At 38.6% G+C, this 72,089-nt stretch overlaps 1 protein-coding gene across 1 annotated transcript; it reads right to left on the bottom strand.

Annotated features, from left to right (window-relative positions):
* Positions 1 to 19,995: 19,995 nt before the first annotated feature.
* LOC307124210 (uncharacterized protein) lies at positions 19,996 to 47,468 on the bottom strand (the record flags this gene model as incomplete). The annotated part of the gene is made up of 13 exons (XM_079813257.1): positions 19,996 to 20,401; positions 24,183 to 24,345; positions 24,581 to 24,672; positions 24,754 to 24,820; positions 25,053 to 25,285; positions 25,363 to 25,569; positions 37,308 to 37,487; positions 37,855 to 38,030; positions 45,090 to 45,209; positions 45,407 to 45,584; positions 45,714 to 45,791; positions 45,867 to 45,898; positions 45,974 to 47,468. The coding sequence occupies 13 exons, from the start codon at positions 47,466 to 47,468 to the stop codon at positions 20,315 to 20,317; spliced, it is 3,108 nt and encodes a 1,035-aa protein (XP_079669383.1). The 3' UTR covers positions 19,996 to 20,314.
* Between the last annotated feature and the right edge of the window lie 24,621 nt (positions 47,469 to 72,089).

Raw genomic sequence — 72,089 nt, 5'->3', positions numbered from 1 at the left:
ATAAACTGTCAAATATGATTTCTCTTAATAACAGTTTGTGCACAGATGAAAATGTTTATTATACCACACACACACACACACACACACACACACACACACACACACACACACACACACACACACACACACACACACACACACACACACACACACACACACACACACACACACACACACACACACACACACACACACACACACACACACACACACACACACACACACACACACACACACCACACACACACCACACACACACCACAATCATTCAGCCCAAACTCAACCCATCAGAGGAAACACTACATTACCAGCTGAGGTCGTCTGTGGTGTGACTGTTGTTGTAGCGGTGATCCTGATGTTAGTAACAACTGAAAAAATAATGACTGATGAATACTAATGAACAAAGACACAAATAATACTGAGAGCTCATGTGAATATAATTACCTGCACAGTATGCATAAGGACAGCCAATTGGTGTATCCAGCTCATAGACATAATAATTGTCTGGACAGGCTTTGACTTTAATGGGAGGAGACCCGTAATAGCAGCAGTAACTGCCAGCGTAACTGTTCCAGTGACCGCAGAAATCTCGAGTGACGACTCCATCCTCAACTGTTGGGTGTCCACCACGTATCCACAGTGCGATTTCAGTGCCACAGCTATAATTTGCAACACACGTGTCTGGGATATGAGCGCTGATGTTGTTAATGAAGAGACGATACCAGCCGCTCCAGGAGACAGACTGGTCACACTTGTAGTTTGGGTTTGATGTCTGACTGCTGTTGGCTCTCCATGGTTCGTCCAGCACAGTGTAGTTGTAGCAGGGGTCAACAGAGGGATAAGCTGTTGAGAAAAACATTAAAGAAAATACTTTAAAAATTATATGGGGTGTGCGGGGCACAACCGAACCTAACAGGGCTAGTTGTAACACACATGGTTTAAAGGTTTCCACACATGCCAGCATGACAACACTTAGTGTGTTTAATAGTTGCCTTAGCAACACTATATAGAGAACGAAATCTGACAAAATTAAAAAATCTTTGGAAGATCACAATTGCAAAAGTACATTTCTTTCTGAAGTACATTTTTTAATCTCAGTTTTAGTGTTTAAATAAAATGAGACAAATGTGCTATTATTTTAACAGAGCACCATTTACTCTTGCTCTGCCCAACAACGCCTGCTTAAGCCACAAAAGATTAAAATAAACGCGTGTGTTTAATCGCTCCAGTGGCGTGTAGTCCATAAAGGCCCGTTCACACCAAGAACGATAACTTTAAAGATAACACTATTAGTGTTCACACCAGCAGACGATATCGCTCTGTTTATTCTACAGGTGTGCTCGTCTGTCACTTTAAATGCTCAAGCTCATTATAGGATGGATTCTGGTTGGCTGTCGATGTTTTTTTCGTTCATCAGCTGGAAAAAATCGTTCTGAAAGTGATTGTTTCTCTATATCGTTATAGCTGTGGTGTGAACTATGTAATTCATTAATATTGAGAACGATAGAACTATGCAGAGACCGACAGTAACCGAGTGGAAGCCACATTTTACAGTTCCCCCTGAACCAAAACAACAAGCTTATGCTGTGCTCACGCCATGTCGTAATGGGCTTTATACCGAACGTCACATGGACAAACAGGAAACAGGTCTCATAGCATCCACTTCTCAGAGACGGGTTACCAGCAGTATGAACTGATGCCATCATCCATGTTATCCAACTTCTGGGCCTCTTCAGTCAGAACTGACCATTTTTCCATGTTTTTGCCCTCAATCGGACTGGGATGAGACTACGTGACTTTTGTTGCATTAGTTAAGTGAACACACACACACACACACACACACACACACACACACACACACACACACACACACACACACACACACACACACACACACACACACACACACACACACACACACACACACACACACACACACACACACACACACACACACACGTCATGGATTTGATCAGAGTTTTAATGTGTTCTTTTATCTTCAGTTGATTTCATCTAAAGCTGTGGCTGAAGTCAGTTGTAGTTTGTGTTTCTCATCACCAATAGTCAATCATCACTTAATTAATCACTTAATTATCTCATTAACTTTAACACTTCTTAAGTGTTACTTTAACACCCTGTAGTGTGGACACATATGTACACTGAGGAGTGTTAATTTACCACTGGGGATTTTGCTGTGTAAGTGTGCACACTCTAGTGTAGACTAGAGAGGGACCATATGTACTAGTTAATGTAACTCTGGGATCTCTACATCATCCACTGACACAAGCACACTCACTCACTCACACATATTCACTTCTACAGATCATCACATTCAGAAAATAAGCCAATAGAGACACACAGTTACATTACCAGTTGAGATGGGGGCTGGTGTGACAGATGGAGAGCTGGTGTTAACGCTGCCAGTGTCTGAAAGTTTGGATGAATAGTGATTAATGAACAGAAACACAAATATCATGAATGTGTAGAAAGAGATCATGTGAATATAATTACCTGCACAGTATGCTGAACAAAACATAGTTGGACTAACCAGCTCATAGACATAATAATTGTCTGGACAGGCTTTGACTTTAATGGGATAAGACCCGTAATAGCAGCAGTAATTGTCCCAGTGACCGCAGACATCTCGAGTGACGACTCCATCAGTTACTGTTGGGTGTCCACCACGGAACCACATTGGGACAACAGTGCCACAGCTATAATTTGCAACACACGTGTCTGGGATATGAGCGCTCAGGCCATTAATGAAGAGACGATACCAGCCGCTCACAGATCTGTCACACATGCCGCCATTTGTATTATTGATGGATCTCCATGGATCGTCCAGCACAGTGTAGTTGTAGCAGGGGTCAGAGAGAGTAGCTGTTATGAATATATTTAAAGAAATCATTACATGTTATTGTTATAAAATCTATCCAGACGTGCAGGTTTAGTCATACCTATCTATTCTATTTTTATCAATTTTTTTTCCCATTAACAAAATATTAAACCATAATGGGGAAGCAGAACTGCCATTCCTGAGTTATACAGAACAAATGAACAGCAGCCGTTCACTTACAGTATCCGTCAAACATGTAGAAAATATTAATAATCACCAAAAACACATTGATTCCCTGAGATTTACATGTTAATACAGACACATTTATTTCTACATTGTCTGCAGACGTGAAGAAATGTCAACAAAATACATTACCAACGGTGGTCGTCTCTTGTGTGACAGTTATAGAGGCCAAGACGTCTGAAACAAAAGATGATAATACAAATGAACCAACAAATTACAAAAGATGCATAACAGAAAAACTGAAATCTTGGCAGTCCAGCACATTAATGTCACGGCTCAAGCGTCTGAATGAAAGAAGTGTGTCACACATTAAGAGGGATTCATTTTGAGTGTGTGCTCTCCAAAGATCATCAAACTCAAGGATCATTAGATCAGTGAAAGCCCAAACAAAACCTCAAGGCTTCATCTTCATCTTCATCTTCTGAGGTGAGTTTGGGGAGGATTTAAACATGGCGAAATGTTTTAATCAGATTTGAAACGCATAATTAAATTAGCCAAAATATATCAAACATGAGGGCCTGTGACAAAAAATAAATGAGCAAAGAAACGCTGCTTATACTTACACATCATAACAGAGATGATCATCTGTGCTCTTATAAAACCTGTCATGAAATATGAAGGAAAAAACAATAACAACTAATGAAAATGTATTTGTTTGAGAAAACTACATTCATCATCTGAACTCAGTTCATGTCATAAATGTTTCAATGAGAAGCTCTTTTATAATATACTCACCTTTATGAAGAGAGGCAGCCATTGTCAGTATGGTCATTCCTGTATTTCTCCTCATATAAAATACAGTTCAGAGGACGAGTGTCCTTTACAGTTTAGAGGATAAAACAACAAACAAATTACAGTCTGTGACATTGATGCATGACTTTAGTTTGTTTCCTTTCTGTGTCAAACACACATGGACTTTCCACTGTATTAATGCTTTCACAGAATATGTTACAACAGTTATAAATGAGGAGAGTCTGTAATCATTCAGAGACACAAGGTGGCGCCATTAAGCTTCTGTATGTGAAAAGAAAGAGAGACGGCAGAGTTTTGTTTGTTTGTGCTCATGGCTCGAGTCCCAGTTAAGTACGGCTGTCCCTTCAGCAAAACATCACTGATAAACCCTCGTCTGATGGAGGATCTGCTCATCATTTCATCATGTAATGTGTGTTTTCTGTCAGCTGTTTAGAATTGGAACGAACAATTCATGAATAAATCGCTATTGATTTAATTGGTTTAAAGGGCCGCTTACATGACACTGTTTACATCTAAAAACTGAAAACTTTATACATGTTTTGGCCGTTCATTTACACGTCAACAGCGTTTTGAGGGCCTGAAAGCGCGAGTTTTTAAAATTTTATACCATTATCCTCTCTGTGTCAACTCCAAAAACACGAAACTGTGAAACCCGTGACCTCATGCGCATGCGTTATGTGTTCAGTCTATTCATGGGTACCGAAGACGTCACTTCCGCTGTGCTCGCGCCATTTATGCAGCGAGTAGCGACTTTGTTGTGTAAATATAGGCTATCCTAAAAGCAGGGGTGCCGTTAGCAATTTTGGGCCCTATGAAAGAATATGAGGTTAGGCCCCCTATAGCGCACCCATTCCGCACCAAACATACAGGCCAAGCTAGCTATCCAAAATCTAATACTGACCTATTACTCGATTGCGCTCAGCGCTGCTCGCTCATCCCAGAATGCACATTGTGACATGTTGGTTCAAAAATATGTGAAATAAGTATGGCTGTCCCCGACTAAAGTTTTTTATATAATAGTCGTTGTTCATTTAAGCCATTCGTTGACTAAGCACTTTTATTAATTTAATAACATAATATATGAGAGAATTCTAAACCTGAGTACGTAATAAACGTAATAAATTATTATATTACCGTAATGAGTATACCGATATATAGGCTATTATTATCCCCACTCAAGTGCACTCATTAAGCTTGCCACAAAGAACCGGCAAAAGTATTGATTATGAATGTGTCAAAAATAGCAAGGAGACATTTTAATTGTTTATTGATAAACTCTGGACATCTCCGCAGTAGTGGACCCGCCAAGAGAGAAATGCACATTTTATTACATCAGAGAGTAGCCTATTTCTTTTCGTTTTGAATTGTTTCATTTAAAAGTAGACATTTCAAGCGACATATTTCACGTCTGTGAGACGCGCTTCAGTTCACGATTATATTGACTGCTATATTTCCTAATTGTTTATTAAATCCAGCTAATTGATTTATGAAACATTGATTACAATTAAGATAAAATTTATACAAAATTTAAATTAATTTTAAAGAAAAACTTTCTAGAAAACAAAATTCAATGAAGTGCTCAAAATCCATGTCCCCAGACATATGCGCATCTGATTATGTCGCCTACTCATGCTGCATGCTCACTTTTCATAATCAACATATGAAATTAAAATAATAATAATAATATTTAAACATAGCCTAACTATGAAACTAAATAGGCTGCATTTACTTTAAAGGGGCGATGCATTGAGAAATCAACTTTCCTTTGAGCCTTTGATATATAAAAGTTCATATAAGAATATCATATAAGTTTCAGAGCTGAAAACATCCTTGTTAGTCAAAGAAAAGCTTTTATAGACAACAGGCCCAGAAAATGAGAGATCTCAGAATATGTCGACCACTGAAATCATAGGATGCAGAAGCTCCGCCTCAAGCCCGCCCATTGAATCGTGGAGCTAAATGGGTCGCGATTGTAAACACGATACATGTCGAGACTGGATTTGACATATTGAGATTAAAACACAATGCTGTGCCTTCTATATTGGATCTGACAGGAACACAGGACAAGTGCAACACACTTATGTGAATAAAACATGTTTTTTTTATGTGTTAGTATTGCATTGTTACAGATCGTTTGATATCTATTGACAGGCTGGAGAAGGTGTTATTGGTTCATTCGTGATCAGACTCGGACTTGTAACGCCAGCTCGCAAAGTCCAAAGTCCCAGGGCTATGTGTTTTTCAGACGGGCTATCACCGGCGGGCTATAGTGAAATAACATTCCTTTCTTGCACACGCGTGTGTGTGTGTTCGCGGTTATATTCACTGATGATTGGGCCGGCCAAGTAACACAGAAAAAACATTCCAATCAATCGCGGGTGGATGAGAGATGAACCATTGTGTTTGTTTGATAAAGACATTTTTGCGAGTCCTGTGAGCGATTCTCCAGACGCTTTCAAAACTATTTCTCACGTGTACTGAGGGGACCTGAAGCTCATTAAATATTCAAATCTTATCCAAATCCTAGCCTCACTTCAAAAGCATTTCTAAATTCAGTTTATATTTGCAACAAATTAAATTCCGAGCCAAAATAACGAAGTGGTAAAAAAGTTACCACCATGCAAATTCAAATTCAAAATTCATAACGGTATGTAAAAGTTGATCATTCTTTACAGATAACACGGTATGTTTGGACAGAAGACGAGACAGAGTTCTTTATAAAACTCATAAAGACAATAGATTAGAAAATGCCACAACCTTGAAGCAGATAAGAGAGAGAAACCCCCAGGAACACCTCATATGTGCCACTCAATACGGTGCTTTCCTTGCCATCAATGCTTGGATAACACACGCTTCTCCTCCCATTATATATATTAAAATAATGTCCAGAGCAGTTGCTGGGATATACATAAACCTAACCTACATGCCATAATTTTTGGAATGACTTATCACAAGAGGAAAAAAAATGTTTTAGTCGCATAACATCAGTTAATGGGAACGCTGTCATTTCGCAATATTTTTTTATGGACTTTTAGAAAATATTGCAAAAGTTTTGCATAATTCTGTAATGGAAATGCGGCTACTGATGAGTGTGCTAAGGCAGGACCAAACCATTTCATGCAGATACAGAGGGGTGGTCGTCAATATGGATGTTTACTTTTTGGTCAATGGGGATATTTAACTTTTATTGCCAAAATAAGTAAAAACAAAGACATCATTTATTTAATTATTATCTCATGAAAGGGTAAAAAAGCTCCTGGTTTAGAGCTTCAGGAATTCATCAGTTATTGGAAAACTGTAAACACACACACACACAATAAAAACAGATGAACTAAATGTAGAACTTTAAATATGTTTGTTGAGCATGTTGGAAAGGTGATGTACAATGATGCTGTTGAAATTGATCATAAAACAAACTTATATTCTAAATTCATATAGGCTACATAAAAATACATTTTACAAATAAATGAGCTGTTTTAGAGACTAGCCTAAGCAAGTTTTCACTTGAACACTGATGTCTGCTCTATCTACTATCCATCCATTTGATTTTGACTGTCTGTAACCCTGGCAACATTAGACTAGACAGTCCTTTGACATTAAGAACATAAACTGAATTACTCAAAGGACACATAAATCACAGATCAGATCAGTTCAGTGATGCAGGTGTTTTGAAAAGTTCATCATCAAGATGAATATCAGAGATTAGTTGATCTGCATCTGAGGATTTCCCGCCTATAACTCACGCATCACAAAAAGCTAATAAAGACCAAACAACTGTGAGATTGATATTAACACTAAAGCCTTTTATTCTCATCTGATATATGAAGTATTTCAAGAGAGTCTTACCTGATTTGAGTTTATCTTTAAATGATCTTCAGGTGAAGACTCCCGTCAGAAGAATAAATGACCATTATCTGCTCATCTACCTGAGGAACTCATTCGGTTATCTCCTCCTGATCAAATTCAAATGTATTCAAATTCACACACAAAGACAGAACAGATGTCAAGATGCTTTTATACTTATTAACCCAACATGAATACAAAGGTCACTTCCAACACATTTGCTTTGACCTAGACTTCTAAAAGATTTCTCCAAAAGCTGAAGTCAAATGTCAAATATTTGAGCCCAGTGTGAAGAGTTGTTTCTATATTGTTAAATCTTATTTGCAGCAAACACTAGGTCGGGTTTGGAAATGCCCAGAGTCTAACTCTTTGCCTATCCTAGTCGGGATCTTAAATATTATTTGAACTGTTTATGATTTGAGTGTGAATTTCACTTATTCAGAGTGAATAGTTGTTGTACTGTATTATTTTCACACTACATTAATGTTCATTTTGGAGCTTGAAACTTTTGAACCCAGTTGATATATTTACCTTATCTCTTTATTTCCATTCTGCTGTGACAAAATATACACAGATCTGCCCTCTACTTTACATCTCACATCAAATATGCAAATCCACCAGGAATAGAGGAATGCCTGACGTCATTTGAGATAATATTTAATCATTTCATATTATTCCCTGCTGAGAGCTGATGATAATCCCGAAATCAACCCACACTGTAAAACGTCTCGGTTACGTATGGTAACCCTCGTTCCCTGAAGGAGGGAACGGAGACATACGTCGGACATACCGACAAATTGGGATCACTTCTGGGAGCCCCTATCAGCTTCGAGCTATCTAGAACCGGCCAATGAACAATCCTCCGAAGGCAGCGCTTGCAGGCTCACCACTTGGTCCCGGAAGGGAGTAGTGGGAACCTTGGGCACATATCCAGGCCGGGGTCTCATGATCACATGAGAGTTATCGGGCCCGAATTCCAGGCACGATTCATCGACCGAAAATGCCTGCAGGTCCCCTACCCTCTTGATGGAGGCCAACACAGTCAGGAGTATTGTCTTTAACGACAGAACTTTCAACTCAGCTGACTGCAGAGGCTCAAAAGGTTCTCTCTGTAGTGCAGTTAGCACCAGAGTTAAGTCCCAAGAGGGTATGGAGGGAGGACGAGGCGGATTTAATCTCCTCGCTCCCCTAAGGAACCTGACGACCAGATCGTGCTTACCTAGAGATTTTCCATCTATGAGCTCATGATTAGCGGCGATAGCGGCGACATAGACTTTGAGGGTGGAGGGAGACAGCCTTCGCTCCAACCCTTGTAGAAAGGTAAGCACAGATGCGATCGAACATCTTCGGGGGTCTTCTCGGCGAGAAGAGCACCAATCGACGAACAGGTTCCACTTCAACGCATAAAGGCGCCTCGTAGAGGGGGCTCTAGCGGAAGTGATGGTGTCAACTACTGCTTGGGGTAGGTCACCTAGAACCTCCGCGTCCCGTCCAGGGACCAGACATGGAGTTTCCAGAGGTCTGGACGCGGGTGCCATAGGGTGCCCCGTCTCTGAGTCAGGAGGTCCTGCCTCAGAGGAATGGGCCAGGGAGGTGCTGTCATAAGGAGCACTAGTTCCGGGAACCAAGTCCGGTTGGGCCAATACGGAGCGACCAACAGGACCTGCTCCTTGTCCTCCCTGACTTTGCACAGTGTCTGCGCAAGAAGGCTCACTGGGGGAAACGCATACTTGCGTTCTTCCCGGGGCCAGCTGTGGGCCAGGGCATCCAACCCGAGGGTCCCCTCGGTCAAGGAATAAAACCACTGACAGTGGGTCGTCTCTGGGGAGGCAAACAGGTATACCTGTGCAGCCCCGAAACGACTCCAGATTAGCTGGACCGCCTGGGGATGGAGTCGCCATTCTCCCGGAAGCACCTGCTGACGTGACAGCTCGTCGGCCGACCGATTGAGCAGGCCCGGAATGTGAACGGCACGAAGCGACCTCAGATGCTTCTGACTCCATAAGAGGAGATGGCGGGCGAGTTGCGACATGCGACGGGAGCGTAGACCACCCTGTTTGTTGATGTACGCTACGGCCGCAGTGTTGTCCGTCCGGACCAGAACGTGCTTGCCTCTGAGCGGCACTTTGAAGCGGCTGAGTGCAAGACGAACTGCTAACAACTCGAGGCAATTGATATGCCATTGCAGTTGAGGCCCCGTCCACAGACCCGAAACTGCAAGCCCGTTGTACGTGGAACCCCAACCCGTGGATGAGGCATCCGTGGAGACAACGGAGTGCCTGGACACTTGTTCTAGGGGAACTCCCGCCCGGAGAAACAGAGGGTCCGACCACGGGCCGAAGGTTTGGCGGCACCTCGGAGTCACTTGGACGCGGAGGGAACCGCTGTGCCACGCCCATCTCGGGACTCGATCGTGTAGCCAGCGTTGAAGCGGTCTCATATGAAGCAACCCGAGCGGCGGTACTGCGGCTGCGGATGCCATATGCCCCAGGAGCCTCTGAAAATGTTTCAGTGGTACCGCTGTCCTGCCTTTGAACGAATTCAAGCAGTTCAACACTGACTGGGCGCGCTCCTCGGTGAGGCGCGCTGTCATGGCGACCGAGTCTATCTCCATACCGAGAAAAGAGATCCTCTGTGTGGGACAGAGTTTGCTCTTCTCCCAGTTGACCCGAAGTCCCAACTGGCTGAGGTGACTGAGCACCTTGTCCCTGTGTTCGCACAACTGCTCTCGCAACTGGGCAAGGATCAGCCAGTCGTTGAGGTAGTTGAGGATGCGAACACCATGCTCTCTCATGGGAGCAATGGCTGCCTCCGCAACCTTCGTAAAGACGCGGGGCGACAGGGACAGGCCGAAGGGTAAGACGCGGTACTGATATGCCCGTCCCTCGAACGCGAAGCGCAGAAAGGGCCGGTGTCGAGGGAGAATCGAGACATGAAAGTACGCGTCCTTCAGGTCGATCGCTGCAAACCAATCTCGGGGACGGATGCACCTGAAGATGCGCTTCTGCGTTAACATCGTGAACGGCAGCCTGTGAAGGGACCGGTTCAGGAATCGCAGGTCCAAGATCGGTCGTAACCCGCCGCCTTTCTTGGGTACAATGAAGTACGGGCTGTAGAACCCGGACCTCATATCGGCTTGAGGGACCGGCTCTATCGCGTCCTTCGCCAGTAGGACAGCGATCTCCGCCCTGAGCACGGGGGCGTTCACCTCCACTACAGTCGTGAAGTGAACGCCCCTGAACTTGGGGGGACGGCGGGCGAACTGAATCGCATAGCCGAGTCTGATGGTACGGAGGAGCCACCGAGACGGGCTGGGAAGCCCTAGCTAGGCTCCCAGACTCCGAGCAAGGGGGATCATCGGCACCACAGACGTACCTGCAGCAGGGCAGCGAGGCGGAACGCAGGGATCCGGCTCGGACGGCATGGGAGCGCCCGAAGCGGGATCTGAGTGTGCTGTGCAACACTTACCTGCATCGGCGGAGGGGACGTGCGAGTGTGGGGAAGCCGCTTGTGTGCGTCCCGACAGCCGGCGTCCCCTGCTGGCGAAGGGAGAGGTACTTGAGGGTGGCGAGGCATGGGAGCGTCGACCACCGCCAAGCGCGCTCTCTTGGCACCCAGAGATATTGGAAACTGCTCTTTTATTGAAGATTTCGGAACAGACAAACAAAAGATTCTCCCCCGGCCCTCCTCCGGGGGAGGGAGTGGTGCTGCAGCCATCTCCCTCAGAGCAGTTTCCTCCATCTCTGAGCGGCCTGTCTCAGGGTCGCTTGCGACGGCGCTTGCCACCTGGCTTGGCAGCGGCCTGAGCGGGCTGGACATCCTTCCCACGGCCGGCCCCACGCCGACGGCTGGTGTTAGGCTGCTGCGGTGCCTTGGCGGGGGCGGAGGCGGCGGCAGGTGGACGTCCTCGGCGACGAGTAGCCGGAGGCGCTACTGCCGGCGGCGGGGTGGAGGCAGCAGCGGGCCGCCGGGGCAGGATGCGCTTGATCGCCTCCGTCTGCTTCTGGGCGGCCGAGAACTGTTGGGCGAAGCTCTCGACCGCGTCGCCGAATAACCCAGCTGACGAGATGGGGGAGTCCAGGAACCGATATTTATCGGTCTCCCTACTATCAGCCAGGTTAAGCCAGAGATGCCGCTCCTGGACCACAAGTGTGGACATCGCCTGACCAATGGCACGGGCGGTGACTTTCGTCGCCCGGAGGACGAGGTCCGGAGCCGTCCGGAGCTCCCGGAGGACGCGGAGTGCCTGGGCCTGGTGGACCTGCAGCAACGCCATGCCATGCAAGGCGGACGCAGCCTGTCCGCAAGCCTTGTAAGCCTTCCCGGTCAGACCGGAAGAGAACTTACAGGCCCGGGACGGGAGACGTGGGTCACAGCGCCAGTTATAGGCGGTCGCCGGACACAGGGAGGAGTCACTCGGCCGGTTTCTGGCAGAAAAAGGTGCCGCCCACGACCTCGTGAGCTCCTCATGCACCTCCGGGAAGAAAGGTGTCGGGGCGGGACGCTGAGAACCAGCGCGACCCACCCCGAGGAACCAATCGTCCAACCTAGAGGGTTGGGACACAATGGAGGGTTCGGGCAAGCATAGCAGCCATCTCAGGGTCCGGGGCAGCCGTTGCCACTCTCCCAGAGGGAGGCAGTACAGCTGACCCATCATCCTCTGAGGACTGAAACTCCCCCTCCGATGCAGCGATTGACATCCGTTCGTCTGCTGGAGCTCCAAAAGTCACCACTGGTCTCCCGTGGGAGGGTCCAGCGGGTTCCCTTGGAGGCTCTACCGGCTGCGGAGCAGAGGGAATAGGGGCCTGCGGAGGTTCACTCGGCGGGTTTGCCCTAAACGTAATCCTCAGATCACCCTGGCCATCCAAAGAAGCAGGTCCACCCGGGTTAGGGGTAGACCTAGTTCGTGGGATGGGTAAGGGGACTCCCCCAGCCCGGAGGTAGGAGAGTCTCGATCTAAGCTCCGAGATAGTCATGTTCCCGCAGTGGGAACATGAACTATCCACAAACGCCGCCTCAGCGTGCTGGGTGCCCAAACACGTGAGACAGCGATTGTGACCGTCAGCAGGGGACAGGGAATGACCGCATCCAGAAACACACGGGTGGTATGACATCTTGAAAAAGACGCAGCGTCACCCGTGAAGCTCTTTTGTGAGGAAACGCTCTTGTGCTGAAGCACTCAGGGGGAAACGCGACAGCGCACGGGATTGTAGTGCAGCCCGTGCCTGTACTCAGCAGGAAAACGCCCAACCAGACCAACAGTGTTGCTGTGACAACAGCAGTTTTCTCTGCTCGCAGAGGCAGCCGATGAGTCAGCGCGGATCCCGCTGAAGTGTGCCGTTCCTCCAACACGAGTCTTTCTCTGGATTCTCCGGTCCTCAATAGTGTTGCTGATAGCAGCGAAAATACTCAACAATGCGTTGTGAGTCTCCTTCATGTGCCGTTTGGCTCCGAAGTGAATGACAGCGTGCATTCGTTCTCGCTTCCTGTTTATACCCGCGGGGCGGAGCGCAAGATGCTAATCTCGCACGCCAATTGTTCATTGGCCGGTTCTAGATAGCTCGAAGCTGATAGGGGCTCCCAGAAGTGATCCCAATTCGTCGGTACGTCCGACGTACGTCGAACGTGACCGACTGAATGGGAACATTATATGATCAAAGTTATAACAGCATTTTTACATTGCTTTAACTCATCAAATATGTTAAGCAATTTTAAACTTTTCTATAAGTTATACAAGATTCAACTAATTTTTAAGTCAGTTTAATGACTAAAACATCCAAGTTGATTGTACTTAAAAATTTAAGGCAGCAACTTTATTTGTTATATTTTGAGAAAAGACTTGTATTTGATTGATCAATATGTTCTGAGAACATTACCATGCGTTGTTCTATAAATGTTTTCAGCGTGTAGTTTTATTTTTGTTCCCAGAATGTTCTTTTAAAAGTTAGGATAACATTCTTTTGAAAACATTCTAAAAATGTTTAGTAGTAACATTCTTATAACATTATAACATTATACCCTCTAGATCCTGAAAATGTATTTTCCCCTTTCGACCCTTCAAACTGTAATTGGCCCAAAGGCCATTTATTCCAAATCAACCTTCGGGTTATTATAATCAACCTGTAAAAAGAAACAATGCAGAAAATTTTTTATCTGATAGGACATGGCATATTTCCTAGTGAATTCCTTTCCTCTCAGTGTTCCTTTCATTAGGTTTGACTCTTCAAGTAATAAAGTTGTCAAATTCATCTAGTTTTTTCAAACACATTGTCCAAACAAATACAATGAGCTTGATAACTGATCATGACTGCACTGTAAAAAAAAATTGGGGGGGGGAAATTGTGTAAATTGATCATTACATATTGGCCCAATAAATGACTTCCAAATAATTATCGCCATGCAAAAAGATGCATTGTACTAATCATAGCTTAAGGTCTTCACTCAAAATTAAAATGGTATATTCACCGAACATATTTAATTGTGCTCAGTCAATCTATGAAGTCGAAGTGAAAAATCCATGTTGGCTGAACAAGTCCTCCATCCGAAAAACGGTATACGCATGCACAAAATGCACTTGAAAAAAAACGTTTGTGTGGAGATTTCAAATGCGGAGACGCGGGAGCGGCAGCGCGAGCGGAGCCGAACCAGCAAGTGCTGAAGACCGAGACACATTCCCGAGAGAATAGAGATATTCATCTCACAAAGACGTTGGTGAGTATTTAGCACTGAAATTATTCTCCAGAGTTTTGCTTTATGACTGGGTATGAAGTTTAAATGACATTTTGTAGAATCAGGAGTTCATGCATTCATTGTTTTCATGAGTGTGTTCTCGTTTACCACATAATTACACAGTAAAATCCCCAGTGTTAAATTAACACTGCTCAGAGCACATATGGTCCCACTCTACAGAGTGTTAAAGTAACACTGAATCAGTGTTAAAGTTAATGAGATAATTGAGAGATTAATTAAGTGATGATTGGTCATTGGTGATGAACACCTGATGATAATGAGTAGAATCACTGAAGGAAAGAGAAAAAGAAAAACACAAGAACTACGACTGACTATAAAAAAGACATTAAATCTCTGAAGATCTCAGCAGAGGAGGATTAAACAACTCCACAAACAGCATTACCAGCTTCACACATTACTAACCAGACTGACTTTATTTCTGTCAGACGTCTCTTATTGAGAATTAACAGATTTTTTGTTTGATTTTGTTGTGAAAATTGTTAAATTGTTTTTAATGTCACCATCATGGTGATCAGTGTTTTCTTTAGTTGGGCAGTTTGTTGACTTTTCAACATTAGTGTTTCTCTGGCTGCTGTATCTGAGTTTGCTATGGTAAGAAAAGCAAGAGTAAACACAATCAGATGCTGTTGGCTGCTCGATGCTGATCACTGTATAGTGATTTAATTCATCGATTTTATGACAGAGTATGAGTAATGTACTGTTAACTTTTTTTTTGTGATTATAGAAAAGATCCAACACGTTTTTAAGTTTTGAAATAAATTGTACACTAATCACTTCTATCTCCTGCAAGTTTATCTCACACACAGACATCAAGAATCTGCCTATGAATCTCAACAATGGTGACATGCTTCATGCCACAATGCATTCTGGGAGCCATAGATGAGTTTTGCATGATGCACCCAAAATGCATTGCAGCATGTCACCATTGTTGAGATTCATAGGCAGATTCTTGATGTCTGTGTGTGAGTAAAGCTAGCAGGATTTAGAAGTGCTTGTTGTGTGATGTGTTATTAAACCGCAGTACAAAATTTATGTAAATATTTTTTGAATATCGCTTAGTTTATCTGATGAAAACATTGCTGGATCTTCTGCCCTAGAGTCACAAGTCTACTATAATCAATGACTCTCAGGAGATCAGCAAATAAGGCACCATATGATGATAACAACTGTATCATAAACAACAAGCATCAAGTTTCTCTTGCCGTTCTCACCGTAACGAACAGTTACAGCAGCCAGAGAAAAACTTCTATAAACAAGTAAAGGGTGAAGAGCCCAACTAAAGCAAACACTGATCACCATAATGGTAACTTCAAACAACTTTTATTTTCAATAAAACATCAACATCTAAACCTCAATAAGAGCTTCTGTAGATGTCTGACAGAAATAAAGTCAGTCTGGTTAGTAATGTGTGAAGCTGGTAATGCTGATTGTGGAGTTGTTTAATCCTCCTCTGCTGAGATCTTCAGAGATTTAATGTCTTTTTAATAGTCTGTTGTAGTTCTTGTGTTTTTCTTTTTTCTCTTTTCTTCAGTGATTCTACTCATTATCATCAGGTGTCATCACTAATGGTCAATCATCACTTTATTAATCTCTTAATTACCTCATTAACTTTAACACTGATTCAGTGTTACTTTAACACTCTGTAGAGTGGGACCATATGTGCTCTGAGCAGTGTTAATTTAACACTGGGGATTTTACTGTGTATCTAATGGTAGCCTGTAGCCAATAGTTTTATTTTCCTCATGTCTTAAATGTCTAAAACAATAGGTAATAAGGAAATTAAGTCATTTGTGTGATATGTGCGGCATGCGACTGTTGAACACGGTGCGTTTGGCGTCGGCCTCTTTCAGAGCTTAAGTTATGCCTTTTAATATCAAACACGTCAAGATCGTGATTTTCTTATGTCCATTCATTCGTCTCATCCTCATTATATAATGAAGAAACTTCTGTTCTGTCTCTTGCCAGATGTGATGCAGGGGAGCTTTGTCATTAATGTTAGTTTTTATTTTTATTTGCAGGTTTTTAGCTTGCAGTGCCAATCCTTGCAAGACATCCTGTTATGCAAAAGACTTCTTGAATGTATTCAGAGTTTTTCCTTATTGAAAATAAGGTATTTTCACCCAAATATCCTGTTTTGGAATTTACTTGTTAATAAAGTAATGTGATAAAATGTCCACCCTGTTGTCTGTGTTCTGTATTTTGCTTAATATATTTATGTTTTTAGTCATTTTTGTCTTTTGGGACAGTGAGAAATAAACAATTGTTACTACAATTTAAAATATTTAATTCGACCAACCACACAGTTTCACTGTAAAACATTTCTCCAATTCAAAATTTTCTAGTGACTGATCACATCTAAATTTTTTAGTTGGCCAAATTGAAAAATTTAGATGTGATCGGTCACTAGAAAATTTTTAATTGGAGAGGTCTGACATTTTTTAAAGTGTTGGTAAATTACATTTTTTCCATTGGCTCAACATATTATTTCTAATTGAGCCCATGTTAACAGACTGTTGCCACAATGGATAAAATTCAATTCACAGAAATTAAATTTGGCCAATTGAAAATTTTAGATGTGACCAGTCACTAGAAAATTTTGAGTTGGGAAGATTATACATTTTTTACAGTGTGAGTGTCGATATATCTGCCCTTTCCCCAGGCCAGAGGAGAACAGAAGTGTCTAATTTAAGACCATTATGATTAAATCTTAGGAGACCATTTATAAACTTTATGGGCACAATGAAAAATTTGCAAATGTGTTTTTCCTTGATATAATATGATGTGTTTATCCCTATCGTTATGAATGCCCGTGAGGCGTGCGTATTTTACCCCTATTTTCCTAAATGTACAGCCAGCCAGGGGTAAAAACAAAATGGATTAATGTTAAAATGGAAACTTGGGCTGTCCTCGTTGTGTCTGGCTGAAAATAAATCCATTGATGGGGTGACTAAAAACACAAGGTAATAGCAAGTTAGAAATTCAATGCAGTTCATTGAAATATATATACAAATTTCTGAGGAAAACAAGACAAAGATAAAACACAGACATCAAACACTTTGTGGTTACTCAGTACCATTTACTTACAGGAAGGCATTTTTGGCATCTGAGGAGTCTGATTCATCGTGGCAGTGGCAGTTATTTTCTTCACTCTCTTGGCAAAGGGCTCATTTATATCTGTATCTAATGGATTTTATATATATATATATATATATATATACACACATACATATACACACATACATATACACACATACATATACACACATACATACATACGGTGTAACATTAGATATTCTTTTGAAAAATGGAAATAAATACAAAGAGCCACCAAACAGTCTTTTACCCGAGTCGAGGCAGTTTGCGCATACAAATTAGGTGCTTATATTTACAAAATGAGCCTACAAACGCAGAAATAGACCCTTATAAAGATTAAAGATTTTTTATTAAAAATCACAAAACTAAATGAAAAAGTTTAGTGAAATTAGGAAATATTTAAGAGATCGTTAATTTAGTTGTATACATGTGTGCATATATTTTGTTCTCATGTCACAAGTTATAAAATCAAGGTTTACAGAGCTTTACACAATTCTTTTGTAGTGTGGTTTTCGGTGAAGTGTACTAAAATAAACATCATCACCTGTGTACATTAGCCCACTTCTTCTCAATGCTTTTTTCTGATGTTTTAAAGAACAATTACTCTGAGTCGCCCTCTGTCGTTTCAAAGAATAGCACAACGGCGAGCGCGTCGAGTATAAACGCCTCGTCCGTTTGGGGAGGAGCGCGCGCAGTCAGCGGAGGCTCGCGTTGAGGAGCCAGGGGATAGTAAAGTTTTTCACACAGGACACGGAATGCGTGGCGCTGGCCGCTAGGTTCAGCGTTGCCCTTCAGATACAACACGATTTGCGTTGCGCTACGCCAGAGCAAAGTAGGCGGAGTTTTCAAAACTTTTTGGATGCCGCGCTGGTAAACGTCACAGAGCGCAGCGGCAAAAGTTGAAATATTATATATAATGTGGCAGAGAGAATGTTCTTCCTTTGTTATTATGAAACATTGGGACAATGTTTTATTGAGATCATTATAAAAACTTTCAATTTAAAAACATTCTCAAAATATACTCATAATGTTGCAAGTAAAATGTTCTAATTTTGTTAACTCGTCACATTAGAAGAACGTTTTATGAAGAACATTCAACATCTCATCTCTCAATGATATCCTCAAAACAGTTTCCTAATGTGGCAGAGGGAACCCACTGAGCAAAGTTTTTTCCAAAAGACGTCTTTTCAATGTCTTTGCCCCTAGAGGCGTACGTTGAAAAGACGTCCACTGAGGAGCCAGAATGAAAGTTTTTATGACGTCTGTTTTTGACGTGTTCTGCACGTCCGATATAGACGTTCATGGAACCTCAAGGTTAAAAACTAGTTCAAATGTGCTCATTGTGGACATATTTTCCATTTGTAATTGCAAAGCAACTCACAGACAGTGTGTGTTTGTCCAGAAATCAGGAAAATAAAAGAAACTTAGCTCACACCTTTAGACACTTTAGACAACTTAGCATCTGTAATTCACACATCTTTGGATCGTGAGAGAATCGTGGGATTCAATCCAGGATCTTCTTGCTGTGAGGAGACAGTGTTTCCCACTGAGACACTGGAGCTGCCCTTAATCACAGACATAAGACACACTTTGACTATTTCTGTCAGACGTCTACAGAAGCTCTTACTGAGAATTAACAGAGGTTTAGATTTTATTTATGTTTCATTTGAAGTCACCATTGTGGTGGGAAGCGTTTGCTTTAGTGGGGCTCTTGGTCCCCGTATTTGTGTTAGTTTTTCTTTGGTTGCTGTAACTGTGTGTGTGTGTGTGTGTGTGTGTGTGTGTGTGTGTGTGTGTGTGTGTGTGTGTGTGTGTGTGTGTGTGTGTGTGTGTGTGTGTGTGTGTGTGTGTGTGTGTGTGTGTGTGTGTGTGTGTGTGTGTGTGTGTGTGTGTGTGTGTGTGTGTTTGTGAAATATCAGGACACAAATGTGTATAATGACATGGGTATGACACAGGTATTACAAAAAGAGGGTGAAATATGAGGACGTTCCCCATGTCCTCACTTTTCAAAATGCTTATAAATCACACAGAACAAGTTTTTTTTCACAGAAAGTGAACTGCACAGTCTCCTGTGAGGGCTAGGTTTAGGGGCAGGTGCAGTGTAAGGGGATAGAAAATACGGTTTGTACGGTATAAAAACCATTACGCCTATGGAATGTCCTCACATTTCACAAAAACAAACATGTGTGTGTGTGTGTGTGTGTGTCCTACATGAAAACATCGTATGACTTCAGAAGACTTGGAATGCAACATGAGTTAATACTTTATACGTTTTATACTGTTTTTGGCCAGTTTTTGCAATAAATACCAGTGACTGTACTTTTATTTGGCTGTTACGTGCTTTATATTGTTGAGAAGTGGGTAGGTTCAGGTAGGGTCGGGGTTAGTTGCTCCAAAATATAAAAGTGGCCTATAAATATTCATTAAAAAAAGTCTGCTTTTACATATGCTTGATCTGAGGCATTGGGCAAACAATTAGCAAGAAATTACAATCATTTATTTTGCTTTCGTCACACTAAATATTCTTAAAGTTAACTAAAGGAAAAACAAATTACTTTAGGGGGCTTAATTAAAATAAATCACACACTGGTCTAAAAGAATGAGGCAACAAACCCTCCACCAAGAAACTCGTAAATAAAGTTAAAAGATTTACATCAAAATTAATGTCAGCTATAAAATAAGACATGTATAACGTTAGGCTAATTGCTAATTTACAGACAGAAGCTGAGACCGGTGCTAATATCTAAAAGTATTGATCCTGTTGCATTCATTTTCTGAATATGGATGCTGTGGTCCTCAGCATTTTTTCTGGACACTTTTTATGTTGTTGGGTTTGCGTCCACAGCAAAGACATCTGAAGCACTTCCTGTACTGCTGTCTGACCTGGAAGAGAATGAGACGAGAGGAGCTGAGTGACTTCAAGACATCAATTTAACCTCTGAAACTCATGTACCACAGTGGATTTCTTCATAATGAACAGGCAAGGAAATGTGTTTTAAGAGTTGCTCTTTCAAAGCAACTAAATAGTAAATAGTAGTGCCATCAATTGATAAAAAATTGATAAATTGATAAAAAAATGGATAAAAAAAATCGATGAATCACATATTTCTTCTGTGATTAAAAAACATTAAAAATATTTTTTTAATGTAATCATTTCTTAGTTAATGCGTTAAATATTGTTAATGCGTTAAAATGAAAAATAAAATAATAATCGCATGCGCTAACTTTGGCAGCACTGGAGAGAGTGAAACTGTTTTTCCATGAAGCAGCATCATAAAATGGCTGAACTAATTACTGGGGACAAAAAGCATTTTAAGCCCTGATGTTAGCTTGAGAAAGCAGAGCCTAAAAGTTTGAACTTCTGACAGTTGTTTCAATACAGGGTGGGAACAAGAAGGAAATGGAGTAGAAACAGATTAAACTACTGCCTCTGCACTCTCAGGGAAAAAAGTTACAGTAGAGGTACAATTTTGTTCCTTGGGGAACAAACGTATAACTGCACCTTTAAAGGTACACCATTGGTCCTTAGGGTACAATTATACCATTGTTTTCCTCTACTTAGAGCAGGGGTAGGCAAGCTCAGTCCTACACAGCAAAAACTCCAGAGTTAAATTAACTCTCCTGGGAGTATATGTGAGACCACACTCAAGAGTGTTAAAGTGTTAAAATAAGAGTGTTAAAGTAACACTGAAGCAGTGTTAAAGTTAATGAGATAATTAAGTGATTCATTGAGTGATGATTGGTCATTATTGAAGATACCTGACGTTAACAAGCAGAATCGCCAAATGAGAAAAATCTAAAATTTCAGTTACCATTATGGTGAATAGTGTTTGCTTTACTTTTGATCTTGACTCTTGACATTTTAATATTATATTTTGTTTGATGCTTTAATTGAGTTGTTACAGTCAGACAAGAAATGGCAAATGCTGATTACTTAGTGATGGTTATGTTTTGACATTGTCATTACTTGACCTGAATCATATACCTCATTTAGAACCTAGTCTCTGAGTTGGGTTTATCTTGTTGATTATTACATAAAATCCAGCATTTTCAATATGATTCTAGGGATTTCTTAAAAGTTGTTCTGCTTAAAAAAAATTAGCACAAACAAATCAAGAATCAGTGTAGGAATCTCAACAATGGTGACAAACAGCTCGTAAAGCTCATAATTTATTCATGCAGCAATGAATGATGGGAGCGATGGAAGAATTTTGATTGATGTCTCCCAGAATGCACTGCAACATGCTTTTTGATGGTCACCACTGTTGAGATTCTCAGGCTGATTCTTGATTTTTGTGAAAATGTTTTTTTTTTTTTTTTTTTTTATCAGATCAACTTTTAAGAAAACTTTTGGAATAAGTTGAAAATGCTTGATTTTATCACTTGGAATCACAAGGCTGGTGTAAACATAACTCCGATATAAGGTTATAATCAATGATTCAGCTCAATTGGTGACTATGTCAAAGCATAACCAACACCACCTGATCAACTTTTATTCTTTGTTTGTTTGGCTGTTAAAGCAACCAAAACAATATCTAATATGTGAAATGTCAAGGGTCAATATCCAAACTAAAGCAAACACCGATCACCATAATGGTGACTTAATAATTGTGGTGTTCTCCTTTGGTGATTCTGCTTGTTATCATCTGGTGTTCGTCACTAATGGCCAATCAACACTCAATTAATCACTTAATTATCTCATTAACTTTAACACTGCTTCAGTGTTACTTTAACACTCTTATTTTAACACTTTAACACTCTTGTGTGTGGTCTCACATATACTCCCAGGAGAGTTAATTTAACACTGGAGTTTTTGCTGTGTAGTCATTGTCGTGAGTCGATGTCCTGCAGAGTTTGGCTCCAACCCTGAAAGACATCTATAGAAGCTCTTATTGAGAATTAACAGAGGTTTAGATGTTGATGTTTTATTGAAAATATTTGGTCACCATTATGGTGATCAGGACATCGGCTCTCTAGGACCGAACTTGCCTACCCTCGACTTAGAGGTACAAAAATGTACCCTTAAAGAACCACTCCATTTATTTGAAAATAGGCTCATTTTCCAAGTCCCCTCGAGTTAAACAGTTGAGTTTTACTGTTTTCGAATCCATTTAGCCAATCTCCGGGTCTGGCGGTAGCACTTTTAACATAGCTTAGCATAGATCATTGAATCTGATTTTTGAAATCACAACTTTTCATTGTCCGTCGGTATTAGTACATGATGTAACTACAGAAGAGTAAAGTTTTAAATAGGAAAAATATTGAAAGTCTTTGGTCATTTTTTTGAGCGAGATGCTAGCCAGCCAGCACAGTGTAGGCTTCACATAGGTTAGCCCAGATTAAATGAACACTGCTCAGTGTGCACACTACAGGCTGTTAAGTGTAACACTGAATCAGTGTTGGAGTTAATAAGATAATTAAGTGATGATTGAGCATTATTGAAGACACCTGATGATAATGAGCAGAATCACTGAAGGAAAGAGAAACACAAGAACTACAACTGACTTCAGCCACAGCCTTATGCCTAGTTCAGACTGTACAATTTTCAAACTGTTCGGATCACTGTTCTTTTCACACTGCATGACTACCTGGACCAGCACTCAGTCACTGCTGTGTTCACACTGATGGATCGGCAACAGGGGGTTTCACACTGCATGACTACAAGAGGAATAATCACTGACACCTCTGTCCCGTCTGCAACTTACGTTTCACAACAAAACACACGCGAGAAGTGAGAAGGAAACAACGTGAGATCACACGTGTGTCAGACTGGAGTTCTCGCGCGAGACTAGAATTGTTATTAAAAATATAGACTGCAGTTCAGAAACTTGCTATCCAAATTGTCTGTGCGCTGATTTGCAGCAAAAGGGAGAAAAAAAAAAAAAAAGATTATGGTGGAGTAAATGGTTGGGCAGACACAGGGAGCAAGGATTGTGTTCTGCAAAGAGAGTTTGAGGTAAATAAATAGTTTTGCAATGTGCTGCTGTTGCGGCTGGTCAAGCAAATGTTTGTGCTTTTTTCTGTTTGATATAATTGTAAATATATCTATTAAAATACTGATATTATGGTCTATAATTCCTCCCCGAACCTCCCGTTGTCCTGTATCTTGCTCTCTCATTGGCTGTCGGTCATTGCCAATGTATTTTTCAGTCAGAACTCATTTCACACAGCAGGAGTTTGAATCGCCTACAGGTCCAGATATTTAGCATGCCAAATATCTAACGGGCGTCGGCGACTCATCGGCGATTCTCTCTGATCGCGTCTTTGATCATTCACACTGCGTGACTGTCACTCACGTGCACAAGCACCGATTTGCCTATGATTTTGGGCATTTGTCTGCGATTTCGCAAAACCTGTCAGCGAGTCAAAATCGGGGCTAAAATCGGCCGGTGTGAACTAGGCATTAGATGAAATCAACCAAAGATAAAAGAAGACATTAAATGAGCCTATTTTCAAAAAAGTGGAGTGTTCCTTTAATGGTTCCACCCCAGTGATGGCCACTTGTAAGGTACTATTTTGTACTCTTTTTTTTTTTGAGAGTGTGACATTTATCTCTAAAAGACACGGATTGCCAAAATAAGAACAGGACTTGCATGAAAACAACTGTAATACTCTTTCATATGTTATGACATGGAATATGATATTAAATTGAGTGACGTCTGACCTCATCATTGAGGACACAATAGACCAGGAAGATGAAGGTTCCCTGCTGGGAGTTCACGATCAGGAAGAGGATCTCCAGCTCCTTCCTGTCTTTAGTGAAGGGACCCAAAATCCAGGAGCAACCAAGAACCACAAACTGAGCCAGTGTTTTAAACACCCTAATTCTACATAGATAGATAGATAGATAGATAGATAGATAGATAGATAGATAGATAGATAGATAGATAGATAGATAGATAGATAGATAGATAGATAGATAGATAGATAGATAGATAGATAGATAGATAGATAGATAGATAGATAGATAGATAGATAGATAGAGAGAGAGAGTTAATGTGTCTTTGTTGTCTATATGTTGTTCTATACTATAATGGTAGAGGAACAAACAATGCATATTACTTAGTTTGTTTCATCTGTGAAACTTTAGCGTTCAGTTTCGTGAGCGTAGAACACAGACTGAGGCTGATGCTGATGAAGAGAATCGTGTTTAACTGCAGAAAATGAAGATATGATCACATTAGTGTTCTTGGCTTCTACGGCCAATGTGAAAAATGTCTGTAACTAGAACTTACTGCAAGTATGACACAAACAGGACCCAAAAAACTCCAGTTAAAACCATTATCCATTTTAATCCAGCAGCTGTTTAGAGGAAAACACAATACAAGAACTCAATTAAAAAACGATTTCAGGTGCAGACTGTTGAAATACTAAAAAAAAAAAAAAAAAAATTTAATCTTCTGAGTGATTTTGATACAATTTGAATAAAAATGGTCAGCATTGTTCCAAAAGACCTGTGAGCTTTCCGTCATAAACTAAAATCTTTATTTCATCTAATCCAATCAGTTACAAAAATAAATAAATAAAAACCCACTGTTCGCTGCCGTAGCCTTCAGGAAACAGCCCGACAGACACGCTCACCACAACCAGAGCAACCGTATATCCAATCACACACAGGAATCCACTGCTAAGCACCTCCCTCTTTTTGGAGCTGATCTGTGATAGGTTCTTCACACAGATGAAGAGCAGCACAGCTTCAATGGACATCCACACAAAGCCGGAGAGAAAGAGGAAGTGCAGCACACCTGATATCACGTCACACAACACCTGGAGAGCATGAGAGACGGTTATGATGATTCTCAGTGAGGCTGTGCTGAGCTGTAGGGCTCCTTCATCATTCTCACCTTCTGAGGGCGTATGCGGATCAGGAACTGTTGTGTGAGCAGGAACAGAAGGTGAGCCAACAGCAGACTCACACAGAGGTTGATTCGGGCCACATTATTCACTCCAGGACTCCACTGACAAAGGGCAAAGGTCAACAGGGCCAAACTGAAGAACACCAGCCCCACGGGCACACACACCAAATTCAACAGCTCCATCAGTGAGTCGCTCTGAGAAAACATCAAAACAAGAATGTGTAAGACAGTTTTGAGTAATTCAATAGCTTTCATGGACCCTATTAATCATTTTTTTGTCAGACTAGTAGCATAGTTGGAATAAAATTTAATTTGGATTGTAAGAGGTGGTTTAGATCTTTTTCTAATCCATTCGATAGGACATGTAGGCCGGTTTAGACAAGTATTATATTAAGCCACGGTTAGGTTTTAGCTAAATTAGGACATTTAAGTTTTTTTTTTAAATATGCCTTTGAAAAAAAAAAAACATTACTGGTGTGCGTCTTAAGGCAAAACAATGACACTGATATTTTAGTCTGGGACTATAGGCTTAAGCCTTGTCTTTGAAACCGGGCTGCTGTAAACTCTTTATCAGTTTGAAAACTGAAACTGTTCTGCGTATGTGTAATGTATGACGCACAGAACACGCTGTTGTTGTGCCATAAATGACTGTCTGGCCATTCTAAAATCCACATATTGTCTGTGAAGTTCTTTAGGAAAATTTGTCCCACCAGTCCCTTCTTCAGACTTATTTGCCGACTTTGTTTTGGGTGCAAGAAGGGCATTTTTATTCCTTGATAAAGCAGCACAAAGCTTTGTGTGCTCATTATTGTCAGGAAATACATACTAAACAGGTATTAAGTGAATCCAGACAAACTCTTTATTGTGGGCAAACAGTATGGTGAACAGGTGAGTAGCAGCAAATAAACAGTGATACGGGAATGATACTCTTATGCTGCGTTCACACCAAACGCGATTAGAGCGTCTGGCGCGAGTGATTTCAATGTTAAGTCAATGGAAAGGCGCGTTGACGTGCGTCTGGAGGTCCCGCGGCGCGGAAGGCGCGTTTCGTGCGAAGGACGCGAATCCGCCTCATTCGCGCGTCCAGTTTGCGCGAATGACGCGAATTGGACGCGAATTGAGCGTTTTGCGCGTTACGCGCGAATGGTGCTTTTGTGCATTCACGTGTTTGAAGAGAATTCGCGTCTGACGCCCGAGTTGAAAAATTTGAACTTTGGCGTCAATTCGCGCCGCGTTAACCAATCAGGAGCCTGTTCGCTGCGGTCACATGGTAAAGTGACGTGATGAGAAACCCTGCATAATTTAAAAATACATCTATTGTGTCACAAAATGTCGTTTTAAGACTTTTTCAGGTGAGAATGTATTTGTGTAAAGCTCAAATCTGTGGTTTATTTATAAAGAGAGACCCTATTTAATATAAAATAATCTTGTGTTTTTGGAGTTGTGAGATCCAGGTGATCACCGGGCAATCACCGCTCATAACCCCGGCGAGGGCAGCCTTTCCTCGGCTAGTCCTTCTGCCGTCTGCCGCTGGCTCTGATGTCCTGTAGTGGTTCATCTTGTGTGGATCTAACGGGCGATCTTTGGTGTCATGAATCTATAATTTGTTGTCTGCCAAATCGTTTTGACTGAGGGCAAAGAGAAGTTTCATAACTTTATATTTTAAGGATATTTAAATATACATGCAGTTAAGATAATGTAGGAGTTGCCTGGACCACATATGTGTGGCTATTAATGCTTAATATATATTTTTAATGAAAATGAAAAGAGGCAGAGTGGTGTTTTATGACATATTTCTCCTGGAGTGCCTTCGCAGCGGACGCACGAATGCATTCAAAATGTTTGCGCGTCAAACTACACACGGTAGACGTGATTTTGACGCTCTATTCGCGTTCGGTGTGAACGCAGCATTCGAGGTTATACTGAGTGCAGATGATGATGCTTGCTGATGGGCACACACCTCAATAAAGTGGCACTGGAGCAGGTAAGTATAACAGGTAATAATCCGCAAGAGAAACACAGGGAAACACAAGGAGACAACACAAGGATATCTAACATGTTGCAGAACAGGAATCTTTGATAGATCAAGAGTCTTTCCTCGTTCAAGGCCAGACATCGAGTGAACTGGGGTGTGTGCTTTTATGTGGTGCTGATGAGGAGAGTGATTGGTGACAGGTGTGTGTGGTTAATACTCCGGGGAGAACGATCGCTGAATGGTGGAGGTGAGAGAGACTGGCAAACAGGTGCGGACGTCGACCTCCATTGGCCAGCAGCACGGACGAGACATCTAGCCTTTATTATGTATATCTATGGGCAAACCTGTGACAGTATCCCCTTCTCCATGGTCCGGTCCAGCGGTGGCCGACCATGACTCTGAGGTGCAGGATGATGTGGATGCTGTTGGTGGAATTCAGTTAGCAAAGCAGAATCCAGGATGTCATTACATGGTACCCAGGACCTCTCCTCAGGGCCGTAATCCTCCCAGTCCTCCAGATACTCTGGGCGGCCATGATGGCGTTGAGAGTCCAAGATCTCCTTTACTATGTAGATGGGTTTCTCGTCAATTATCAGTGGTATGGGGCGTTCCCTCCAGGCTCTGTGGAGGGATGTCCCATGTTGAGAGCCATACTAGTTGTCCTGGTTTGTTAGCCGAGCATCAGCATAGTTCTTATGTCTGTGCATTGCCCGCTTAAGATGGTGATAAGCTTCATCCCACACCCTCTCGCTCTCTGGATTCAGAGGTTGATGAATGGGATGTCAGAAGGTTCACCTGACCAGGGGAATAATGGAGGTTGGAAATCGAGTATGCACTGAAATGGGGTGAGACTTCTTGTTGGTTGTTGGAAGGAGGGCATTTGGGGCATATTTGGCCGAGGTGAGGAGCTGGTTCCAGGAGTTCTGGTGGCTCTGGCAGAAGGTCCTCAGGAAGCGACTTCCAGTTGACTGTGGAATATTTAGTATTGAGGAAATTTCACGAGTGGACTTGTGCACAGGTGGCAAACTATCATGGTACCATGCTTGAGTTCACTGAGCTCCTGAGAGCGACCCATTCTTTCACTAATGTGTGTAGAAGCGTCTGCATGCCTATAGGTGCTTGATTTATACACCTGTGGCCATGAAAGTGATTGGAACAGCTGAATTCAATGATTTGGAGGGGTGTCCCAATACTGTTGGCAATATAGTGTATGTGTCAGAGCTCTGTGAACTACCCCCAAACTGAAACTAACACCCAGGCAGAACAGGCCTCTGGTCACCATAGCAAAAAAAATGTTTACGACCAAACGGAATGTGGAAAGAGTTAACTCTCACTCCATTTAATACTGCTCAACATGCCAGAGTTCAGTAAGAGCTCACTGGATGCCTTTTGCTCTGTTGCAGATGCTTTATTTTTAAATCAATAGTGTAGACACAATGTATATATGAGATTTATTGTGCGGTAGTGTTGTAGTCAAGACCACCTAATCCGAGACCAAGTCGAGACCAAGACCAATGTGTGTTGAGACCATAGACTGTAAAAAAATATGGATGTAGTGTCCGTGACGTCACCCATAGGATTCTGAAGTGCAGTTTTGTAGTGTAAAGTAGGGACGAGCTGGCCGTTGCCATCTTGGCAGCCCGTCACCGCGCGACACTCCCGGATAACAGAAAATGGGCCAAGAGGCCCGTGGGCGGAGCTGAGGTGACGCCATGACTAACAGACTGCAGATAAATGGCTATCCACCTGTCACTCAAATTGGCCATGCCCTTAATTATGCAGAACTTTAATGCTTTATATAATGTAAACGAATGAGTTATAAAATAATTCACCCCCCTCACAATTGTCATGAAGGGCAAAATTAGCCGTATAGACCAAAACCACAATTTGTCCCATGGCTGTAAACATGTTTTTTTTTCTGCTCCCTTCTGGAGCCTGTCCCTAGCGGCCAGTCGATGAATTGCAGTTTCAGTCACTTCCGTATTGGCTTCAAGAGAAACTGCGGGAGGTTGTCGCTTGGTTGAGACCAAGACAAGACCAAGACCAAGGCAGGGCGAGACCGAGTCCAGACCAAGACCAGCACTCATAAAGTAAAATAAATTCTTAAAGATCTACATTACCGCCTGAGTAATGACTTATTTTTAATCAGTAAATATAATAAGAATAAGACACTGCTGTTACCTAATCATTAACAACAATATTCATCTTTACACTGCAGTACAGAAGATGTATCTGAATTGGTACATTTCAAATTTCAAATCCTTTTAAGAATAATATTAGTATTATTATTATTATTATTAGTATTATTATTATTATTATTATTATTATTATTATTATTATTATTATTATTATTATTCGTATTATTGAATGTGTGTTATGAAAGCAATATCATGTTTGCAGTCATGCTCAAATTTGTGAAAACTCATACAAGTACTTTTTTTGCAAAAATATCTTGTTATAACATTTTTTACACTCCCTCATTAATTTCTGAACCGGCACAATAAATAAATCAAATTGAAAATAAGTTATTGACTGGATCTGAGGCAGTAATTTTTACATCCAAACACATTAATCAAGTTAATAATTAAATCAGACAATGCACAGGCAATTTATTAATATCCCAGCAGTTTTGGTCTTGACTGGTCTTGAAACAAAATCCAGAGTCCTCTACAGTGGGGCAAAAAAGTATTTAGTCAGCCACTGTTGATCTGAAAATTCAGCTTTGTCCCCGTTATGATTGAATCACAGGACCGGATACCAGTCATTTGCCAAGAGATCTCTTTTTTATTATTTTTATATGTCAGACATAGTAGAGACATTGAAAAGTTATTGTCTCATGCCAGCTGTATGTTTCTCAATTCCTCCGTTTCTCTACCCTCTCCCTTCTCCATCCTCCCTCTGTCCCTCTTCTTCTATCTCATTGTTGTCGTCGTTGTCTTCTTTCCACTGCTGTTGTTGTCTCGTCCCTGCCTGGCTCCTGTCTCTGTCTCCCTTCTTCCGTCTCCCATCTGAGGCAGTACACTCAATTTGGGTGTTATATACTACTAACAGAGTAACTCACTAGGAAGAGATCCAGAAAAGCATATTGTCTGATTTTTAAAGAATTTATTTGCAAATTATGGTGGAAAATAAGTATTTGGTCAATAACAAAATTTCATCTCAATACTTTGTTATATACCCTTTGTTGGCAATGACAGAGGTCAAACATTTTCTGTAAGTCTCCACAAGGTTTTTACACACTGTTGCTGGTAGTTTGGCCCTTTCCTCCATGCAGACCTCCTCTAGAGCAGTGATGTTTTGGGGCTGTCGCTGGGCAACACAGATTTTCAACTCCCTCCAAAGATTTTCTATGGGGTTGAGATCTGGAGATTGGTTAGGCCACTCCAGGACCTTGAAATGCTTCTTACGAAGCCACTCCTTCGTTGCCCGGGCGGTGTGTTTGGGATCATTGTCATGCTGAAAGACCCAGCCACGTTTCATCTTCAATGCCCTTGTTGGAAGGAGGTTTTTACTCAAAATCTCACGATACATGGCCCCATTCATTCTTTTCTTTACACGGATCAGTCGTCCTGGTTGCTTTGCAGAAAAACAGCCCCAAAGCATGACCCCCACACTGTAAAAAATAAATTGTTGAGCTAACTTAAAATAATAAGGCAACTTATCGCATTTGACTTTTTAAGTTATCTCAACTAATCTACTACAGTTAAAATTAACTTAAATACTTTTGTTCATCTAATGAGTACCAGGTAGTCATTTGAACTTAAAACTCCTTGCCAAGGCAACTAAAAAAAACAAGTTTAGCCAACTTGAAAAAATAAGGCAACCCATTGTACTCAATTTTTTAAGTTAAATCATTTTCTCCAGATAAAGTCAACTTAAAAACCTTCATTCAGCTAATGAGTACCAGGTAGTCTTCTAAACGTAAAACTTCTTGTCAAGGCAACTAAACAATGTTTTGCAATGTATGCCAATACAATCGTTGTGTTTTCATTTCCATGTTTTATTTTCAAAGTTAACTTCACAACATTAACATAATTTGCCTTTTAATAGCAAAGAGCCATTATAAACAGGCACACCGTTTACCTATTTCATTCGGGCAAATGAGTCACAAAAGTTGCAACGAGAACCACATATAGCTAAACACCTCAACACGTCTCATGTCAACACAAATCTCAAATATGGTGATAATCAACAATTGTAATTCACAAAAATATGAACTCTGAACCATATGACAGCTAAATACCAGTGACAACAACAGCAGCAGCATTAATCAAGCCTGTTAATGCAAAGCAATAATAATTTTATATAGTTGTTACCAGAGATTTTTTTCAAGCTGCAAAGCATGCTGGGAACTGGCCCAACATTGTCGAAGGTAAAAATGTTTGTTCAGATAACTCACTTTGTAAATATGGGACAAGTTTTGGACAAGTACTTGAGAGTTTTTTTTTGTTTTAGAAATTAAATTTAGTTTTATTCTGGCTAAGTTGTACAAAAAAATAACTTTTGTTAGTAACATGTTCTTCTAACAAATGTAAAAATAGATGCAGCTTGAAAAATGTATGTCTAAACATATTATTTATGCATTTTAATTGCATATACATTTTCCATGCATTTGGATTACATAGTTTTATCAAAAACAAATTAATAAACTGAATGTGATTCATATTTGTAAGTCATACATAAATGAAACAGGTACAATTTATGAAGTAGTTTAATAAAAATAATGTGATCAATATTTGTCATTCATACGTAAATGAAACAGGTAAGATTTCTGTAATAGCACACAGCAAAACACCGATGTTAAATAAACACTTCCAAGTGTTAATGCATGTGCTCACTACTGAGATAAAGTACCATTACACTGCGAAGCAGTGTTGACGTTAATTAGATAATTGAGTGACGATTGAGCATTAATGATGAACACCTGATGATAATGAGCAGAATCACTGAAGGAAAGAGAAACAAGAACAGAAAAGAGAGAAACTTCCAGTCACAGCCGAAATCAAGTTATTAAATCTCTGAAGATCTCAGCAGAGGAGGATTAAACAACTCCACAAACAACAACTTCACACATTACCAACCATTTTGACTTAATTTCTGTAATTTCTGTTTTAATGAAAATAATAGTTTTGTTTGATGATCATCACCATGATGGTGATCAGTGTTTGTTTTAGTTGGGCTCTTGGCCCATGATTCTTTAACATTAGTTTTTCTCTGGCTGCTTTAACTGTGTGTTTGTGAAGCACATTTGTTTTGGGAAAGAAAGCCAAGAGAAAATATTTTCAGGTGATCTTGGCTATTTATTGATGATGTCATCAAGTAGTGGCTGAATCACTGATCTCATTCAGAGGCCAATTATCTAGTTATAGAGATAATGTGTTATCAACTTTGTATTATGCATAGTAGCCATATGATTGTACAGCACATGCTCCAGCAGTGCTGTGGTCTATTAAATAACTTGCAGTATTAAAAAAAATCATCTCGTGCTATAAAGGTTGTCATCTATAGCATTCCTTTGACACACACAGACATCAAGAATCAGCGTATGAATCTCAACAATGGTGACATGCTTCATGCTGCAGTGCATGCTGGGTACCACCAATCAAAACTCCCCCATGGGTCCCTGCATGCATTGCGGCATGAATAAATTATGCATCTGAATTGTGACTAATTTTCTTTGATTCTTACTATTTGCTTTTACTTTTGCTGTTTTTGTTTGACATTTTAGTTGCTTGCTTTATGTTCAGAGTTGATATTTATCTGAATATTTTTCATTGATTGTCACCATTGCTGAGATTCATACGTTGATTCTTGATGTCTGTGTGTGTCTAAGTGATACTGTAGATGAAACCATTTATGCACTATTTTTTTAATATGCATATTATTTGATTACCACAACAGTGTTGGACCCCATGCTGTAGAATCAGATGCTACTATTATGAACAATACAAAAATTGATAACACATTACCTAAACAACTAGACATTTAGACTAAGATCACTGATTTAAGCCACAACATGATGATTATGTCATCCTCAAGACATAGCCAACATCACCTGGACGCATGTTATATTGGCTTTTCTTGCCATACCAAATGTGTTTCATAAATACACAGTTATAACAGTCAGAGACAAGAGTCAAGAGCCCAACTAAAGCAAACACCATTCTCCATCATGGTGACTTCAAATGAAACTATTATTTTCATTAAAACAGAAATAAAGCCAATCTGGTTAGTAATGTGTGAAGCTGGTAATGCTGTTTGTGGAGTTGTTTAATCCTCCTCTGCTGAGATCTTCAGAGATTTAATGTCTTCTTTTATCTTCAGTTGATTTAATCTAAGGCTGTGGCTGAAGTCAATTGTAGTTGTTGTGTTTCTCTTTCCTTCAGTGATTCTGCTCTTATCATCAGGTGTTCATCACTAATGGTTAATGATCACTTAATTATCTCATTAACATCAGCACTGTTTCAATGGTACTTTAACTCAGTAATGAGCACACGCATGAACACAAGGAAGTGTTAATTTACCATGGGCGTTTTGCTGACTATTACATAAATCTTACCAGTTTCATTTACATATGACTGGCATTTATGAATCACATTAAGTTTATAAATGTGTTTATGTAAAAACTATGTAATCCAAATGCATGGAAAATGTATATGCAATTCAAATACATAAATCTTATGTTTAGACATTTTTTTGAGTGAAGGTAATTATAATAATAAAAAATATTATTGCTTTGCATTAACAGGCTTGATTTATGCTGCTGTTGTTGTCAGTTATTTAGTTGTCATATGGTTCAGAGTTCATATTTTTATTGAACTACATGTTGATCATCACCATGTTTGAGATTTGTGTTGACATGAGATGTGTTGAGGTGTTGAGCTAGCTGTGCTTCTCATTGCAACTTTGCGACTTATTTGCTTAAGTGAAATGGGTAAACTGTGTGCCTCTAAAAGGCAGATGTTATTCATGTTGTGTAGTTAACTTTAAAAAACAAACATGGAGATGAAAACACAAGGCTTGTAACTGTGTGCATTGCTAAATATTGTTTAGTTGCCTTTACAATAAGTTTTACGTTAAAAGATTACCTGGTACTCATTAGCTGAACAAAAGTATTTAAGTTGATTTTGACTGGAGCGAATCAATTGAGCTAACTTAAAAAGTTTAGTGTGATAGGTTAACTTATTTTTTCAAGTTGGCTCAACTTGTTCCTTTTTTAATTGTCTTGACAAAGAAGTTTTAAGTTCAAAAGACTACCTGGTACTCATTAGATGAACACAAGTATTTAAGTTAATTTGAACTGGAATGGATTAGTTGAGATAACTTTAAAAGTTGAGTGCGATAAGTTGCCTTATTTTTTTAAGTTAGCTCAACTTAATTTTTTTACAGTGCATGCTTCACAGTAGGTATGGTGTTCCTTGGATGCAACTCAGCATTCTTTCTCCTCCAAACACGACAAGTTGAGTTTTTACCAAAAAGTTATTTTTTGGTTTCATCTGACCATATGACATTCTCCCAATCCTCTTCTGGATCATCAAATGCTCTCTAGCAAACTTCAGAGAAGTTCAGACGGGCCCGGACATGTGCTGGCAGGGGGACACTTCTGGCACTGCAGGATTTGAGTCTCTGGCGGCGTAGTGTGTTACTGATGGTAGCCTTTGTTACTTTGGTCCCAGCTCTCTGCAGGTCATTCACTAGGACCCCCCGTGTGGTTCTGGGATTTTTGCTCACCGTTCTTGTGATCATTTTGACCCCACGGGGTGAGATCTTGCGTGGAGCCCCAGATCGAGGGAGATTATCAGTGGTCTTGTATGTCTTCCATTTTTGAATAATTGCTCCCACAGTTGATTTCTTCACACCAAGCTGCTTACCTATTGCAGATTCCCAGCCTGGTGCAGGTCTACAATTTTGTTTCTGGTGTCCTTTGACAGCTCTTTGGTCTTGGCCATAGTGGGGTTTGGAGTCTGACAGTTTGAGGTTGTGGATAGGTGTCTTTTATACTGACAGCGAGTTCAAACATGTGCCATTAATATAGGTAACGAGTGGATGACAGAGGAGCCTCTTAAAGAAGATGTTTCAGGTTTGTGAGAGCCAGAAATCTTGCTTTTTTTGTAGGTGACCAAATACTTAATTTCCACCATAATTTGCAAATAAATTCTTTAAAAATCAGACAATGTGATTTTCGGGATTTTTTTTTCATTCTGTCTCTCATAGTTGAATTGTACCTATGAGGAATATGACAGGCCTCTCTCATCTTTTAAAGTGGGAGAACTTGCACAATTGGTGGCTGACTAAATACATTTTTGCCCACTGTATGTCTGAGACAAGGCCGAGTACAAATGTGATCGAGACCAAGACAGGACCAAGACCTTCAAAAAATGGCCTTAAGACCGGTCTCAAGACCAAGACCGACCTCAAGTACTACAACACTAGTGGTATAGTCAGCTTCAGTAAGTACAACATAATTTGTTGTGAAATGAAGCACCATGGGCAGAGTTTCACTTTTGTGCTTGGGGGGCACCTTGGGGTATAATTTATTATTAGGTACGCGGAGCTGGCAGCTGATGCTGAACAACGCGGATGGAAAGCCAAGGTTTGTCCAGTGGAAGTCGGCTGCAGAGGCTTCATTGGCAAGTCAACCATCAGGCTGCTCAAGGATTTGGGAATCCAAGGCCAAACCCTACGCCAAACCATCAAAGCCCTCTCAGGTGCAGCAGAAGAAGCAAGTTGATGGCTGTGGATAAAGAGGCGAGACACTACCTGGACTGCCACCAACACCTGCAGCAAGTAAGGGTTGAAAGCAGAGGGGGGCACACCTGGGACGCCAGATGTTGCCGATGAGCCCTCTGGAGGTGTCGTGGGCCTATCATCGAAACACCAGTGAAAGAGGGTGCCCACCTGATGACCCCAATGATGCTGGCAACCCCCCCGTCCACTCAATTAGACCTGCCACCGGAACAGCGTCAAAACCATCCCTATAGATTGGCACCACTGATATCTCAGGATTGTTGTTTAAACGGGATTGTTTCACCTAGTCCTAAAAACAGAATTATAAATAATAATAATAATAATAATAATAATAATAATAATAATAATAATTAAGGAAGTTAATAATTCAATGATTAAAAGGGATTTAAGGGAATAAATAAATTTACCATAATAAATAAATTATGGTAAAAAAAAGTTCTAGGTCTAATTGTAGTAGGCTAATGAAGTAATCAATTTAAACTATTTGCAAATAATATTTTATTTTAAAATGTGCACAAATTCCTTCTTATTTTTATGTCTAATATGTAGAAAATGATAAGTTGTTCTGCCTCATCATCACATTAATTTATGAATTACATGAATCATGATCGCATTTTTTCAATTCTTTTAGACTTTTTAGAAAATCTCAACTTTTCATTTTCCGTCGGTCTTAGTACACAATGTAACTACAGAAGAGTCAAGTTTTAAATATCGAAAGTCTTTGGACATTTTTGAGTGAGATGCTAACGGTCTAATCAGATTCAATGATATATTCTAAGCCAGTGGTTCCCAACCACGTTCCTGGAGGACCCCCAACAGTGCACATTTTGGATGTGTCCTTTGTCTGACACACCCACATCAGGTCTTGGAGTAGCTACTAATGAGCTGATGACCTGAATCAGGTGTGTTTGATTGAGGAGACATGCAAAATGTGCACTGTTGGGGGTCCTCCAGGAACGTGGTTGGGAACCACTGTTCTAAGCTATAAAAGTGCTACCACCAGACCCGGAGATTGGCTGAATGGATTCGAAAACGGTAAAACTCAACTGTTTAACTCTAATGGGGTTTGAAAATGAGCCTATTTTCAAATAAAGTGGAGTGTTCCTTTAAAATATTATTAATGATAAAACCACAAAAAAAGACTGTTTTATCATATAAATATAAACTAGTCAACTAGTCCACAATACTTACACACCGTCATAAATCTCACCTGTCTGACATGTTCTTTCACATCTGATGGGCTGGTTTGCATGATGAGAGCGAATGTGGACAGATGAACACAGGAACACACAGTGAAGCTGCTGTTGGTCTTTAAAACAGAACAACCTTCTACAATCCACTCGCTGATATTCCAGTACACACAGGACAGAGAACCGTTGGGGTCGAACTCCTGCAAAAAGAACATTCAGAAAACGTGTGCAAGGTTTTTGTCCCAAGTATCACAGTTCTGTCAGTAGTTAATCTCTGCATGGGTACACAAATTATGAATTCAAAAGGATTCAAAAAAATTATATATTTAAGCCAGCTTAGGTAGAATTAGCTTCTTAAGATTCTGTTTCAACAACACCTGCTCCCTGTACATTCTCCATATCATTAGCGTTATTGCTGTGTTGAATAAAACAGGGAAGAGCAGAACTAGACAATTAAAATAACTGATCTCAAAATTGTGTTATGGCCCTAAATAACTCTTCTGTACATAAATATTAATTTCCATAAAGTTTTCTATTTAGTCTAAAAAGTCAATGAACGTTTCTCACTCTGATGTGTTTGAGGGTGAAGTTGACTGGTTTGGTGAGTTTAGTGTTGGTGGTTTTGGGAAGAGTAGCTGAGATCACAGTGGACATCATGGTTTTAATCTTGTCTTTTGCGGTGTTGAATAATTCAGGTTTCAGTAGATTCTCCATTGTTGCATAGCTTATAAATATCACAGCAGCTGATTTTTTTTTCAGAAAAAAGAAAAAAGTACATTTGGTTTAGTGGTGGTATGCATTTTTCTATGATTCTGTCCAAACATTCAAACAGACACAGCAAAATCCCTAGTGTTAAATCAACACTTCTCAGAGCACATATGGTCCCACTCTACATAGGGTTAAAGTAACACTGAATCTGTGTTAAAGGTAGTGAGATAATTAAGAAATGTTTGAGCATTAGTGATGAACACCAGAGGCCTATACCATGAAGCCGGTTTAGCTGGCTAGCCAGATATGTTTAAGCTTAGTTTGTGCCAATCCTGGGTTTTAGTTACCATTAAAGTGGTTTGGCTTTTAGCAGTGTTCATCTCCATAGTAACTTACGCTCCACGGCTAACCTGCTCCAGGGGCCCGTTCTTCGTACGCCGCTAACTCAGTTAGCTTGATTTGATTGTTGACGATTTGGCATGATCTCGGATTGTTTGGTTCTTCGAAGCTCATCCTGGACTTGCTGTCATGGTAACAGGTCCGTAAGCTTAAACCTGCTCAGGAGTGGCTTATTTCATGTAAACAGGATTAAATTGCATCTTGAGGTGATACTTAAAATCTGTCCCAGCCACTGCTACTTTATTACAAGAGTTTATTACTGAACCAGGGGCAATAATAATAATTTTAAATAATAATATAAAAATGTTATATTGTATATGTATATGATAATGTATAATGTTGTATAATACTATAGCCACTTGATTGAGCGATTTATTTGTGATGGAATAATTACTTTATATAATTTTGTTTTTATTGGTTTACACACATGTTGTACAGTTACTCTGAGCCGTGCATTTAGTGATCACAGATATTATGGGAGTGTCTTGATGCAGCGCAAGAGATGCAGATCATTTGACATTGACCCATAAGAAACTTAAATACACAGTAAAATCCCCAGTGTTAAATTAACAGTGCTCAGAGCACATATGGTCCCACTCTACAGAGTGTTAAAGTAACACTGAATCAGTGTTAAAGTTAATGAGATAATTAAGAGATTAATTAAGTGATGATTGACCATTAGTGGTGACACCTAACGATAATGAGCAAAATCACTGAAGGAAAAAGAAAAAAGAAAAACACAAGAACTACGACTGACTATAAAAAAGACATTAAATATCTGAAGATCTCAGCAGAGGAGGATTAAACAACTCCACAAACAGCATTACCAGCTTCACACATTACTAACCAGATTTACTTTAGGTCTGTTATACGTCTACAGAAGCTCTTATTTAGGTTTAGATGTTGATGTTTAATTGAAAATAATAGTTTTATTTGAAGTCACCATCCTGGTGATAAGTGTTTACTTTAGTTGGGCTCTTGACCCTTGACTTATTAACATTAATTTTTTTATGCTGTAACTATTTGTTACTGTGAGAACAGCAAGATAAATCAAATGCTTGTTGTTGATGATTCAGTTGTTATCATCATATAGTGCCTTATTTGCTTTAGGAGCCTTGTGATTCTAGGGCAGAAAATTCTGAAGTATTTACATCAGATATACTAAACGAAAATCAAAAAGATTTAGTACACATTAAGCACTTCTAATTCCTGCGAGCTTTTCTCACACACAGACATCAAGAATCAGCCTATGAATCTCAACAATGGTGACATGCTTCATGCCGCAATGTATTCTGGGTGCATTAAGCAAAACTCATCTATTGCTCAAAGAATGCATTGCGGCATGAAGCATGTCACCATTGTTGAGATTCATAGGCAGATTCTTGATGTCTGAGTGTGAGTTAAACTCGCAGGAGTTGGAAGTAATTAGTGTACGATCTGTTTCAAAACTTATTCAGCTTTTCTGATTAAAACCGTGCTGGATCTTTTCTAGAATCACAATAAAAAAAGTTAATAGTATATTGCTCATACTCAGTCATAAGATCGATTAATTAAATCACTATACAATGATCATATTCTTATAATTGAGCAGCCGACAGCATCTGCTTGTGTTTTTTCTTGCCATAGCAAAATCAGTTTGAGAGAAACACTAACATTAAAAAGTCATCAAACTGCCCAACTAAAGAAAACACTGATCACCATGATGGTCACATTAAAAACTAACAATTTTCAAAACAAAATCAAACAAAAGATCTGTTAATTCTCAATAAGAGCTTATGTAGACGTCTGACATAAATAAAGTCAGTCTGGTTAGTAATGTGTGAAGCTGGTAATGCTGTTTGTGGAGTTGTTTAATCCTCCTCTGCTGAGATCTTCAGAGATTTAATGTCTTTTAATAGTCAGTCGTAGTTCTTGTGTTTTTCTTTTTCTCTTTCCTTCAGTGATTTTGCTCATTATCATCAGGTGTTCACCACTAATGGTCAATCATCACTTAATTAATCTCTTAATTATCTCATTAACTTTAACACTGATTCAGTGTTACTTTAACACTCTGTAGAGTGGGACCATATGTGTTCTGAGCAGTGTTAATTTAACACTGGGGATTTTACTGTGTACTGTCACGTTACATCTGCTTCAAATTGAATTAAAAATTAAATTACAACATTGAAATAAAAATGTAAAGGGTGTACAAATACTGTATAAAGTCGTGAATATAAGTAATTGGTAATCATGTAAAAAAAAACAAAAAAAAAACATTTATCATTGATCTATTATAACTTTTATGTTGGTTTGGTCGTTTGGCTGTTTCCTTATAAAGGTTCAGAAATACGTGGGTTTTTTTTGCAATTTGTCAAGTTTTTTGCCAGGTGGCTTTTTAATTATATGATGTCATTACGTTGCTGTCTTGACGCCAGCCAATCGCTGCATTGCTGATCTTGGTTTCAAGTATCGATGCATCTGCCCTCTTCAGGGAACACAAGAACGCGCAGTGATCTTAGATAATTTAATCCAGATATTTAAATCCAATCCGAAAATTCGTTTGAAGAACCAAATTAGCCAGAGATCAGTTATCACGATTAAAGATCTGGGATCTGTCAAATTATCTTAGATGTATTAAGCAAGGTACGAAGAACGGGCCCCTGGGCAGGTTATGTTCTGGATAAGAGATCAAACTGAAATTAGACCAATCAGCTGTGAGCAAAGTGACACACCTCTGATGCAATAAAGTCGCTCCCCCTGTTTCTACTCCAAATTAAAGGTTTACATAGCAAATGGCTATTAAAGACTTAAGCCTCTGGCTTTTAACAATGCTTATTTATAATAATAATAATTTTGAATTATTTAAATATAATTTATGTAATTATTATACCCTTAATCAATTACACATGTACCATTTTAGTTAATCAATCATTAATAGGCATTTTGTTAATATTAAAATAAATAGTCTATATAAAGGTAATACAAATAAGCTTTAAATTCTATAAATAAAGCTATAAAAATTACATGTGAGCAGAAATGTTCAATTCTCTCTATATATCAACTAAACTAACTTTTAACATAACTTTTACTTGCATTGACGTATAATATTTTTCTTAAAGTTGTCCGACGGCTCCTTTCTTCTTGCTGTGTAAATTTGTTTAAATTCTTAATATTTTTCAATCATGTATATTCTGCAGAAGAGCGAAGTGAATCTCTCTGCTTCTCTTGTGAGAAGTAGATGTCAGTTTCACTGATCCACAGCATGTGATTGGCTGTTCACTACTGATGTCACAGCTAAACTCCTAAACTCAGGATCAAAGCCTGAGTTGACAGAGAAAGTTGATGATCAGCATCATGGGACCAACAAAGCCTGAATAGATTGGTTTGGTTTTGTCAACTCGAAACTAATCCTGTAACCCTGAGTTTGTTAAGCTACCATCATGGTACAGGCCCCAGGTGTTAACAAGCAGATAAACACAAGATAAATCACTGAAAGAGAAACACAGAACTACAACTAACTTCAGCCACAGCCTTAGATAAAATAAATTGAGATAAAATATACAAGAGGACATTAAATCTCTGAAGAATTTTATTTGGAAAACTCTGCAGACTCCCTGAAGCCACACCCACACGAAGCCAGAGCTTTCCCTATCCAATTTCTCACCCCAAGAAATCAAAACCAAACAAACAAACAAACAAAACCACTGAAACCGACTCAAAACGATGTAGTGTACATGCCAGGCCAGTGTGTGGCGCTGTAATTTTTCCACAGAGATACACTAAAAACGGAGAAGAAGAGTTGTGGCTAGAAGGGGTACAGTAACGGTCGGAAGTGAGGCAAAATCTCACAATAAAAAAATTAATACATTTGCTATTTACCAGATTGTGTTTTATTAACGCATACACCTACCCCAACCCTAAACCTACACTGTAAAATCCAACAGTTGTTCTTATGCTGCGTTCACACCAAACGCGAATTGAGCGTCAAAATCGCGTCTACCGCGTCTAGTTTCACGCGCGTACATTTTGAATGCATTCGCGCGTCAGCAGAGAAATGGACGCGCGTAGAAATCGAGCGCTGGAAGCGAAATTGACGCGCGTTCAAGGCACTCCAGGAGAAATATGTCATAAAACACCACTCTGCCTCTTTTCATTTTCATTAAACATATATATTAAGCATTAATAGCCACACAAATGTGGTCCAGGCAACTCCTACATTATCTTCACTGCATGTATGTTTAAATATCCTTAAAATATAAAGTTATGAAACTTCTCTTTGCCCTCAGTCAAAACGATTTGGCAGACAACAAATTATATATTCATGAGAGCAAAGATCGCCCGTTAGATCCACACAAGATGCACCACTACAGGACATCAGAGCCAGCGGCAGACGCCAGAACGACTGGCCGAGGAAAGGCTGCCTTCGCTGGGGTTATGAGCAGTGATTGCCCGGTGATCGCCTGGATCTCACAACTCCAAAAACACAAGATTATTTTTTTTAAATAGGCGCTCTCTTTATAAATAAACCACAGATTTGAGCTTTAAACAACTACATTCCCACCTGAAAACGTCTTAAAACTACATTTTGTGACACAATAGTACTGTTTTTAATTTATGCAGGGTTTCTCATACACGTCACTTTACCACGTGACAGCAGCGAGCAGGCTCCTGATTGGTTAACGCGGCGCGAATTGACGCCAAAGTTCAAATTTTTCAACTCGGGCGTCAGACGCGAATTCGCTTCAAACGCGTGAATGCACAAAAGCACCATTCGCGTGTAATGCGCGTATCGCGCAAGACGCGCAAGACGCGCAAGACGCTCAATTCGCGTCCAATTCGCGCCATTCGCGCAAACTGGACGCGCGAATGAAGCGGATTCGCGTCCTTCGCGCCGCGCGTAACGCGCCTTCCGCGCCGCGGGACCTCCAGACGCGCGTCAACGCGCCTTTCCATTGACTTAACATTGAAATCACTCGCGCCTGACGCTCAATTCGCGTTTGGTGTGAACGCAGCATAAGATGAAATCAACTGAAGATAAAAGAAGACATTGAATCTCTGAAGATCTCAGCAGAGGAGGATTAAACAACTCCACAAACAGCATTACCAGCTTCACACATTACTAACCAGACTGACTTTATGTATGTTAGATGTCTACAGAAGCTCTTATTGAGATTAACAGAGGTTTAGATGTTTATATTTTATAGAAAATAATAGATTTGTTTGAAGTCACCATTATGGTGATTAGTGTTTGCTTTAGTTGGGCTCTTGACTTTTCAACCCTAGTCTGTCCTTTGGCTGATGTAATTGTTTGTTATGGTGAGAACAGCAAGAGGAAATTGATGATAAAGTTATTGAAAAACTATACAGTTGTTATTATCATATAGTGGCCTTATTTGATGATCTTTTAAGTGTAATTGACTAGGTATACTTGTAACTCTACAGCAGGAGATTCAGCAGTGTGTTAATCAGAACAACTAAAACGTTTTTAAAACGTGTACATAGGTTTTGTTCTCAAGTTTAATAACACATCACACAATAAGCACTTCTAACTCCTGCAAGCTTTACTCACACACAGACATCAAGAATCAGCCTATGAATCTCAGCAATGGTGACATGATTCATGCTGCAATGCATTCTGGGTGCATCATGCAAACCTCATCCATGGCTCCCAGAATGCATTGCGGCATGAAGCATGTCACCATGGTTGAGATTCATAGGCTTATTATTGATGTCTGTGTGTGAGTAAAGCTCGCAGGAGGGCAAAGTACTTAACAGACATTCAGCTTTAAAACTTATTCAGCTTTTCTGATTAAAACAGTGCTGGATCTTTTCTACAATCACAATAAAACAAAGTTAATAGTATATTGCTCATACTCAGTCATACTATCTGTGAATTATGCCACTTCACAATTATCATATTCTTATCACTGAGCAGCTGACAGCAGCTGACAGCATCTGATTGTTTTCTCTTGCTTTTCTTGCCATAACAAACTCAGTTACAACAGCCAGAAAAACACTAACATTAAAGTCATCAAACTGCCCAACTAATGAAAACACTAATCATCATAATGGTGACATAAAAAATAAGAGCTTCTGTAGACGACTAGATTTCTGACAGAAATAAAGTCAGTCTGGTTAGTAATGTGTGAAGCTGGTAATGCTGTTTGTGGAGTTGTTTAATCCTCCTCTGCTGAGATCTTCAGATATTTAATGTCTTCTTTTATCTTCAGTTGATTTCATCTAAGCCTGTGGCTGAAGTCAGTTGTAGTTCTTGTGTTTCTCTGTCCTTCAGTGATTTTTCTCATTATCATCAGGTGTTCATCACTAATGCTCAATCATCACTTAATTAATCACTTAATTATCTCATTAACTTCAACACTGATGCAGTGTTACCTTTTAACACTCTGAGTGTGGACTCATAGTGGACTCATATGAACACCAGCAGTGTTCATTTAACACTGAGGATTTTGCTGTGTGTGCAAGCATTGCAAAACAAGACATCTCCAGTAGCCTACACCCTGAAATGCAGCACTTTGTGGGTCATATGCACTGTGCAAATACTCTGTTCGACATTAAACTATAAACTGCTATTGTGTGTGATGTGAAAAGCGGCAAAACACTACAGTGAAAATGCAGTTAATTTCAGAAAGGGTAGGTCTGCTCACTATCAGTAATTGTGTAATGCAAGTTTTTTTTATGAAATACGTTTTACATACTTGTTCCGTTGTTATTCTTTGCAATCCCAACGAGATCAATGTCCATAGAAGCATTTTTTGTGTCCAGCTGAGGGATTTTATCTGAAGTAAATTTTGGTCCAATCATGAAGACTTGTACCTCTAAAGAAAATAAGGTGAATTAATCTGAAAAAGCCAGATTCTGCAGCACAATCCAAAAAGGATTTCTAAATATACAAATAAATACAATTCTATACTATAGCTAAATTTATTGACTCTTAGGTTAATTCACAAACCCTCTAGAGCACATTCAGTTTGTAAAGTTGTATGTAGTTCTATACAGTGGCGTCTTCACTCACCTACAGTGTCAAGAATTAAACTGACATTGGCACTTGTGTCTGTTGGCTTCACCAGTGTAGAAATGAGCTTCTCACTGGCTTTTAATATACGGTTTCCAATTGTCACTAGTTCCTTCGAGCCAGCTAACTCTGAAATCTCTGAAGTGTTAAGAGCCACATCCAGAATTGTAGTCACATCCTAATTGGTAACGATACAAAAACACTTATGAATGAATGTCAATACTTCCACAAATGCAGCATTGCCATGAAATGTTCTGCTAAATGACAGATATTTGATTATTTTATGATTTCTCTATTTAAAACTTACATTCAAAGGAAGCTCTTGAGCTGCAATGTTCTCTATGTTGTCAAGAAGATTTTTTAAACATCCTCCCGAGGTCTGATTCTGAAATCACAACTGATCTTTATAAATAAAACTGAAAGACTCTGTGCACTATGTACATTCAAATATTCAGCTTACCCTGCATTGATCCGGCAATATGTTATCCAGACCTGTAATGAGTGAATTCATGGTTATAACATTAATATAGTAAATCAAGCTCCACGTTCCAGTATACATATTCTTACCTGCAGTAGTTGGACTGAGTGTAGTTGGGGTAGAGATGTTATATTCGCAGAAGCAGGAGGAGGCGGTACGACTGTAGCATGTACAGGTGTCCTTATTACCACGACAGTCACAGTTATCACTCGTACACCAGTGCTTATTTCTACTCAAATATAAGTCATGCATTCTTGTGTTGCAGAACATGCGGTACTGAGCACCGGTGCAGATGTGCGTGTCGTTAGAAAGCACACAGTCATAGACTGGAGAAACTGCGGTAGGAATAGTGAAGGTATTGCCATACATCTCACAGAAGCAGGAGGAGAAAGTGCTCCTAGAGCATGTACAGGTGTCATTATTTCCAACACAGTCACAGTTATTATTCATGCATTCATACTCATATTGGTTTTGGTTCTGATATCTACGGTAGTAAAAGTTATGCATTCTTGTGTTGCAGAACATGCGGTACTGAGCACCGGTGCAGATGTACGTGTCGTTATGAAGCACACAATCATAGACTGGACTAACTGCTGCAGGAATTCTATAGCTGTCATTTGTACAGAAGCAGGAGGGTGAAGCAATATAAGAACATGAACAGGTGTCCCTATTACCAATGCAGTCACAGTCATTATTATTACAGTGGTAATGGGACTTCCAGTAATGGAAATCATGTACACTTGTGTTGCAGAACATGCGGTACTGAGCACCAGTGCAGATGTAAGTGTCATTATAAAGCCCACAGTCGTAGACTGGAGTAACTGCTGCAGTGAGAGCAGTGATATTGCCGTACGTCTCACAGAAGCAGGAGGAGAAAGTGCTACTGTAGCATGTACAGGTGTCATTATTTCCAATGCAGTTACAGTTATTACTTGTACAGCGGCGCTCATTTATATTGTAATGGAAATCTTGCATGTTGCAGAACATGCGGTACTGAGCACCGGTGCAGATGTATGACGTATTGCTAAGCACACAGCCATAAGCTGGAGTAACTGCTGCAGTGAGAGCAATGTTATTGCCGAAAGTCTCACAGAAGCAGGAGGAGAAAGTGCTACTGTAGCATGTACAGGTGTCCTTATCACCAATACAGTTACAGTAATTACTCATGAAGTGATTTCTAAAGACAAATAAATCACGTATATTTCTGTTGATGATACGATTACTACAGTGGTACTGGTCTTGGTTTTGATATCTCTGATAAAAGAAACGTTGCATTCTTGTGTTGCAGTACATGCGATACTGAGCACCGATGCAGATGTAAAAGTCATTATAAAGCACACAGTCCGGGTCTGTGTCGGGACTAACTGCTGTAGGGACAGTCATGTTATTGTTGTAAGTCTCACAGAAGCAGGAGGACAAAGCACTATAGTCACAAGTGCAGGTGTCCTTATTACCACGACAGTAACAATCATTGCTCATGCATTCATACTGGTATTGGTTTTGGTATCTATATACCTGGTAGTTGAAATCATGCATTCTCGTGTTGCAGTACATGCGGTGCTGAGCACCAGTGCAGATGTACATATTGTTATAAAGCACACAGTCATACACTGGACTAACTGCTGCAGGGACAGTGAAGCTACTGCTATAATTTGTACAGAAGCAGGATGGTGAAGTACTGGAGTAGCATGTACAGTTGTTCTTATTACCATGGCAATCACAGATATTGTTTGTACAGCGGTGCTCATTTCTGTTGTAATAGAAATCATGTACACTTGTGTTGCAGTACATGAGGTACTGAGCACCGGTGCAGATGTATGTGTCGTTATAAAGCACACAGTCATACACTCAAAAAAATATTTTGGTCTAAATATAAGTTTTATGTATTTGAATTACATTACAATTTTCCATCCATTTGGACTACATAGTTTTAACATAAACAAACAAATATACTTAATGTGATTCATATTTGTCAGTCAAACGTAAATGAAATAGGTAAGTTTTATGTAATGGTACACAGAAAAATGCCCATGATAAATTAACACAGCCTATTGCACACTACTGAGATAAAGTACCATTGAAGCAGTGTTCAAGTTAATGAGATAATTGAGTGATGATTGAGAATTAATGATGAACACCTGATGATGATAATGAGCAGAATCACTGACGGAAAGAGAAACACAAGAACTACAACTGACTTCAGCCACAGCCTTAGATGAAATCAACTGAAGATAAAAGAAGACATTAAATCTCTGAAGATATCAGTAGATGAGGATTAAACAACTTCACAAACAGCATTATGAGCTTCACGCATTACTAACCAGACTGACTTTATTTCTGTAATTTCTGTTTTAATGAAAATAATAGTTTCATAGTATGGAAGTCACCATACTGGAGATGAGTGTCTGCTTTAGTTGGGCTCTTTACCCTTAATTTGTTTAGCTTTAGTTTTTCTCTGGCTCCTTTAACTGTGTGTTTATAAAGCACATTTGTTATTTCAAGGGAATCCAAGAGAAAATATTATCAGGTGATGTTGGCTATTTGTTTTGGCCTGAATTACTGCTCTAATTTAGAGGCTAATTTGCTGGTTATAGAGGTAATGTGTTATTAATTGTGTTGTATTCATAGTATTAGCCATGGGATTATGCAGCATAAGATACAGGATGGTTGTGTTAATTGAATAATATCCAGATAAAAAATAAAAAAAAAGTGCACAAAAGGTTTTAATCTACGGCATTACTTAGACACACACAGACATCATGAATCAGCGTTTGAATCTCTACAATGGTGACAATAAAAAAAAATTAAGATAAACAGATCAACTTTGAACATAAATTAAGCAACTAAAATGTCACGACAAAAACAGCAAAAGTAAAAGCAATTAGTAAGTATCAAAGACAATTTGTCAATTCAGATGCATAATTTATTCATGCCGCAATGCATGCTGGGACACATTGGGGGGGGGGGTGATTGGTGGTACCCAACATGCACTGCAGCTTGAAGATTTTAATTGATTGTCACCATTGTTGAGATTCATACATTGATTCTTGATGTCTGCGTATATCTAAGCAATGCCATAGGTTTAAATCCTGCAGATTATTCGAATACCACAACGGTGCTGTAAATCATGCTGTAGAATCGCATGGCAACTATTATGAATAAAACAAAACTATTAACACTGTACCACAATAACCAGAGTATTAGACTCCGAATGAGATCAGTGATTTAGCCACACGATGTCATTAACAATATATAAACAGCCAACATCACCAGATATTCACTTGGATTCCCTTGCCATAACAAATGTGCTTTATAAACACACAGTTAAAGGAGCTAGAGAAAAAAGTTAAAGAGTTAAGAGCCCAACTAAAGCAGACACTGATCTCCAGCATGGTGACTTCAAACAAAACTATAAACAGAAAATTACAGAAATAAAGTCAGTCTGGTTAATAATGTGTGAAGCTGGTAATGCTGTTTGTGGAGTTGTTTAATCCTCTTCTGCCAAGATCTTCAGATTTAATGTCTTCTTTTATCTTCAGTTGATTTTATCTAAGGCTGTGGCTGAAGTCAGTTGTAGTTCTTGTGTTTCTCTTTCCGTCAGTGATTCTGCTCATTATCATCAGGTGTTCATCATTAATTCTCAATCATCACTCAATTATCTCATTAACTTGAACACTGCTTCAATGGTACTTTATCTCAGTAGTGTGCACTAGGCTGTGTTAATTTATCATGGGCATTTTTCTGTGTAACATTACATAAAACTTACCTATTTCATTTAAGTTTGACTGACAAATATGAATCACATTAAGTTTATTTGTTTGTTTATGTTAAAACTATGTAGTCCAAATGGATGGAAAATTGTAATGTAATTCAAATACATAAAACTTATATTTAGACCAAAATATTTTTTTGAGTGTAGACTGGACTAACTGCTGTAGGAATAATGTTGTTATTTCCATAATTCTCACAGAAGCAAGATGAAGTATTATTGTAGCATGCACAGGTGTCATTATTAGCAACACAGATACAGCCATTACTCAAGCATTGGTATTGGTCTTGGTTTTGGTATCTCTGATAAGAGAAACGATGCATTCTTGTGTTGCATTTCATGCGGTATTGAGCACCGGTGCAGATGTACGTGTTGTTATCGAGCTCACAGTCCAAAATTGGACTAACTGCTACTTTTGATCCAGCGGCAGTGGTGGATATTAAACCTGAGGATAGGAAAGATGTGATCAAAGTTAGAATACACATATAGCAAACCAGGTGAATGTATCTTCAGCATGTTTAGCACATTTATTTATCCTTTTCTTTCAACAGTTATTACGACTGCAGGCTCTCTGGACAACTCTATTATTATTATTTTTTTGTGATAGTTATATCACAATAGTATTGTAGGGCTCGAATTTCGCCACATTGCACATCATTTTACTAATTCCCGCAGGTTTCTCGCTTATGAGGCAGGAAATTTCCACTAACATTTATGCAGTTAGCTTGTTGATTGAATGAGCTAATTAATCCACACACTGTAAAAAATAAATTGTTGAGCTAACTTAAAATAATAAGGCAACTTATCGCATTTGACTTTTTAAGTTATCTCAACTAATCTACTACAGTTAAAATTAACTTAAATACTTTTGTTCATCTAATGAGTACCAGGTAGTCATTTGAACTTAAAACTCCTTGCCAAGGCAACTAAAAAAAACAAGTTTAGCCAACTTGAAAAAAATAAGGCAACCCATTGTACTCAATTTTTTAAGTTAAATCATTTTCTCCAGATAAAGTCAACTTTAAAACCTTCGTTCAGCTAATGAGTACCAGGTAGTCTTCTAAACGTAAAACTTCTTGTCAAGGCAACTAAACAATGTTTTGCAATGTATGCCAATACAATCGTTGTGTTTTCATTTCCATGTTTTATTTTCAAAGTTAACTTCACAACATTAACATAATTTGCCTTTTAATAGCAAAGAGCCATTATAAACAGGCACACCGTTTACCTATTTCACTCGGGCAAATGAGTCGCAAAAGTTGCAACGAGAACCACATATAGCTAAACACCTCAACACGTCTCATGTCAACACAAATCTCAAATATGGTGATAATCAACAATTGTAATTCACAAAAATATGAACTCTGAACCATATGATAATGTTAATACTTTTTATTCTAATTTTATTCTATTTCTATTTTAATTTCTTGTAACTGTTATTTGCACTGTCCATGGAGCGGACCTGTTTACATTTCACTGCCAGTTGTATATTGTGTATATAACTGTGTATGTGACAAATAAAACTCTTGAATCTTGAATGACAGCTAAATACCAATGACAACAACAGCAGCAGCATTAATCAAGCCTGTTAATGCAAAGCAATAATAATTTTATATAGTTGTTACCAGAGATTTTTTTCAAGCTGCAAAGCATGCTGGGAACTGGCCCAACATTGTTGAAGGTAAAAATGTTTGTTCAGATAACTCACTTTGTAAATATGGGACAAGTTTTGGACAAGTACTTGAGAGTTTTTGTTTTGTTTTAGAAATTAAATTTAGTTTTATTCTGGCTAAGTTGTACAAAAAAAAAACTTTTGTTAGTAACATTTTCTTCTAACAAATGTAAAAATAGATGCAGCTTGAAAAATGTATGTCTAAACATATTATTTATGCATTTTAATTGCATATACATTTTCCATGCATTTGGATTACATAGTTTTATCAAAAACAAATTAATAAACTGAATGTGATTCATATTTGTAAGTCATACATAAATGAAACAGGTACAATTTATGAAGTAGTTTAATAAAAATAATGTGATCAATATTTGTCATTCATACGTAAATGAAACAGGTAAGATTTCTGTAATAGCACACAGCAAAACACCGATGTTAAATAAACACTTCCAAGTGTTAATGTATGTGCTCACTACTGAGATAAAGTACCATTGAAGCAGTGTTGACGTTAATTAGATAATTGAGTGACGATTGAGCATTAATGATGAACACCTGATGATAATGAGCAGAATCACTGAAGGAAAGAGAAACAAGAACAGAAAAGAGAGAAACTTCCAGTCACAGCCGAAATCAAGTTATTAAATCTCTGAAGATCTCAGCAGAGGAGGATTAAACAACTCCACAAACAACAACTTCACACATTACCAACCATTTTGACTTAATTTCAGTCATTTCTGTTTTAATGAAAATAATAGTTTTGTTTGATGATCATCACCATGATGGTGATCAGTGTTTGTTTTAGTTGGGCTCTTGGCCCATGATTCTTAAACATTAGTTTATCTCTGGCCGCTTTAACTATGTGTTTGTGAAGCACAATTGTTTTGGGAAAGAAAGCCAAGAGAAAATATTTTCAGGTGATCTTGGCTATTTATTGATGATGTTATCAAGTAGTGGCTAAATCACTGATCTCATTCAGAGGCCAATTATCTAGTTATAGAGATAATGTGTTATCAACTTTGTATTATGCATAGTAGCCATGTGATTGTACAGCACATGCTCCAACAGTGCTGTGGTCTATAAAATATCTTGCAGTATTTAAAAAAATCATCTAGTGCTATAAAGGTTGTCGTCCATAGCATTCCTTTGACACACACAGACATCAAGAATCAGCGTATGAATCTCAACAATGGCGACATGCTTCATGCTGCAGTGCATGCTGGGTACCACCAATCAAAACTCCCCCATGGGTCCCTGCATGCATTGCGGCATGAATAAATTATGCATCTGAATTGTGACTAATTTTCTTTGATTCTTACTATTTGCTTTTACTTTTGCTGTTTTTGTTTGACATTTTAGTTGCTTGCTTTATGTTCAGAGTTGATATTTATCTGAATATTTTTCATTGATTGTCACCATTGCTGAGATTCATACGTTGATTCTTGATGTCTGTGTGTGTCTAAGTGATACTTTAGATGAAACCATTTATACACTATTTTTTTAATATGCATATTATTTGATTACCACAACAGTGTTGGACCTCCTGCTGTAGAATCAGATGCTACTATTATGAACAATACAAAAATTGATAACACATTACCTAAACAACTAGACCTTCAGACTGAGCATGAGATCATTGATTTAAGCCACAACATGATGATTAAGTCATCCTCAAGACATAGCCATCATCACCTGGACTCATGTTATATTGGCTTTTCTTGCCATACCAAATGTGTTTCATAAATACACAGTTATAACAGTCAGAGACAAGAGTCAAGAGCCCAACTAAAGAAAACACCATTCTCCATCATGGTGACTTCAAATGAAACTATTATTTTCATTAAAACAGAAATAAAGCCAATCTGGTTAGTAATGTGTGAAGCTGGTAATGCTATTTGTGGAGTTGTTTAATCCTCCTCTGCTGAGATCTTCAGAGATTTAATGTCTTCTTTTATCTTCAGTTGATTTAATCTAAGGCTGTGGCTGAAGTCAATTGTAGTTGTTGTGTTTCTCTTTCCTTCAGTGATTCTGCTCTTATCATCAGGTGTTCATCACTAATGGTTAATGATCACTTAATTATCTCATTAACATCAGCACTGTTTCAATGGTACTTTAACTCAGTAATGAGCACACGCATGAACACAAGGAAGTGTTAATTTACCATGGGCGTTTTGCTGACTATTACATAAATCTTACCAGTTTCATTTACATATGACTGGCATTTATGAATCACATTAAGTTTATAAATGTGTTTATGTAAAAACTATGTAATCCAAATGCATGGAAAATGTATATGCAATTCAAATACATAAATCTTATGTTTAGACATTTTTTTGAGTGTAGGTAATTATAATAATAAAAAATATTATTGCTTTGCATTAACAGGCTTGATTTATGCTGCTGTTGTTGTCAGTTATTTAGTTGTCATATTGTTCAGAGTTCATATTTTTATTGAACTACATGTTGATCATCACCATGTTTGAGATTTGTGTTGACATGAGATGTGTTGAGGTGTTGAACTAGCTGTGCTTCTCATTGCAACTTTGCAACTTATTTGCTTAAGTGAAATGGGTAAACTGTGTGCCTCTAAAAGGCAGATGTTATTCATGTTGTGTAGTTAATTTTAAAAAACAAACATGGAGATGAAAACACAAGGCTTGTAACTGTGTGCATTGCTAAATATTGTTTAGTTGCCTTTACAATAAGTTTTACGTTAAAAGATTACCTGGTACTCATTAGCTGAACAAAAGTATTTAAGTTGATTTTGACTGGAGCGAATCAATTGAGCTAACTTAAAAAGTTTAGTGTGATAGGTTAACTTATTTTTTTCAAGTTGGCTCAACTTGTTCCTTTTTTAATTGTCTTGACAAAGAAGTTTTAAGTTCAAAAGACTACCTGGTACTCATTAGATGAACACAAGTATTTAAGTTAATTTTAACTGGAATGGATTAGTTGAGATAACTTTAAAAGTTGAGTGCGATAAGTTGCCTTATTTTTTTAAGTTAGCTCAACTTAATTTTTTTACAGTGCACAGATTATCAAGTCAAATTAGTAATTTGAAAATTTTCTGTGAGACTTAATTTCACAAACAGTGAGAGTGATTCAATGCTACGGCATATCTGCATCACCACATCGTCTGTACAAGCAAGTCTACGCGGCGATACAAGAATTTTGCTCGCGTTTCTGGACAGAATTGTCACTTGCCCAATTGACAGTCGCCATCGTTACTCAAGTTTATCATATGCACGACTTGTCAGTTTAAACATTCAATGATTTTCAAGCATTCAGTAGTAATCTCTCGCTCTCTGAGAGGCAGTTTTCTGCAATCACAGCCATAAAGCCGCCTCTCAAACAGCTTGCGAGTACCGAACTGAGTGTTTTTTTGCGGCTTATTGCACTTAAATGGTCAAAAATGCACAAAGATTTGTCAAAATGCCGGTCTTGGCAAGTATTCACACAAACACAGCCGGTGATGTCTTAAGTGAACGTAAACAGTTGAGAAATATTGGATTTATGCATTAGGTTATAAAGTGACAGCAGCCTAATAAACCTCCTGCTGTCTGTCACTTATGTTAATCAAAAGAACAAATGAAAGTGAAAATGTATCTGTATTTAATTTACAATGAAACATTCAATTTATGTACCAAAATACTGTTAGTCCTACCTGAAAACCTTACATATTTCTTTATTTAATTTGCATTTTATTGTATTTATGTGTGCTTTATTTGTGTATTTTATTTGTTTATTTGTTCTTGTTTATTTTGTAAATTCAATTCAAGGTTGAAATCAAGCACCCTTGTGCTGTGTCGACTCATGCGCAACAAAATTACCCCATTGTAAAAAGGCAAGGCAAGGCAAGGCAAGTTTATTTGTATAGCACATTTCATACACAGTGGCAATTCAAAGTGCTTTACACAGAAATGAAATAAAAATATTACAGTTATAATAGGAATTTAAAGAAATAAAAAATAAAGAAAATATTGAAAGATAAAAATAAAGAGTATAATTAAAAATAAAAATAAAAACAGGGTTAAATTTAAGCATATAAATTAAAATGCAAGCAGTTCGGACAAAGCACGTACAGTGGCACAGCTCATTCAGTAAATGCACAGCTAAACAGATGTGTTTTGAGTCTGGATTTGAAAGTGGCTACTGTTGGAGCACATCTGATCTGTTCAGGAAGCTGGTTCCAGCTACGGCTGGCATAATAGCTAAAAGCAGACTCTCCTTGCTTTGAGTGAACCCTTGGTATTTCTAATTGACTTGATCCTGATGATCTGAGTGATCTGTTGGGTTTGTATTTAATCAGCATATCTGCAATGTATTGAGGTCCTAGGTCATTGAGTGATTTATATACAAGTAATAGCACTTTAAAATCGATCCTAAATGTAACTGGAAGCCAGTGTAAAGACCTGAGGACTGGTGTGATATGGTCATATTTTCTGGTTCGGCTCAGGATCCTGGCAGCAGCGTTCTGTATGAGCTGCAGCTGTCTAATGGTCTTTTTGGGAAGGCCGGTGAGAAGACCATTACAATAGTCCACCCTACTGGTAATAAAAGCATGAACGAGTTTCTCTAAGTCTTGCCTGGAAACAAAGCATCTAATTCTTGATATATTTTTGAGATGATAGTAAGCGGATTTAGTTATTGCTTTGACATGACTATTGAAACTCAGGTCTGACTCCAAAATCACACCAAGATTCCTGACTTGATTTTTTGATTTCAGGCCTTTAGCCTCAAGATATGCATTCACCTTCAGAATTTCATCTTTGTTTCCAAATGTAGTAATTTCAGTTTTGTCTTTGTTTAACTGAAGAAAGTTTTGGCACATCCAACTGTTAACTTCATCAATGCATTTACATAGAGAGTCAATGGGGCTGTAGTCATTAGGTGATAGGGCTAAGTAGATCTGGGTGTCGTCAGCATAGCTGTGGTAAGCCATTTTGTTATTTTTCATTATTTGGCTCAGTGGCAGCATATACAGGTTGAATAGGAGTGGTGCAAGAATTGACCCTTGTGGGACTCCGCATGTCATGGATGTCCACTCAGACTTATGGTCACCTATACTCACATAATAACCTCTCCCTTCTAAGTATGACCTGAACCATTTGAGGACCATTCCAGAAAGCCCAACCCAATTTTCTAGCCTGTCAAGAAGTATTTTGTGGTCAACAGTGTCGAATGCAGCACTGAGGTCCAGTAGTACCAGAATTGATGTTTTGCCTGTATCTGTATTGAGGCGAATATCATTTATAATCTTTATGAGCGCCGTCTCTGTGCTGTGATGCGGTCGGAAACCAGATTGAAAATTGTCAAAGTATCCGTTTGAGCTTAAGAATTTGTTCAGCTGACTGAAAACAACTTTTTCAATGATCTTGCCTATGAAGGGGAGATTTGAGATTGGTCTGTAGTTGCTCAATATGGAGTTATCCAGATTTCTCTTTTTCAGGAGAGGCTTAACTACTGCGGTTTTAAGGGAGTTTGGAAAAGTCCCAGAAAGAAGTGAGGCGTTTACCACTTCTAGGAGATCTGCTTCTAAACAGTTAAACACACTTTTGAAAAAAGAAGTGGGGAGTGTGTCAAGGGCCATTATACTGTTACACATGCGTTTTCCTTCTCTACTGTTTATGTTCACTTAAAAAACTGACTGTTTACGTGAATACTCGCCTAGACCAGCATTTTTTGACATTATTTTGTGTGTTTTTGTCGCCAGTGAAGTTATTGGTGGTGCAATCCCAGACGTCAGCATCTAACATCAGCCGATTGACAGGCAGTTCCTCCAATCTCGTTCCACACCTGAACAGACAGAGTACACAAAGACGCACACACGCATATGCCATAACGTGCCAAAAATGAATTTACGTAGCACTGCGTACATAACAGACTGTTTAAGTGCAAGCGGCGAAAAATAACTCAATTTAGTACTGAGAAGCGGATTTATGCACGCACTTTGATTGTGAGCACAAAATCTGTTGGAATGAGTAAAATTATGCATATCTCATGATTAAATTCAAGCCCTGTTACACCAACTATATTCATCCGAAGCAAATTAAACAAGTGAATGAGTGGAGGAGGGTTTGTGTGTCAACTCACTGATGGAAAGATGATATTATCATATTATTATACTAATCATATCATCATATTATTTCATGGTCTATTTCACTGATGTCATCCAGAATCTAATCTTTCAGGATTATTAATTATAGCAAGCCTGTAATTCTACATTGTCCACTAAACATTTTGATCTCCAGCATCTATTAGACTCTATTAGACTATCAGACATCAATAATCAGTATATTAATCTCAACAATGATAACGTGCTTAATGCCACAATGCATTCAGGGAGTCATAACCTAGTTTTGTATGATGCTCCCACAATGCATTGCGGCATGAAGCATGTCAAGTTATTGAGATTCATTCGCTGATTCTTTAATGTCTGTGTGTATCTTTATAACTTTTTGGAGCACAATCCCTCAGATTAGAACACTGCTGGACAATCACAGGATTATTACAATCAATAATGAGAAATTAATAATATGATATCTAATCAAATGATAGACTCTGAATACGATCAGTGAATCAAACACTACATGATGATCAAATCTTTATCATCAACTGATCACATTTTTCTTCCAGTTCTTGCCATAACATCAGAGAAAAACTAATGTAAAAAAGCCAAGAGTCAAACTGCCCAACTAAAGCAAACACTGATCACCATAATGGTGACAAATGAAACATTAACATCTAAACATCTTTTATTCCAACCAAAATTCAACGTCTGCCCAATGTTGGAGCTTGATGTCAAACAAACGTTGGATTTAGACGTCAAACCAATTTTCATTTTCAACCAAAATCCAACATCTGACGGACATTGTAGTCTACATCCTGTGCTTGCTGGGATATTTCAGTATCGTAATCGAAAAATCCATAACAACACTACATTGCACTTCATTTATTTTTTCAGATGGCTTTTTAAAAGATTACAATTGAAAAATGTATAATTCAACATGCCATGTATGTACACCATACATTTTGGAAGTGAATTTCTGAATTTAACTGATCTGTTAAGTTACATGCTTAATAGACAACTGCGTAGAGAGACATTAATGTAAACAATTGTATAAAAAAGTAATACAGTTCACAGGGTCAACAGAGTGTTTAAAGCAAACACTAATGACTTACACTTACAGAGGATTAAAGAGATGATAGTCAACAGTGACCGTACACCTGGCATGAAAAAAGGACAAACATTAAATTGTTTAATGTAATAACTTAAACATCAGCACAATGCCATGAGAGTTGTTTTCTTATAAAATACACTATATAGCAAAGGTTTTGAGACGCCTGCCTTTACATTTACATGAACTTTAATGACATCCCATTCATAATCCGTAGGGTTTAACAGTTGGCCCAAGTTGGCCCCCTTTGCAGTTATAACAGTGTCAACTCTTCTGGGAAGGCTTTCCACAGGTTTAGGAGTGTTTATGGGAATTGTTGACCATTCTTCTAAAAGCACATTTGTGAGGTCAGGCACTGATGTTGGACGAGAAGGCCTGGCTCGCAGTCTCCGCTCTAATTCATCACAAAGGTGTTCTATCGGGTTGAGGTCAGGACTCTGTGCAGGCCAGTCAAGTTCCTCCACACCAAACTCGCTCATCCATTTCTTTATGGACCGACACTTTGTACACTGGTCAGTCATGTTGGGACAGGAAGGGGCCGTCCCCAAACTGTTCCCAAAAAGTTGGGAGCATGAAATTGTCTAAAATGTCTTGGTGTTCTGAATCATTAAGAGTTCCTTTCACTGGAACTAAGGGGCCAAGCCCAACCCCTGAAAAACATTAGCATATTTCAAATGAATCTATACGCAATTGGATAGTCCTTAAACCAATCAGACCACAAGAGGCGTAATCAACGGGCAACGACCCATCGCCAATAGTGCGCCATGTGGCTAAGCCAGTCTGTGATTGGTTCCCGCAAATGTGTAACAGAAGCAGGATAAATTAATGTACAGGTTTCCAGCCTGAGCTGCAGGGAGAAATCAAATTGCCGGCAGATCAGGCTGAGTTTACCCAGTCTAGCATAATTGGTCACTCAGAGAACACGTCTCTAGAGTCCAGTGGTGGCGTGCTTTACCCCACTGCATCCCACACTTTGCATTGCACTTGGTGATGCAAGGATTGGATGAGCTGCTTGCCCATGGAAACCCATTTCATGAAGCTCTACACACTGTTCTTGAGCAAATCTGAAGGCCACAGGAAGTTTGGAGGTCTGTAGCTATTGACTCTGCAGAAAATTGGCAACTTCTGCACACTGTGACCCTCAGCATGCGCTGACCCCACTCTGTGATTTTACGTGGCCTATCACTTTGTGAATGAGTTGCCGTTGTTCCCAATTGCTTCCACTTTGTTATAATACCAGTAACAGCTGACCATGGAATATTTAGTAGTTAGGAAATTTCACGAATGGACTTGCACGGGTGGCCACCGATCACGGTACCACGCTTGAGTTCACTGAGCTCCTGAGAGTGACCCATTCTTTCACAAATGTGTGTAGAAGCGTCTGCATGCCTAGTGCTTGATTTATACACCTGTGGCCATGACGTGATTGGAAAAGCTGAATTCAATGATTTGGAGGGGTGTCCCAATACACAGTAAAATCCCCAGTGTTAAATTAACACTGCTCAGAGCACATATGGTCCCACTCTACAGAGTGTTAAAGTAACACTGAATCAGTGTTGAAGTTAATGAGATAATTAAGAGATTAATTAAGTGATGATTGACCATTACTGATGAACACCTGATGATAATGAACAAAATCACTGAAGGAAAGAGAAAAAGAAAAACACAAGAACTACGACTGACTATAAAAAAGACATTAAATCTCTGAAGATCTCAGCAGAGGAGGATTAAACAACTCCACAAACAGTATTACCAGCTTCACACATTACTAACCAGATTTACTTTATGTCTGTTATACGTCTACAGAAGCTCTTATTGAGAATTAACAGAATTTTTGTTTGATTTTGTTTAGAAAACTGTTATTTTTTAATGTGACCATCATGGTGATCAGTGTTTTCTTTAGTTGGGCAGTTTGATGACTTTTTTTAATGTTAATGTTTTTCTGACTGCTGTAACTGAGTTTGCTTTGGCAAGAAAAGCAAGAATAAACACAATCAGATGCTGTCGGCTGCTCAGTGATAAGAATATGATCATTATGTAGTGATTGAATTAATTTATCTCATGACTGAGTATGAACCATATACTATTAACTTTTTTTATTGTGATCTAGAAAAGAGCCAGCACAATTTTAAACAGAAAAGCTGAATAAGTTTTCATAAATATTGTACACTAAGCACTTCTTACTCCTGTAAGATGTACTCACACACAGACATCAATAATCTGCCTATGAATCTCAACAATGGTGACATGCTTCATGCCGCAATGAATTCTTTGAGTCATATATGAGTTTTGCTTAATGCACCCAGAATGCATTGCGGCATGTCACCATTGTTGAGTTTCATAGGCTGATTCTTGATGTCTGTGTGTGAGTAGCAGGAGTTGTATGTGCTTATTGTATGATGTGTTATTAAACTTGAGTTTAAAACTTATATATAAATGTTTTGATAATTGTTAATTTATCTTACGAAAACACTGCTGGATCTCCTGCTGTAGAGTCACAAGGCTACTATAATCAATGACTCTCAGAAGATCAGCAAATAAGGCACTATATGATGATAACAACTGTATCATAAACAACAAGCATCAAGTTTCACTTGCTGTTTGCACCATCTAAAACAGTTACAGCAGCCAGAGAAAAATTATGTTAATAACTCAAAGGGTCAAGAGCCCAACTAAAGTAAACACCGATCACCATAATGGTAACTTCAAACAAAACTATTCTTTTCAATAAAACATCAACATCTAAACCTCAATAGACGTATAACAGACATAAAGTAAATCTGGTTAGTAATGTGTGAAGCTGGTAATGCTGATTGTGGAGTTAAATCTTCAGAGATTTAATGTCTTTTTTATAGTCAGTCGTAGTTCTTGTGTTTTTCTTTTTCTCTTTTCTTCAGTGATTTTGCTCATTATCATCAGGTGTCATCACTAATGGTCAATCATCACTTAATTAATCTCTTAATTATCTCATTAACTTTAACACTGATTCAGTGTTACTTTAACACTCTGTAGAGTGGGACCATGTGTTCTCTGAGCAGTGTTAATTTAACACTGGGGATTTTACTGTGTACTTTTGGCAATATAATGTATATCTTATAACCTGCAACTGCTATTTCAAGAATGTATTTCTAATTTATCTAACACAGAAATTACTTGTTTATGATTTTTTTGTTGTTGTCAGGTTGATATAGTCAGAATAGATAAAAGAAACCGTAAACAAAATAATTGTCATGAAGAGAGTGTGCTGTACAAACCTTAGGCCTACTAAAAAGACATAGAATTGAAATATAAACAGTTTAGACCGCAATGCAATAAGAAGGAGGAGAGTATCAAAAACACTGATGAGTGACACATCCTTATACTCTAATGCTGCGTTCACACCAAACGCGAATTGAGCGTCTGGCGCGAGTGATTTCAATGTTAAGTCAATGGAAAGGCGCGTTGACGCGCGTCTGGAGGTCCCGCGGCGCGAATGGCGCGAATTGGACGCGAATTGAGCGTCTTGCGCGATAGGCGCGTTACACGCGAATGGTGCTTTTGTGCATTCACGCGTTTGAAGCGAATTCGCGTCTGACGCCCGAGTTGAAAATTTTGAACTTTGGCGTCAATTCGCGCCGCGTTATCCAATCAGGAGCCTGCTTGCTGCTGTCACGTGGTAAAGTGACGTGTATGAGAAACCCTGCATAAATTAAAAATAGTACTATGGTGTCACAAAATGTAGTTTTAAGACTCTTTCAGGTGGGAATGTAATTGTTTAAAGCTCAAGTCTGTGGTTTATTTATAAAGAGAGCGCCTATTTAAAAAAAAAATTATCTTGTGTTTTTGGAGTTGTGAGATCCAGGCGATCACCGGGCAATCACTGCTCATAACCCCGGCGAAGGCAGCCTTTCCTCGGCCAGTCCTTCTGGCGTCTGCCGCTGGCTCTGATGGCCTGTAGTGGTTCGTTTTGTGTAGATCTAACGGCCGAGCTTTGCTCTCATGAATCTATAATTTGTTGTCTGCCAAATCGTTTTGACTGAGGGCAAAGAGAAGTTTCATAACTTTATATTTTAAGGATATTTAAACATACATGCAGTGAAGATAATGTAGAAGTTGCCTGGACCACATTTGTGTGGCTATTAATGCTTAATATATATGTTTAATGAAAATGAAAAGAGGCAGAGTGGTTTTTTATGACATATTTCTCCTGGAGTGCCTTGAACGCGCATCAATTTCGCTTCCAGCGCTCGATTTCTACGCGCGTCCAATTCTCTGCGGACGCGCGAATGCATTCAAAATGTTCGCGCGTGAAACTAGACGCGGTAGATGCGATTTTGACGCTCAATTCGCGTTTGGTGTGAACGCAGCATTAGCCCACAGCAAAAACTCCAGAGTTAAATTAACTCTCCTGGGAGTATATGTGAGACCACACTCAAGAGTGTTAAAGTGTTAAAATAAGAGTGTTAAAGTAACACTGAAGCAGTGTTAAAGTTAATGAGATAATTAAGTGATTCATTGAGTGATGATTGGTCATTATTGAAGATACCTGACGTTAACAAGCAGAATCGCCAAATGAGAAAAATCTAAAATTTCAGTTACCATTATGGTGAATAGTGTTTGCTTTACTTTTGATCTTGACTCTTGACATTTTAATATTATATTTTGTTTGATGCTTTAATTGAGTTGTTACAGTCAGACAAGAAATGGCAAATGCTGATTACTTAGTGATGGTTATGTTTTGACATTGTCATTACTTGACCTGAATCATATACCTCATTTAGAACCTAGTCTCTGAGTTGGGTTTATCTTGTTGATTATTACATAAAATCCAGCATTTTCAATATGATTCTAGGGATTTCTTAAAAGTTGTTCTGCTTAAAAAAAATTAGCACAAACAAATCAAGAATCAGTGTAGGAATCTCAACAATGGTGACAAACAGCTCGTAAAGCTCATAATTTATTCATGCAGCAATGAATGATGGGAGCGATGGAAGAATTTTGATTGATGTCTCCCAGAATGCACTGCAACATGCTTTTTGATGGTCACCACTGTTGAGATTCTCAGGCTGATTCTTGATTTTTGTGAAAATGTTTTTTTTTTGTTTTTTTTTTATCAGATCAACTTTTAAGAAAACTTTTGGAATAAGTTGAAAATGCTTGATTTTATCACTTGGAATCACAAGGCTGGTGTAAACATAACTCCGATATAAGGTTATAATCAATGATTCAGCTCAATTGGTGACTATGTCAAAGCATAACCAACACCACCTGATCAACTTTTATTCTTTGTTTGTTTGGCTGTTAAAGCAACCAAAACAATATCTAATATGTGAAATGTCAAGGGTCAATATCCAAACTAAAGCAAACACCGATCACCATAATGGTGACTTAATAATTGTGGTGTTCTCCTTTGGTGATTCTGCTTGTTATCATCTGGTGTTCGTCACTAATGGCCAATCAACACTCAATTAATCACTTAATTATCTCATTAACTTTAACACTGCTTCAGTGTTACTTTAACACTCTTGTTTTAACACTTTAACACTCTTGTGTGTGGTCTCACATATACTCCCAGGAGAGTTAATTTAACACTGGAGTTTTTGCTGTGCCTGGGTAAAAAGATATGTCTTTAACTTGGATTTAAATTCAGATTCTGAAGAGACTATTCTGAGGGAAACCGCAAGGCTATTCCACAATTTTGGCCCAGCAATTATAAAGGCACGGTCACCCCTCAACTTTAGTCTGGATCTCGGAACCATCAACACTCTTTGCTCTGTTGACCTCAGAGATCTAACGGATGTATTTGGGTTTAAAAGATCACAGAAATATTCAGGAGCCGTTCCACTTAGAGCTTTAAAAACCAAGACTAACATTTTAAACTCAATTCTATAACAGAGCAGGAGCCAGTGCAAAGTGCAGAGAGCATAAATATCTACAAATTTGTAAAATTGATCCGAGATCAGGTAAAAATCATACTGCTTCAAGGATTCACAGATAGCATCGCCCCCTAGAGGTGAACAATTGAAATACTGAAATCACATGACTTTGGCAGTTCTACACATACTCCAAATGTTTAGCAAAGTTTTTGAAGCTTCACAAAGCACAGTTATGGCCATTTAGAGACCCAATGCAGCGGCGTTAAACTGTTCCAAGCTGCTTTTGCTTGTGTAAAGAAAAAAAGATATATTAAAAAAGTAATTTTTGTGTTCATAAATTCAGGAATATGCTTTTTTGGAAACTGAATAAACTGAAAGTCTGGCTTGCTGAGGAAGGGAAGGGGTCTGTGTACTTTTTCGTTCATTCGATTTTCCTTATAGAAACGGGTATTAAAAAACAAAAAACGGCTCCTTTTTCATTTTTCAAAACAAGAATTCAGCTTGATTTTTCTTTTTTCGTTCAGAGGTGGAAAATTAATAAACGACTTGAATATTTGATTTCTAGACGTGGGCGGGAATTATACACCCCTTTTTGCTGATTGGTCAGCCGAAGATCAAATTGTTCCATCATCAGTTCTTCCTCAGTTCAGCACAGCAGAATAATAGTCCTGCGCTGCTACGGGTTCTTAACGCGTTTATTGCAGCTACATTTCATCTTTTATTCATAAAACAGTCAGATTAACGAATGGCTCGACACAACCCGTCCCGGGGCAGAGCCTAGACAGGGCTTTCTCCTGTGTAGATATCAATTCACATACACTTCGCATCAGCTGGGTATGGCAGGATATATGATGGCTGCCATAGCCTACCCAGGGGTGCGTTTCCCAAAACCATAGTTGCTAACTAAGTTAGCAACTATGGTTTTGGGAAACGCACCCCTGGTTGCCCAGTAAAAATAAATAAATTAAGAATTAAATTAATTTAATTAGTTGAAAATTAAATAAACACTAATAAAAATCAATAGATTAAGATAAATTAATATAAATAGTTGTAAATTAAATATTTTAAACTTTAGACTTGGGTATATTAGGCCTATTCACGCAAGAACTGTCACAGAACAACAGTTCAATAGCCTAAATTGTGATGGGTTAATTAAACTGAATGAAGCAGATAAACGCCAACAGTCAAGCACAGACCAGTAGGCCTATTGAAGTGTTCAGGAGATACGCAGCAGTTATAGCTACCTTTTGGTTTTGAGTTTATTTCATTAATAGTGAGAATTAATTGATGTCAAACAAAATGGCGTGTGTTATTTTCTCTAACAAATTCTCCGCTGTCCTGTGTGTCCCGCAGCTTTCACGCAGATTGTGAGAGTTGGTCACCAAACAAAACAGGCCAAATATGTAGCTAATAACAGTTATTCAGGCCAAAATTAATGTGGTGGGGGAAATGAACACAATGTTTTTTGTGTGCACAAAAAAAACGTATTGTATTCATTGCCTCCATCCTATCGACCGCCGCTATTTGCCAGAAAATAAGTCGCACCTGAGTGTCATGTTGAGAGAGATGCGTCGCATTGTTGTTAAAACTGCTAAAACTGTTAAAACTGCATTTTATTGTTAGCCTACATTCAGAATTAGTATAAAATACAGGTAAATAAAATACAACAACACTAGGTTATGTGTGTTCTACTTGCCCAAAAGATCAATTACAACCATTGACCATTGTACAGAAGACCAAGCAGAATATTTGTTTTAAATGTTTTTATTGAACATTATTACTGAAGTTTTATTTTGATAATAATGTACGCGTGAGTCGCCAGCGCCAACGTGATTTTTTTTCCTCAGCAGAGGAAATAACTTAATTTATCATCATAGGCTACTGATGAGTAGGATATTATCATAATCATCATCGTAAAATGTATACTTTTATTTGTGTACATTAAAAATTACTACAGTATGTCATGCCTACAGGCGTGCGCCTCTCGGTCTCCTTGAACATCTGGCGCACACCACAACATTAACCAAAATACAACCTACTTTTAAAAGTTTAAATTATTTTACGTTAAATGCATTATTTAAGTCACTTTGGAATAAATCACAGCATGTTTCATGATAATCTATATTTTAATTGTTATTACATATGCCTCTTCTGAATTGTACCACAATGTCTTATTTCTGTTTTGTACTTTGTAATTGAACTAATAAAAAATTATAATAATAAAAAAACATCATGATAATAAAAAACGTGACGGAAAATACTGTATGATATAGCAAATTTGCGGACCCCCTGGCACTTTGCACAGGACTAAAGCCGCTGGTCTACACAGAAGAAAGCCCTGTCTAGGCTCTGCCCCGGTACGGGTTGGGTCGAGCCATTGGTTAATCTGGTTGTTTGATGAGAAAGAGATGAAATATGCAAGTTGCAATAGGCTAAACGCGTCAGTCCGCATTTGCCCATTTATTTTTTTCAAGCGGATTCAAATTTGTAAAATAATCCATTGCAACTCATGCCGTAGGCTATATTCCAAGCGTTCTGAAGGTATAGTTACTGTAGGGTTTGCTGGTGAGAAACAAATCGAAACTGCAAGTGAAAATGTTGCAGTCATTTGTGCGTGCGCCGCAGCTCGCTCCGCACGGAAGGGCATCCTTTTGAGATATCATTTATAATAAATTTTAATAAAACGCAAGGCCTACATCGTAAAACTCAGAAGAGTATGTAGGCCTATTTTAACATTTCTGTTGTTCTGTTGTCAGTTAGTCAGAATGACAGTTCTTGTGTGAACGTTATAGGCCTATTACATGTCAACGCGATATTCTTTCCTTTTGGTATTAGTGTTTAAAATATTTAATTTACAACTAATGATATACATTTTTATTTTAATAAATTTATTTTTATTAGTGTTTAAAATATTTAATTTCCAACTAATTACATTAATTTAAATCTTAATTTATTCATTTTTACTGGGCAACCAGGGGTGCATTTACCAAAACCATAGTTGCTAACCTGTTGTGTCGAGCCATTCGTTAATCTGACTGTTTTATGAATAAAAGATGAAATGTAGCTGCAATAAACGCGTTAAGAACCTGTAGCAGCGCAGGACTATTATTCTGCTGTGCGGTACTGAGGAAGAACTGATGATGGAACAATTTGATCTTCGGCTGACCAATCAGCAAAAAGGGGCGTATAATTCCCGCCCACGTCTAGAAATCAAATATTCAAGCCGTTTATTCATTTTCCACCTCTGAACGAAAAACTAAAAATCAAGCTGAATTCTTGTTTTTCGTTTTGTTTAAAAAACAAAAACAAAACAAAAATGGAGCCATTTTTTGTTTTTTAATACCCGTTTCTATAAGGAAATCGAATGAACGAAAAAGTACACGGACCGGAAGGTAATGCTGTGCAGTGCAATTGCAATAATAATTGTTCATGACATTTGATCAAACTGTTATTAACTATAAATGATAAAAATTACTGGTCATATTCATGTGGTTTTATACAGTTCTGTGCTATAAATCAGGCTTGTGCACAATTCAGAATTGAATTGAGAATGACTCCTGAATTCCAATTAAATTCTTGAATTTGAATTGATGTCAAAGACAGGATCTAAAAATTACATTTCGAATTTGAATTAAAGGAAGCAGAATTGAAATTCAATAAAAAAAATCTAAGAAATTCATATACATATTTTAAGTGAAGTGTTTAACAATGAAGCTTTACAGAATATGTCAGATATGTCATTCCAATTCAAATACAACTCCGTGTGGGGTGGAGTCAATTCAATTCAATTTCCAATGCATGAATTGAATAGAGACCAATTCTGAAATTCTGACTTTTGCCCAAGCCTGCTATACATACACATGCATTTTCTGTTAAATATATATATATTTCTGATCTTTTAAGCCAATTTTAGCCAAAGTGTCTCCATATAATTAATTCTCAGTTAGTATTTAAAATATGCCATACATTTGTTCTAAATCAAAATAGGAAAATAAAAATACTTACTTCTAAAAACAGTGAAAACCATTATGGAATCTGATGGCGTCCACTGTTTATTATTTTATTCAACAACTCAGACCAGGAGTGGATTTTCTGAAATAAATGAAGAGGTAAAACAAAAATCAGCTGTGAGGAGGAGAGCGGAGAATGTAGTGTGAGAGTAACATTGTCAGTTTATCCAAACAGAAATGAGCTGTACTAGGAAATTATCACATTATCACGTGACCAGCACCATTCTGACATGACAGAAGTTAAGTCTGTTAATCGCTTTTCCCCCTTATTAAAATCCATGAACATGTTTGGGTTGGATGACACATCTTGATAGTTAGCCTAACCCACTGAGCAAAGCTATGTCCAAAAGAAGTCTTTTCAATGTCTTTGCCCCTAGATGCATACGATGTGTTAGCTTTTCTTTGGACGTTATCACTGTGTGTGTGAAACAATAGTTATGGCTGAGAAAGCAAAGATAAAGTGACTTCAGGTGTTGTCAGCTCCTTGTTGATGACTAAATCATCAGAAGACTAGAATCTGATGTTGTGCTTCTGAGTGCTTGTTTGGCAAGTAATCATTTGTTTATAGCCTCAATAACCTTGTAAATCCACTGTATCGGCACCAATAGCAATAAAATAATCATTTATCCTGAAAGATGATAAAACAGCATGTGCACAATGTTTTGAGAAAATATTTCACTTAGTCACACACAGAGATCAAGATTTTGCATATGATTCACAACAACGGTGACAATCAAAACAAAAAAAGCTTCATGCTGCAATGCATGATGGGTAGCTTCATAGTACAAAACTCAAACTTGATTGTCACCGTTGTTGTGAAGCATAGGCAAAATCTTGATGTCTGTGTGTGACTGTGAAATATTTGTTCTAAATGTTATTGGCACATGCTGTTCTATCATCCTTCAGGATAAATGGTAATTGTTATGTTATTGGTGCCAATCCAGTAGATTCACAAGTTTACAGTGGCTTTTAAAAAAAGTTATTGATCCAAAAAACACAACATTAGCTGCTTGCTTTCTGATGATTTAGTCATCAACAAGGAGTTGACAACACCTGAAGTCACTTAATCTTTGCTTTCTCAGCCACAACTAATGTGTTTTTCACACACAGTTATAACATCCAACGAAAAACTAACTCTTGTACAGGGTTGCCCAACTAAAGCAAACGCTTCCCACCACAATGGTGACTTCAAATTAGCCATAAACATCAACATCTAAAGCTCTGTTTATTCTCAGTAAGAGCTTCTGTAGACGTCTGACAGAAATAGTCAAAGTGTGTCTTATGTCTGTGATTAAGGGCAGCACCAGTGTCTCAGTGGGAAACACTGTCTCCTCACAGCAAGAAAATCCTGGATTGAATCCCACGATTCTCTCACGATCCAAAGATGTGTGAATTACAGATGATAAGTTGTCTAAAGTGTCTAAAGGTGTGAGCTAAGTTTCTTTTATTTTCATGATTTCTGGACAAACACACACTGTCTGTGAGTTGCTTTGCAATTACAAATGGAAAATATGTCCACAATTTGAACTAGTTTTTAACCTTGAGGTTCCATGAACGTCTATATCGGACGTGCAGAACACGTCAAAAACAGACGTCATAAAAACTTTCAAATCCAACAGTTGTTCTTACTAAGACTTTTTTAGTAAACTTTACTTAATGTCCAATAATTTGTTGAACTTACTTAAAACAATTAAGTAATCTGAACTATTTGCATGCTATGTCTTCGTTACTTAGAAAACTCAAGTAAACATTACTTGACTGGTTTGAGTACCATTTTGCAAAAGCAAAGAAACAAGCAGGCGGACGGGCAAAGTGTTTTTGAGGTGGTGCAATTTTGTATAGACTTATCACTCATTTCCTCCACTTCCTCCTCTCACCATACTCACTCATTTCCTCCTCTCACCATAATTGTGATTAGTGTTCTTTTTGGTTGGACACTTGGAACTTCATTCATATTATAGTAATCAACTTCCTATTAATGCAGCAATGCAACAAAAAACCATAGTTGTATGATTTCAAAAGAAGACAAGTAATATATATATAAAATATATGTCCATTAATGATATACAGCAGAACTATATTTAATGTAAAATAATGATCTTTTAACATTATTTTTGCTAATATTAATGGTATAACCTTTTAATTGAGTTCATATAGTCCCTCTATATTTGACCCAATATCATTCAACCATGCTTGAGTGTGTCACACACAGACTTCAACATTCAGCATGCAAAACACAACAATGGTAATAAGGATTTTTTTTTAAAAAAAATTTTTATTTGTATTATTAATACGACCTTTACTATTTTACTAGCTGTCATTAATCGGGTTATACTGACAAAAGACAAATAGTAAAATAAAGATAGAATTAAGTTGACAAAACTTAAACGGTTTAAGTAAGAACAGCTTAATGCAATTAAGTATAAGTAATAAATTAGTGTTGAATGGAGTTCAGTTGTTGCTTTTTGTCTTCACTTAATTTTTTAAGTTCAGCTTACTTGAGAATTTTAAGGCAATCGGTTTCCTAATATTTTCCTACACAGTAAAATCCCCAGTGTTAAATTAACACTGCTCAGAGCACATATGGTCCCACTCTACAGAGTGTTAAAGTAACACTGAATCAGTGTTAAAGTTAGTGAGATAACCAAGAGATTAATTAAGTGATGATTGACCATTAGTGATGACACCTGATGATAATGAGCAAAATCACTGAAGAAAAAAGAAAAACACAAGAACTACAACAGACTATTAAAAAGACATTAAATCTCTGAAGATCTCGGCAGAGGAGGATTAAACAACTCCACAAACCGCATTACCAGCTTCACACATTACTAACCAGACTGACTTTATTTCTGTCAGATGTCTACAGAAGCTCTTATTGAGGTTTAGATGTTGATGTTTTATTGAAAATAAAAGTTGTTTGAAGTTACCATTATGGTGATTAGTGTTTGCTTTAGTTGGGCTCTTGACCCTTGACTTGTTAATATAAGTTTTTCTCTGGCTGCTGTAACTGTTCATTACAGTGAGAACGGCAAGATAAACTTGATGCTTGTTGTTTATGATACAGTTGTTATCATCATATAATGGCCTTATTTGCTGATCTCCTGAGTTTCGTTGATTATAGTAGCCTTATGACTCTAGGGCAGAAGCTCCAGCAATGTTTTCATCAGATAAACTAAATGATTATCAAAAAATGTTTACGTAAGTTTTGTACTGCGGTTTAATGACACTTCACACAATAAGCACTTCTAACTCCTGCTAGTTTTACTCACACATAGATATCAAGAATCAGCCTATGAATCTCAACAATGGTGACATGCCGCAATGCATTCTGTTTGCATCACTCAAAACTCATCTATGGCTCCCAGAATGCATTGTGGCATGAAGCATGTCACCATTGTTGAGATTCATAGGCAGATTATTCATGTCTGTGTGTGAGTTAATCTAGCAGGGGTAAGAAGTGATTAGTGTACAATCTTTTTCAAAACTTATTCAGCTTTTCTTATTCAAAATGTGTTGGATCTTTTCTGGAATCACAATTTAAAAAAATTAATAGTATATTGCTCATATTCAGTCATAAAATCGATGAATTAAATCACTATACAATGATCATATTCTCATCATCGAGCAGCCGACAGAATCTGATTGTGTTTACTCTTGCTTTTCTTGCCATAGCAAACTCAGTTACAGCAGCCAGAGAAACACTAACGTTAAAAAGTCA

Source organism: Gobio gobio, assembly GCF_949357685.1.
Source record: "Gobio gobio genome assembly, chromosome: 3".
NCBI classification, from domain to species: Eukaryota; Metazoa; Chordata; class Actinopteri; order Cypriniformes; family Gobionidae; genus Gobio; species Gobio gobio.
The sequence above is the reverse complement of the archived record's forward strand: the minus strand, read 5'-3'. Positions and strand labels throughout refer to the sequence as shown.